The 72,089-nt window shown below is 42.3% G+C and overlaps 3 protein-coding genes and 1 pseudogene across 4 annotated transcripts; 3 read left to right on the top strand and 1 right to left on the bottom strand.

The window, feature by feature from the left end:
- Positions 1-6,310: 6,310 nt before the first annotated feature.
- LOC311135874 (serine/threonine-protein kinase TAO3-like) lies at positions 6,311-10,053 on the top strand (the record flags this gene model as incomplete). Its single annotated transcript, XM_084169898.1, has 8 exons — positions 6,311-6,442; positions 7,463-7,699; positions 7,900-8,028; positions 8,132-8,335; positions 8,559-8,798; positions 9,005-9,217; positions 9,613-9,795; positions 9,892-10,053. The coding sequence occupies exons 2-8, from the start codon at positions 7,514-7,516 to the stop codon at positions 10,051-10,053; spliced, it is 1,317 nt and encodes a 438-aa protein (XP_084026024.1). The 5' UTR covers positions 6,311-6,442; positions 7,463-7,513.
- A 7,085-nt stretch (positions 10,054-17,138) lies between these two features.
- Positions 17,139-18,844, top strand: LOC311135668 (cardiotrophin-2-like). Its single transcript, XM_084169691.1, has 3 exons — positions 17,139-17,224; positions 17,830-17,978; positions 18,173-18,844. Exons 1-3 carry the CDS (start codon positions 17,170-17,172, stop codon positions 18,644-18,646), a joined length of 678 nt encoding a protein of 225 aa, XP_084025817.1. The 5' UTR covers positions 17,139-17,169; the 3' UTR covers positions 18,647-18,844.
- Positions 18,845-22,238: 3,394 nt separating this feature from the next.
- LOC311135670 (calcineurin B homologous protein 3-like) lies at positions 22,239-49,162 on the bottom strand. The gene is made up of 9 exons (XM_084169693.1): positions 48,830-49,162; positions 34,859-34,928; positions 34,413-34,493; positions 27,229-27,368; positions 26,606-26,667; positions 26,396-26,503; positions 26,222-26,269; positions 23,940-24,013; positions 22,239-22,749 (listed from the first exon to the last, which is right to left on the bottom strand). The coding sequence occupies exons 1-9, from the start codon at positions 48,891-48,893 to the stop codon at positions 22,731-22,733; spliced, it is 666 nt and encodes a 221-aa protein (XP_084025819.1). The 5' UTR covers positions 48,894-49,162; the 3' UTR covers positions 22,239-22,730.
- A 6,707-nt stretch (positions 49,163-55,869) lies between these two features.
- On the top strand, positions 55,870-57,015 carry LOC311136362 (neuroepithelial cell-transforming gene 1 protein-like; annotated as a pseudogene). Its single transcript has 2 exons — positions 55,870-55,956; positions 56,060-57,015. The product of its transcript is annotated as a neuroepithelial cell-transforming gene 1 protein-like (transcript).
- The last annotated feature ends 15,074 nt before the right edge of the window (positions 57,016-72,089 follow it).

Below are 72,089 nucleotides of genomic sequence, written 5' to 3' on the forward strand. Positions count from 1 at the left end.
CAACAAAGAGGCAGTGTTCGTATCTGTGAGAAATACAAGTCTTATCTATAAGAAATACAAGTTTTATCTCATCCTAGCCCCTAACGTTCCTCACATGAATCACAGCCTGTTATGTGAAACAATTTATATCAGTATAGTACAAACCTATGCTTATCATTAATGCATTCCTTCTAAGCTATTCATCACATACAGATCAAATTATGAGAAAACAAATCCCAACAAGTGGAAACGTCTAGGAGCAAAAATGGCTCAGCCGCGAAGTGGTAGGCCACACAAGCTCACAGAACGGAACCGCCAAGTGGTGAAGCGCGTAGCGCATAAAAATCGTCTGTCCTCAGTTGCAACACTTACTATCGAGTTCCAAACTGCCTCTGGAAGCAATGTCAGCACAATAACTGTTCGTCGGGAGCTTCAAGAATTGGGTTTCCATGGCCGAGCAGCCACACACAAGCCTAAGATCACCATGCGCAATGCCAAGCGTCGGTGTAAAGCTCGCCGCCATTGGACTCTGGAGCAGTGGAAATGCTTTCTCTGGCAGTCCGACAGACGAATTAGGGTTTGGCGGATGCCAGGAGAACGCTACCTGCCCCAATACATAGTGCCAACTGTAAAGTTTGGTGGAGGAGGAATAATGGTCTGGGGCTGTTTTCCATAGTTCGGGCTAGGCCCCTTAGGTCCAGTGAAGGGAAATCTTAACGCTACAGCATACAATGACATTCTAGACGATTCTGCGCTTCCAACTTTGTGGCAACAGTTTGGGGAAGGTCCTTTCCTGTTTCAGCATGACAATGCCCCCGTGCACAAAATGAGGTCCATACAGAAATGGTTTGTTGAGATTGGTGTGGAAGTGCCCAACCTCACTAATGCCCTTGTGGCTGAATGGAAGCAAGTCCCTGCAGTAATGTTCCACCATCTAGTGGAACGCCTTCTCAGAAGAGTGGAGGCTGTTATAGCAGCAAAAGGGGGACCAACTCCATATGAATGCCCATGATTTTGGAATGAGATGTTCGACAAGCAGGTGTCCACATACACTACATGGATAAAATCTCCTAGCTAAAGGATGGACACTTCAAAACCTTATTCCTTATGATTCATTTTTTGACTATCTTTTTTGCCATTTAGGAATGTGTTATTCAATGTTTCTATGGGCAATAGTAGTAAAAGGCCAAATTCAATATTTTATCAAATATTATTTTTATATACAGTACCAGTCAAAAGTTTGGACACACCTACTCATTCAAGGGTTTTTCTTTATTTTTACATTGTAGAATAATAGTGAAGACATCAAAACTATGAAATAACCCATGTGGAATCATGTAGTAACCAAAAAAGTGTCAAACAAATCAAAATATATTTTATATTTGAGATTCTTCAAATAGCCACCCTTTGCCTTGATGACATCTTTGCACACTGTTGGCATTCTCTCAACCAGCTTCATGAGGTAGTCACCTGGAATGCATTTCAATTAACAGGTGTGCCTTGTTAAAAGTTAATTTGTGCAATTTATTTACTTTTTAATGCGTTTGAGCCAATCAGTTGTGTTGTGACAAGGTAGGGGGGGTATACAGAAGATAGCCCTATTTGGTAAAAGACCAAGTCCATATTATGGCAAGAACAGCTCAAATAAGCAAAGAGAAGCAACAGTCCATCATTACTTTAAGACATGAAGGTCAGTCAATACGGAACATTTCAAGAACTTTGAACGTTTCTTCAAGTGCAGTCACAAAAACCATCAAGCGCTATGATGAAACTGGCTCTCATGAGGACCGCCAAAGGAATGGAACACCCAGAGTTACCTCTGCTGCAGAGCATAAGTTCACTTGAGTTACCAGCCTCAGAAATTGCAGCCCAAATAAATGCTTCACAGAGTTCAAGTAACAGACACATCTCATCATCAACTGTTCAGAGGAGACTGTGTGAATCAGGCCTTCATGGTCGAATTGCTGCAAAGAAACCACTACTAAAGGACACCAATAAGAAGAAGAGACTTGCTTGGGCCAAGAAACACGAGAAATGGACATTAGACCGGTGGAAATCTGTCCTTTGGTCTGGAGTCCAAATTATAGTTTTTTGGTTCCAACCGCTGTGGCTTTGTGTGGGTGAACGGATGATCTCTGCATGTGTATTTCCCACCGTAAAGCATGGAGAAGGAGGTGTTATGGTGTTGGGGTGCTTTTCTGGTGACAATGTCTGTGATTTATTTAGAATTCAAGGCACACTTAACCAGCATGGCTACCACAGCATTCTGCAGCGATACGCCATCCCATCTGGTTTGGGCTTAGTGGGACTATCATTTGTTTTTCAACAGGACAATGACCCAATACACCTCCAGGCTGTGTAAGGGCTATTTTACCAAGAAGGAGAGTGATGGAGTGCTGACCAGATGATCTGGCGTCCACAATCCCCCGACCTCAACTCAATTGAGATGGTTTGGGATGAGTCGAACCGCAGAGTGAAGGAAAAACAGCCAACAAGTGCTCAGCATATGTGGGAACTCCTTCAAGACTGCTGGAAAAGCATTCCAGGTGAAGCTGGTTGAGAGAATGCCAAGAGTGTGCAAAGCTGTCATCAAGGCAAAGGGTGGCTATTTAAAGTATAAAATACTTTAATACACTTTTTTGGTTACTACATGATTCCATATGTGTTACTTTTCATAGTTGTGATGTCTTCATTATTATTCTACAACTTAGAAAATAGTAAAAATAAAGAAAAACCCTGGAATGAGTAGGTGTGTCCAAACTTTTGACTGGTAATGTATATATTTGTTATATACTTAAAAGGGGTCCTAAAATTCAAAATGTAATAGCTAAATGATCCATTGAATCCATCTTAAACAATTCCATATGTTAGCCTAGTACCCCCCCTTTTAGAGGTTAAAGAAGGATTTTTAAGCCTTGAGACAATTGAGACATGGATTGTGTATGTTTGCCATTCAGAGGGTTTTTTACACTCAACAGTTTCCTGTGTGTATCAAGAATGGTCCACCACCCAAAAGACATCCAGCCAACTTCATATTAGGAAGGTGTGTATATTTCTAACCCTTTCCACCAGCAAAGTCTAAAACAAGTTCCACAGCCATTCTTTTTTGAATAGACCCCCTGATTGATATAGAAAAATGTATGTGGATATGAAAAAGGAAATATTTCCTGCGAAACAAATATATAAAGTAAAACCATAGAGGATGATCTAATGCAAAGCATAGCCATATGCAATAGGTGTCCCAAATTAGATTGTTCCTCTAACCAACTGTTCAGTAAATGCGTCAATGGATGTGGTACTAAACTAATGAGAACTGAAACACACGTCATCCACTGATAGTTAGATATCTCTGTCTATCATCTGAGACCAGATAAAAACATACAGTACAGCAGTTAACCCTGCATCTCCATCACACGATTCTGAAGATCATTTTTACATGTACAATTATATGAAATTATAAAAACCTTTATCAATTTTAAAAAACAAAACTTGAGAACAGGAAGCATAGAAAGCATAGAAATAGCACACACAGAACAGATCTACTGCTTCTTAGACTTGCTTTCAATGAAACGACATTCGGAAAGTATTCAGACCCCTTGACTTTTTCCACACTTTGTTACGTTAAAGCCTTATTCTAAAATGGATGAAATACGTTTTTTCCCTCAACAATACCCATAATGACAAAGCGAAAACAGTTTTTGTTTTGTTTTTTGGTTAATAATTTAAAAAAATACCTTACTTACACAAGTATTCATACCCTTTGTTATGACACTCAAAATTGAGCTCCGGTGCATCCTGTTTCCATTGATCATCCTTGAGATGTTTCTACAACTTGATTGGAGTCCACCTGTGGTAAATTAAATTGATTGGACATGATTTGGAAAAGGCAACCACCTGTCTATATAAGGTCCCACAGTTGACAGTGCATGTCAGAGCAAAAACCAAGCCATGAGGTCGAAGGAATTGTCCGTAGAGCTCCGAGACAGGATTGTGTCGAGTCATAGATTTGTAGAAGGGTACCAAAAATGTCTGCAGCATTGAAGGTCCCCAAGAACACAGTGGCCTCCATCATTCTTAAATGGAAGAAGTTTGGAACCAACGAGACTCTTCCTAGAGCTGGCCGCCCGGCCAAACTGAGCAATCGGGGGAGAAGGGCCTTGGTCAGGGAGGTGACCAAGAACCCGATGGTCACTCTGACAGAGCTCCAGAGTTCCTCTGTGGAGATGGGAGAATCTTCCAGAAGGACAACCATCTCTGCAGCACTCCACCAATCAGGCCATTATGGTAGAGTGGTCAGACGGAAGCCACTCCTCAGTAAAAGGCACATGACAGCCAGCTTGGAGTTTGCCAAAAGGCACTTAAAGGACTCTCAGACCATGAGAAACAAGATTCTCTGGTCTGATGAAACCGAGATTAAACTCTTTAGCCTGAATGCCAAGCGTCACGTCTGGAGGAAACCTGGCACCATCCCTACGGTGAAGCATGGTGGTGGCAGCATCATGCTGTGGGCATGTTTTTCAGCGACAGGGACTGGGAGACTAGTCAGGATCGAGGCAAAGATATAATATAATATATAATATGCCATTTAGCAGACGCTTTTATCCAAAGCGACTTACAGTCATGTGCGCATACATTTTTCCGTATGGGTGGTCCCGGGGATCGAACCCACTACCCTGGCGTTACAAGCGCCATGCTCTACCAATTGAGCTACAGAGGACCACACAAAGATGAGCGGAGCAAAGTACAGAGAGATCCTTGATGAAAACCTGCTTCAGAGCGCTCAGGAGCTCAGACTGGGGCGAAGGTTCACCTTCCAACAGGACAACGACTCTTAGCACACAGCCAAGACAACACAGGTGTGGCTTCAGGACAAGTCTCTGAATGTCCTTGAGTGGCCCAGCCAGAGCCCGGACTTGAACCCGATCAAACATCTCTGAAGAGACCTGAAAATAGCTGTGCAGCAACGCTCCCCATCCAACCTGACAGAGCTTGAGAGGATCTGCAGAGAAGAATGGGAGAAACTCACCAAATACAGGTGTGCCAAGCTTGTAGCTTCATACCCAAGACGACTTGAGGCTGTAATCGCTGCTAAAGCTGCTTCAACAAAGTACTGAGTAAAGGGTCTGAATATTTATGTAGATGTGATATGTCATTTTATTAATTTTTTTTAATTAGCTACAATTTCTAAAAACCTGTTTTTGCTTTGTCATTATGGGGTATTGTGTGTAGATTGATGAGAGAAATGTTTTTTTTAATCCATTTTAGAATAAGGCTGTAACGTGGAAAAAGTCAAGGGGTCTGAATACGTTCCGAAGGCACTGTACATATTTATAAATGGTGTACCTATTCATGAATTACAATGTTATTATTTGTAAACATTTAAGCATTCATAAACAATTAGAATTACATAATAATTTACAAAACACGTATAAGCATTTATAACGGCTTATTCATGAAAGTTATTGTAAAGGGTAATCACGTTATCTGTACAGTAGGTTACCTATTAGCCAGTCCTCTGAACTAGTATTCATTATAAGTAGTTTTTACAATACTACTATTGTATGACACTTTTATAATGACCTTCTTCAGAAATGTTTGCAAATCTGTATCAAGAATCAGCAACATTCTGTTTAATTAAGGAAGCCACACCATGTAATGAATTTAAAGTATCGTTGTATAGCTTCCATCCAGTCTGTGAAACATTGCAGTGTCTCTTTAAAAGAAAAAAAGGGGAGTGTGAGAGATGGCGAGTGAGAGAGCTGGAGAGATCAATAGAAGGCACTAGAAACAACCATCTAAGAAAGAGGATAAATAGGATAAATATGCCTTGGATGGATCCATGTTTGATTTGCATATTTTCACAGATCACCTAACATATCATCATGGGAATACAATAAAAGGAATACCGCTCATAATCTATTTTTTTTTTTTTTGAGTACAGAGAGGAGGAGTGCAACAATCTCTCTTTATAATTTTCCTCCTCTTCTTTTTGTCCTGATTGTCTGTTATAGGCATTGTATAATTCACCCTTTCCCACCGGATCCATTTGGTTCCTCCTCCTCAGGAAGTGGAGACGCCAGAAACAAGGACTGCCTTCAGCTGATGCCTTCCTGGCGATGCATGCGATCACTCTGCGATGCCCTGTTCTTTTCTAGCGAGGAGCTGCAGGCAGTAGCGAGGGACCACGCAGGGGAAGGATGCATTTAAAGCAGGATGTGTGCTGGATGCTGGGAGACACGGCAGCGATAGCAGCAGCAGCAGCGAGCACAGAGGGCCTGGGAAGTGCCCACTCCCTCTCTCTCCTCCTTTTCCTCCCCCCCTGCAGGACCATGCTTGCGTGAGGGATGAGGCTGTGCACAGGGACGCCAGGCCAGAGCTGCGGCCTACTTCTTCTCACAAGAGCCGGGCTCTCGACTGCAAGATCTCTGAACGCTTTGCCACCATCAAATCATCAGCATCTTTGGTAGGCAGGCTCCCTCTCCGCGTTGTTTGCATAAGAAATGGGGGGGGGGGGGGGGTCTCTCTCTCCCTCTCCGTCCTCTCAGCTGCACATCTGTAGTCATGGCAACCAGATCCCGTTAATAAGTGTTGTTTTTTCCATCCTCCGTTTCCCCCCCTCTGCCTTTATTTTATGTGTGTGTAATCGTTTGGATTTATATAAAATCTATTTCGATGTCTGTTTATCGTGATTTCAAGTGTTTTTTGTTATTGATTTACAAGCTGTACCTTTACCATTACCATTCAATAGTAGGCCTGCAAACCAGGCTCATACCGTTCCATTTGTGGCTACATATACAGTATGTACTTGACAGATATATTAGCATGAAGAACACCACATTTACATTCAAGGCACCCTCTTCATGTTCATGTATGTAGCTACCATAATTGATGATGCATGTGCTATGTTACTAGCATGAAATCTGAGCCAAGCAGCCATGATCAATCAGTGAAGAGGAGCAGTATGCATTATTTCCTGCCCTGGAAAATGCTATCCACAGATACTGTAGCTAATAATCCTCAGGAATGTCCACCAATTAACAATTTTGTGTGTGTGTGTGTGTGTGTGTGCATATGCCTTTGCGTGTGTGTGTTTGTATGTGTCACATTTATGACAGGATTTGTGACAGGTGGTCATAGAGGCGATCTTTAGTTATAATTGATTGGACTTTACAGGTGTTGGACTAGAACTCAGATTATATATTACCTTTAGGTGTATTGTATATAGTCTTTGTGAGGATTCTATTCCATTTAAGGTATTCTTGCAAAGACAATAAAATATGTCAAGTTATGAGTCAGATTCACAAAGAACATTGTTCTTCTGTATTTTACAGTCTATTACAGAGTATGACTAGGGTACTCGTCCATGTTGAACGATACAGTACAGTACATTTTAATTCTACAGTCGTCTTCCTTCACAGGCCCTCTTGCTTTTCACCCCTGACCGTTCTCTCTGTGGCCTCCGACCCCTGACCCCTGTGTCCAGGTCACCAGGTAGATCCAGGAGCATGAGCAGGACTCTGAGCTGCGGGAGCAGATGTCTGGTTATAAGCGCACGCGGCGGCAGCACCAGAAGCAGCTGATCGCCCTGGAGAACAGGCTGAAGGCGGAGATGGATGAGCATAGGCTCCGGTTGCAGAAAGAAGTGGAGACCCACGCCAACAACACTTACATAGAACTGGAGAGACTGGCCAAACGGCATGCCGTTCACACAGACAAAGAGGTGAATGACGTACTGTAGCCTGGTAGGACAGTAGGTTCGGATTGGTATGAATGAGGTGTAAACTGAAGATGTTCAAACTCCTTGATTAGATAGCATCCTTAGAATTTTGCCCTTTCAGCATAATGTCAGAATTTTAAACAGAACATCGAAGGGAGGTGATAAACCTCTAATTCTGGAACATTTAATATGTTACCGTACAGTTAAAGGCAGCTACAGCAGAGGAGAAGAGGATCCAGCAACAGATCATTGCCCAGCAAAAGAAGGAGCTGACCACCTTCTTAGACAACCAGAAAAGAGAGTACAGGCTCTGTAAAGAGAAGATCAAAGAGGTAAACGTATAAATCATTAACATTGTTTGTGTGAAATTGTTTGCATTTTCCATGCATTTTCTCCCATGACCACTAAGCCCTGGTTCTTGTCTGGGGGTTGCAGGAGATGTATGAGGACCCCAGTACGCCCAAGGAGGAGAAGCAGGAGCGTCTGTCCAGACACAAGGAGACGGTGCAGCGCTCGCAGGCTGACGATGAGGCCCACCTCCTTGACCAGCAGAGGCTGGTCTATGACAGGAGTTGCCGGGCCCTGAAACGCAGGACACTGGTCAGGAGGCACGAGTTTGAACAGGAGCAAATGAGAGAGGTACAGTTCCTCTCTGAGATTTAGTTAGCTAACTTACTCACAACATGCAGTGCCCATGATGCTGATAGATGTGTGCTTTTATATACCTTCTTTATCAGTCTATTGTATGATTGCTTTCTTCAACTTTGCCTCTTTTGTTAAATGGCCTAGTTTGCATTGTACAAATCTGAAGTATTGTATATTTGAAATGAAATGGAAAGATGAGGAATATGTCCCGTCCCAGGAGCTGAATAAGAAGAAGACCCAGAAGGAGATGGAGCAGGCCCTGATGATCCGACAGGACGAGTCCACTCAGGAGCTGGAGCGCAGGCAGCTGCAGACGCTGCAGAGGCTCCGTGTTGATCTGATCCGCCTGCAGCACCAGACCGAGTTGGAGAACCAGGAGGAGTACAACGGCCGGCGGCAGAGAGAGCTGCACAGGAAGCACGCCCTGGAACAGAGGCAGCAGCCCCGGAACCTCAAGGTGCATAGAATCTATACTGCAGCTGTTGCACTGTAAATTTGGTTTAGTAAGAGCCAATGATGAATCATTGTGTGTCTGCACATCTAGGCAAAGACCCTTGAATTAACGTTGCACCCCTGGTCAGACTGAAGCTCAGCCGGCACCCAAAACCGGCAAAATTACTGTATGTTTCTTACCATTGTTTCTTTCTATTTGTCCATCTGGAGATGTTGGAGATGCAGATCAAGAAACAGTTCCAGGACACGTGTAAGGTGCAGAACAAGCAATACAAAGCCCTGAGGAACCATCAGCTTGAGGTCTCTCCTAAGAGTGAGCACAAGGCCATCCTAAAGTCACTGAAGGAGGAGCAGACACGCAAGCTCGCGGTGCTGGCCGAGCAGTACGAGCAGAGCATCAATGAGATGATGGCCTCACAAGCGGTAAGGGGAGGTCCGGGCTCTGGCTGGGCCCTTAACCTCCAAACAGCCACACAATCTCTGCTGGTACATGCTTTTCATTTTTTACCAACTCAGTGGCCTTGTGGTTAGAGTGTCTGACTTGAGATGGGAAGGTTGGGAGTTCGATCCCTGGCCGAGTCATACCAAAGACTGAAAAAATGGGACCCGAAGAGTCTCTGCTTGGCACTTAGCTTTAAGGAGATAGATTGGGGTAAGGCCCCACGATAGACTAGCGTCCTGTCCAGGGGGTGTATTTGTACATCATGCTACAGAAACAGGAGATAAGCTCCTGCTCCTATGAGTCGTTCCAGCTTGTGCAAGGCTACTTTACTTACATGTATGTTTAACCCTCTCTCTCTCGCTCTCTTGTCCTCCAGATGCGTCTGGAGGAGGAGCAGCAAAGAGAGTGCCAGGCGTTGAAGCAGCAGCTGCAGCAGGAGGTGGAGCTCCTGGATGCCTACCAGAGCAAGACCAAGGCCCAGACAGAAGCCCAACACGAGCAGGAGCTGCAGAAGCTGGAGCAGGAAGTCTCCTTACGCAGGGCCCACCTGGAACAAAAGGTATGTTTTTATTATTTTATAAGTAACACAGACTCACCTCTTTAAACTGACCACTTCACCTATTTGATTGTTATATATTCACTATTGTGGATTCAGATTGAAGAGGAGCTGGCCTCACTTCAGAAGGAACGCACTGAAAGGATCAAGCACCTGTTTGAACGGCAGGAGAGGGAGATGGACGCTTTCGATGCAGAGAGCGCTAGGCTGGGGTTTGGGAGCTTAGGATCACTGGACTTCCCCAAGGAGGACGACAGATGAAAATGGATGTGTGTGTGGAGGACTCTTCTCTTCTGGTGTATGGTGTAGACACGTGCCTGCACTGTCTCACTGTCAACCTCCACAGTGACAACGCTGGATAACTCTCTCTCTTTCTCTCTACAGTCTTTTAGATACCACACCACAGCATAGCGCAGTCATGTGCAACTTAAAAAGGAGGAAAATAAAACAAGATTCATTCACAACACAAACCAAGTGTGTGTAACTGAAAAGTAACGCGTTGGAGATTGAGAAAAAAATGCTTATTAAAAATAATAACTGACTCTTTTCTCCATGCCGTCATCCTCCTTTTGGTATGAATTCAGGAAATTTTAGTAAAAATGAGCACTTTGATATGTTTAAGTATTAACCCATCATGTTCAGATAATGCTTAATGCGTATGTTACATTGAGGGGCATTGCGATTGTGGAATGTGAGCTGCGGACTACACCGTGGTGTTTAGCTGCTTCGTCTTTCTTCTCAGAGAATGTGAGTAATACTGTATGTGAATACTGTAAGCTAGAAAAAGGTATGGGGACGGTGTCAGAGGTTGTATGTAGACAGTTTTATGGAGAGCTTTTACTTAATTCCATATTGTGCTAAAGAATATATTCCTTCACTTTTTTAAATAATTACAGTATTTATTTTCCATCGTTCAGTATTTAGGAATTATTGGCATCAGTTTAATCAAGGTGTGTATTTAACACAATGATTCAACTCAGTAAAACTGCTTATTATTGCATGCACTTTAAAGACATTCAGGTTGTGAAGTAAAGCATGAATCTGTCGAGATTTTAGCCGTTTGTAAATAAAAGTGGTCATAGCATTTTTGTTTTAATGCCTATTGATACTGAACATAAGCGCCATATTAGATATGACAATTTCACAAATGCCTTTATTTAAGTTGTGCCTATGAAGCGGTTTTGATTTGTAGTTGTTCCTTCATGTTTGTTTAGCACGGCCAACACCATTGTTTGTTCCATTCAAATTTGTGAATCATTTAATGTTCACTAATCAAAAGGTATTGTAAAGGAAAATGGTGAGAATTGTGCTGTATAACTTTTGATATAAATATTTGTATTTGAGAACCTAGCTAGGAGATACAGAAGCATTGGTCGATTACTGATGAAGGAACTTCACATTTTAATTGGAAATACGTTTTTTTTTTGTCACAAATATAACTGACATGGTAATACAGTAGAGCAACATACTGAAAACAAATCACTGCAGACTTATCAGATTGTATAAAAACAGTTTAATGGTATCACAGAATTACTGTAAGTACATCTTTTTTAAAGATGTCTGTTAATGGTTAACCTGGCAGGTGGTTGCTTTGTTCTGGGTTGCATTCAAGTCATAGCTGTTTAGTTACCAGATGTACAATGTTTTGCAGTGTTCACTGTTGTTATTGCACATAAGGTTGCACCATGTGTCCATTACAGTGACTGGGAAGGAAATGGTTTGGTGCTTGATTTCTAATATCACCATCAGCCTTCGTGGTCCTTTGACACAGATAGAAGACCAGATTGAATGTCTGTCTATAGATGTTACAAACTATTTCAAAGTGTCCAGGGTGAACAGTTTCAAAAGATTGTTTAGTGTTGAGATCTTGAATGCAACCCTGGTATTTTGACAGTTGCCTCCAAACCCACTCCCCAGTCCTATTTCCAACACATTGATAAGTGATGGAAATCATGCTCTTCATAGTGGTGGGCTGGGCAAGTGAGATTGAGAATGGTATAATATCTGACACAAATGCAAGAGAACTAACTATGGAATTCGAAATACAACTAATATTTTCAATGTGAGAAACCCAGTATGGCATTGTTGATACCCCCAGACTCATGGCTCGTGGCTAGACTTCAAGTGACAAAGTTATACTATAGGCCTCAGTTTTGGAATGATTTGCTGTAAATTACTCCTTTGAATGCAACATATTTTGAGGTTGGAAGGTTTTTCAGATTGTAACTTTTGTTGACAAATGGTTCAAACCTGGTTCAAACCTGTTATGAACCAAAGTGTTTATGTGAACTTCAGTTATCAAGAAATATGTATTTAGCTAGAATAAAGGGGACTTTCCTAAACTAAGCCATGCAGCATTTCCTGTGTGGCACAGAGACAAAATAAAATAAATTATCTTGAAACATGATGACTGCATCAACATCCTGCATCCATTGTCAATGTGCAATTATTTTATTATTTCCTGTATTGTTACCATATGCATTATATACAGTATACACACTGACCTGGCAAAGTGTTATTGACCAGAACAACCGCATACCGTAAGGAGTCACAAAAAATACAAAAATAATTATAGCATGTCAGATTCACAAGAAGGGACAGTCCATATTTCCCACAGTGCTGTGTGTGAACTGCTGGTGAGGGAAGTTACACGGCTTCCTGTGTTTCCTCGATGCCCTGTGGCCTACCATCTTACCATGCAGACTGTGTATCTGTTTGATCTGGCTGTAGGGGAGGGACATTCTCACTGACTTTAAGTCTGTATTCACTGGCAAGAATTCAACTGTAAGTTCCTCGAAGTGTTGACTGGCTGTGGTATCAGCAGCAGCCTTTTAAACATTGGCTAAATGGAAAGTACCCTGGGATGCATGGTAGAGGAGTTGTGGTAGAGGCGCTCTACCCTTACCTGAGTTGTGCTGACAGGGATGTGGTCGTACGAGTTCCCCCTGACTTTTCTCAAACAGTCAGTCATCTGATAGAACTAGAGTCCCTGCTGATGTAAATCAGAATAAAATGCTCACCTCCAAAAAACTGGTTGAATCAACATCAACAAGTCTGAATCAAGCAGAAATGAACAACATGCATCATTCTTACATCATGTCATGAGTAAGCAAAATGTTTCTTTTAAAAATGACCGTTTTCAGTACTTGCCCCACTTTGGTGATTAATTTCACAAATGTCATCACTGAAAATTCATAATTGTTTGGGGTCATGGTTGGTTCAATCAAATATTTGGGGATTGTGGTTGAAAATGGAGCAGCATGATTTTTATTGGTTATAAACAAAATAAACGGATAAGTAATTGGACAATCCTCATCTGATGACAAAGCTGAAACACAGATTTACCTAACAGGAGTTTCCTGACAAAATAAAATGTTGTAGGTTTCAATAGCCTTCGAGGTGTGGCTTGGTTTGGTGCTGGGGACAGAGACAGACACTACAGGGTAGGAGAGACAGGGGTTAGTTGTCACTTTGACTAATTAGTGTATTTTTCAGCACCAGTATATGTTATAAAACTATTTATAAGGTCTTGGGTTGAAATGGGGACCCTTTTATCCTTATAGAGTATCTTATTCCAACATGGAGTTATAAGCCATCAAACACACTCTGTCCACTAGTGACAACCAGCCCCATCCTGGGGTTGGTTGTCACACAGTATGGGGTTGGTTGTCACAGTGTTAGCCATTTGCTTTTCAGCAATAATTAAACCAATTTACAAAGTTTTAGAAAAAGTAAAGCCTTTATTTATAGAACAGTATTTCTAACTAAAATAAATAAGTAAAAATAAATTCAACATACAGTAGTGTGACATTGTAGTTCTTACTCCACTCAAATTGTCATATCAATGCTGAATAAAACAAACAGTAACCATCTGATATTTGGATGAAAATTAAATATTTTGATAAAGTAAAAAAATTAAAGCTGTAAACATTTGTGTTAACTACATTTTTTGTATTTTACCCCCTTTTTCTCCCCAATTTCGTGATATCCAATTGTGAACTTGTCTCATCGCTGCAACTCCCCAACGGGCTCGGGAGAGGCGAAGGTCGAGTCATGCGTCCTCCGAAACATGACCCGCCAAACCGCCCTTCTTAACACCCGCCCGCTTAACCCGGAAGCCAGCTGCACCAATGTGTCGGAGGAAACACCACTCAACTGACGACCGCAGTCAGCCTGCAGGCGCCAGGCCCACCACAAGGAGTCGCTAGAGCGCAATGAGCCAAGTAAAGTCTGTGAATCAGCGTCATTAAACAACCTCAACTGGAATCATACCGGTCTGTCATCTGTGCCCTTACAAGCACCTGGGAGAGAACACAGTGCTAAGTAAAACCTAACCCTACAGAATATACAGTCCACCAAGTCCTCAACTTCAACAGGACTGTACTGTACTGTGCTGTCCAAACTTCTGAAACATAGACGTCTTTTCAACATATGGAATATAAGTATTTTAGGCGTCTTTTCAACGTAATTCAGCTTACAATGGGGATGGTTGTCAGATTGTGACATGCAAGCCCAACATCAATGTGATGCTAGTTAACACATGGAACTCAAATAGGTTTGAAATAAATCCCTTTCCTCTTCTCAATAAAAGTAATTGTTTATGGATATAACTATGATTCCATCATATAACTACAATGCATTCGGAAAGTTATCAGACACCTTGACTTTTTCCACATTTTGTTACGTTACAGCCTTATTCTAAAATTGATTAAATTGTTTTTTTCCCCCTTCATCAATCTACACACAATACCCCATAATAACAAAGCAAAAACTGGTTTTTAGACAATTTTGCAAAATACAACAATGAAATATCACATTTAAAACATAAGTATTCAGACCCTTCACTCAGTACTTTGTTGAAACACCTTTGGCAGCGATTACGGCCTCGAGTCTTCTTGGGTATGACGCTACAAGCTTGGCACACCTGTATTTCTCCCATTCTTCTCTGCAGATCCTCTCAAGCTCTGTCACGTTGGATGGGGAGTGTCGCTGCACAGATATTTCCAGGTCTCTCCAGAGGTGTTAGATCGGGTTCAAGTCCGGGCTCTGGCTGGGCCACTCAAGGACATTTAGAGACTTGTCCCGAAGCCACTCCTGTGTTGTCTTGGCTGTGTCCTTAGGGTCATTGTCCTGTTGGAATGTGAACCTTCCCCCCCAGTCTGAGGTCCTGAGCGCTCTGGAGCAGGTTTTCATCAAGGTTCTCTCTGTACTTTGCTCCATTCATCTTTCCCTCGATCCTGACTAGTCTCCCAGTCCCTGACGTTGAAAAACATCCCCACAGCATGATGCTGCCACCACCATGTTTCACCGTAGGGATGGTGCCGGGTTTCCTCCAGACGTGACGCTTGGCATTCAGTTCTTTAGTTCAATCTTGGTTTCATCAGACCAGAGAATCTTGTTTCTCATGTTTTTCATGGTCAGAGTCTTTAGGTGCCTTTTGGCAAACTCCAAGCGGGATGTCATGTGCCTTTTCCTGAGGAGTGTCTTCCGTCTGGCCACTCTACCATAAAGGCATGATTGGTGGAGTGCTGCAGAGATGGTTATCCTTCTGGAAGGTTCTCCCATCTCCAGAGGAACTCTGGAGCTCTGTCAGAGTGACCATCGGGTTCTTGGTCACCTCCCTGACCAAGGCCCTTCTCCCCCGATTGCTCAGTTTGGCCAGGCGGCCAGCTCTAGGAAGAGTCTTGGTGGTTCCAAACTTCTTCCATTTAAGAATGATGGAGGCCACTGTGTTCTTGGGGACCTTCAATGCTGCAGAAATGTTTTGGTACCCTTCCCCAGATCTGTGCCTCGACACAATCCTATCTCGGAGCTCTATGGCCAATTCCTTTTGACCTCAAGGCTTGGTTTTTGCTCTGACATGCACTGTCAACTGTGGGACCTTATATAGACAGGTTTGTGCCTTTCCAAATCATGTCCAATCAATTGAATTTACCACAGGTGGACTCCAATCAAGTTGTAGAAACATCTCAAGGATGATCAATGGAAACAGGATGCACATGAGCTCAATTTTGAGTCTCATAGCAAAGGGTCTGAATACTTATGTAAATAAGGTATCTGTTTTTTAAATATTTAATAAATTTGTTAAAATGTATGAAAACCTGTTTTCGCTTTGTCACTATGGGGTATTGTGTGTAGATTGATGAGGAAAAATACAATTCAATCCATTTTAGAATAATGCTGTAATGTCAAGGGGTCTGAATACTTTCCGAATGCACTCTATGTACTGATATGTAGACGTTTTAAATGTGTGCATTTCAGTCCTTCACTAATAATGTTCTGTACTATGTATTATGTCTTGTTTCATGTGGACCCCAGTAAGAGTAGCTGATGCTTTTGCAGCGGCTAATGGGGATCCTAATAAATACCAAATACCCCCCCCTAGATTTTGAGTAAAGAGCACTGCGACAACCAACCCGTGGGACAACCAACCCCGGTCTCCCCTACTACTCACGATGTGGTAATGTTGTCTCCTAGCCTACTTTGGTGACTATGACCCATTCTTTACTCTGTCTTTTACACACTGGTGAAAGTCTCCTATTGAGAAACTCTCTTCCTGTGTGTTGACAGCTTCCCGTAAGGCCACATGCAAGGGTTTCTCATGAACCTGAAAATGGGTACATGGTCTTAACTGACGTAAGCAACCACTGTGCGCTCACTCTGTTTTGTTTCCTCTAATGACAAGAGCACAGCTTTACAGTATTTACTATATTCAATGCAGCTCCTGTGTGTAACTATGAGGTAATCAACCATGTATCATTTTATGATACCCCAACTCAACAGATTGCAACACCGCATGCACTGACTTACTGTAAGACTTCACAATAGAATGCAACACTACAAGCATCGACTTACTGTAAAACTTCACAACCACTTACTCTAGGGGGCGACAGTACTATCTATGATTAATTTTGTCAGAGTGGGTTGACCTCTTGTGACTGGTATAAAACAAATGACCTCACATACGCATAGGTTATTACATTAATTTGTTAACACAGCATTTACAGTACCTCAAAGAGTATAATCCATTGACAGTTATGCTGTTTGTAAATGTATGTGCTCAATATACAAATGAATACACCTGCAATGCATATTTGTTGTAGATAGATCTGGTATCTGTGAACCCTGTGGGAGTGAGCTCAGACTGCAGCCAGTGGTGAACATACACATTCATTTAGATTTGAGATCAAAGACAGAAAATAATTCAGGTCTGAAAAAAATAAATTCTGGGGAAATTGAGTTGCTTCATAAAGAAAGAGCCGAGCACGTCATTTCCTCCAATGACAAATGCGTGGTTTCAGTCTTTTAAAACATTTTTCAGGGGAGTGATCATGACTAGTTTGTGTCGGACACTTGGCATGTGTCACTATATGAGAAATGAGTGGTCATGTAAAGAATATGTGTCCTCAGTTGTCCATATCAGCAGCAAGAAGTAAGTACAACTACATTATACAACCAAGATAGCTTTATTTCATATTCTATAACTGTACATTCAACCATCTGCATACTGTACTTTACTTTGCTGTAATGTCACTGGTATTTATAGAACATCAATGTGCAGACATTGAATGTATGATGCTGTGCACATAATTGCATATCGATTTTTGTTTTTGTGTATGAATGACTGTACTCAGTGCACGGGTACAAACTTAGTATACATGTAGGATCTTAATTTGAGCTAGTTTGATACAGCAGAGGTTGATACACATTCTCAGGAACAAAAGAGCTATCATTTTACGATCCTACATCTGTATATGTACACTCAACTTTTAGTGTCCTTTGTGCATGTATACATTTTACATACTGTAACGGTTACCACAGCTACTTATCGCAACATATCCGTTTCAGAACTTCTTCATACTTCTAATTTAGATTTTCATGCTACACTGCTAAGGTAGCATGATTTAGTGTCTATTTATAAAGCCCTTCTTCCATGAGAAGTTGTCACAAAATGCTTACACAGAAAGTCAACCTAAAACCCCAAAGAGCAAGTAATGTAGACGTAGATTTTAAATTGTGTCATATCTTGCTCCTCAGCATTGCTCTCCCTGTTACTGGTTGCTGCCATTGATTCAGTGAGTGCTGGAGTAGCATGTAGGAACCAACAGTGTAGGAGTTCCCTACAAAAAAGTTCCATGCTAACTACACTCATACATGAAGAATCTGTGGACCTCTTAAAAACATATGTAAGTAGAAAATCAATGCCATAACATTTGTCCAGAATTACAGCCTAGTGTAACATGCATACAATGAAATCATCCACAGTCTAATGGGAAATGTAGAACTGCTTTAAAGATACATTCCTGCCAAATCATAAGGCATTATACTCGTGCTACCAATATCTTCTACAAATGTTATGTTTTTCTTCATTGATCTCCAGAAGGCCAGTCAAGGAGACATGTCAGAGCTGTTCTGCCAGATGTCAATCAACATCGTTCCTGACCCAAACATTTCTGGCATGGACCCCTCAGAGCGGATGCTGAGTATCTACTCCCACTGTAAGGCTTTCCTACCACACCTGAAGAGAGTCACTGAGCAACAGACAGACTTACAGCCACCCTCCAGCCCCCTGCTGAACAAACTCACCACTGCCCTGAACCGCACCAGTGGTCTGGCCAGCCAAATAAACTGCATTTACCAAACCCTCTTTCCAAACCTGCCCATCCCACCTGAACCTGTAGACGGACCGACGTCAATACTGCCCTCCCAAAACGTGTTCCAACAGAAGGTCTATGGTTGTGTGGTTCTGAAGAGTTTCAAGGAGCTCCTGTCACAGATCACACATGAACTAAGGACCTTAAAGAAACACATGTGCACAAGTAGGACATTTGCAGGCACAAATACAATGTTTTGAGGCCAACTTTCTATTTATTTTATTTATTATTTATTTGTACACGTGTTCAGAAGTTACGGAAGCTTATTGCTGCCACTGAAAGAAAACTCTCTGCACAAATGTTTTCCGACTTTGAATAAACTTACATACATATATTTTGTTTGTGTTGAGAATTAATGAACTTATGTGTTAAAATTGCCCTGGAGTATTCTTGTAGAGTAGGGTCATAAATACTGAGATTTTAAAATGAATGTCTTTTGTCAAATCTGAGTCACTTTGATAGTTTTGTTCATTTATGTTTTGTGAGCAAATTAAAAATAATTATTTTCAAACCATGTGCTCAAGTGAAGTCTGTGACATTAACTTTAGACTGCAAAACTTCAACACAGTGGTCCCAACATGAGATATGCCAGGAAGCAATTGAGACATTGAGTCTGTGATCTCATCTCACAGTGACACATGTCTTGAAGACAGCACAGCATCTGATAGGAAAGATTTTGTGAAAGTGGCAGGCTTCTGTCTGGCCAGTCACAAGGTGTGGGTGTGTATGGGTCAGATTATCTGTGTGTTCTGGGGTGATGCGTTCACATAGATGTAATGGTTCTCTGCATCACTCCCTATAAGGCAGACCTGTACTGGCACGAAATACAAGAGTTTCGTGTTTTTACATTCTATATCAAACTAATTATCAATAGACTGTCAGTTTACCATATCAAGTGTCAATTACAACCAAGTATGTTGCGTGAGTGTTGCTTGGGTGGATAAAGGTAGTAAGTAAACTTGTTTGCAGTTGACACATAATGAATGTAACTGATAGTTTGTAATAGTGTGCGCCATCTGTAGAAAAACAATCCAAATAAGCAACAGACAAATGCTATCAGAAATATTCTAAACTTTCCTTTGATCACGAGCTCATGCAAAACTGGTAATTGAGGAGGGATACACTCTAGGTCATGAATCAAGTTCCCTGTTTTAACCCAGAACTTTATTTAAAACCAAGAGACAAGGGGGTAAGTCTGGGCAACATCTGAAATCCTCAAACATTTATTGGAATAAAAGGTCATTGACACCGATTCCCATTGTCATTGAAACAGACTAGATAATCATACGTCTTCAGGTGAATCAAAGCACTAACTTGCTTTCTCTTTATCATGTTATTTTCTATATCCAAGAAGAGGTGAAAGGTCATATACATATGGGAAAAATGGGAGGATGATAAAAGCTGCTATAATCAGCTAAAAGTCTGTCTGGTCATGAGGGACAGACAGAAAAAACTCCCTTCAGATAAACTGAGCACATTTTATGAGAGTACCAGGAAGTCTTCAAGAATGTGCTACTTTGGCAGTTAATTATGTAAAATGTTTCATGCGGACTGTTCTGCTATGAAAACTACAAATGAAATCAATTTACAGTCAACTGTGGTAAACCACCACTCATTTACAATAACGTACACACAACAAAAATTAGATCAGTATGTAGGTCTGTGGTTTGTTTGTCATGTTTGGGGTAAGGTAAGGTAGGTAAGGTAAGGGGAGGACACCCCTCACCACAGCATATACACTATGACAGAGGGAGTAATGCTATAACTGAGGTCTGGGGAAGTTAAAGAGATTCACCGGTACTTTTGCATACTTTTTAGCCAGTAGTTCTGAAAGTAGCGCTGACGAGCCAAAGGTGGTCCCTGAAAATTACATATGTGAAGGTATGTGCCCCACATCAGTACTCTCTCACGCTGCTGTGTGGCGAGGGTCTGAAGCTCATTGGCTAGAACTCAAATTGCTAGGGGGCTGGCCCACGTGGGGGAAAATGGCACAGCACAGCTTCCAGAAAAACAGTCAATTTCAAACTAGGGATTTCGTGGCTAAGTGAGTTAAGACAGTAATTCTGCTAATAGATTATGCCTGTACAGTGGGGGAAAAAAGTATTTAGTCAGCCACCAATTGTGCAAGTTCTCCCACTTAAAAAGATGAGAGAGGCCTGTAATTTTCATCATAGGTACACGTCAACTATGACAGACAAATTGAGAAAATAAAATCCAGAAAATCACATTGTAGGATTTTTAATGAATTTATTTGCAAATTATGGTGGAAAATAAGTATTGTCACCTACAAACAAGCAAGATTTCTGGCTCTCACAGACCTGTAAGTTCTTCTTTAAGACGCTCCTCTGTCCTCCACTCATTACCTGTATTAATGGCACCTGTTTGAACTTGTTATCAGTATAAAAGACACCTGTCCACAACCTCAAACAGTCACACTCCAAACTCCACTATGGCCAAGACCAAAGAGCTGTCAAAGGACACCAGAAACAAAATTGTAGACCTTCACCAGGCTGGGAAGACTGAATCTGCAATAGGTAAGCAGCTTGGTTTGAATAAATCAACTGTGGGAGCAATTATTAGGAAATGGAAGACATACAAGACCACTGATAATCTCCCTCGATCTGGGGCTCCACGCAAGATCTCACCCCGTGGGGTCAAAATGATCACAAGAACAGTGAGCAAAAATCCCAGAACCACACGGGGGGACCTAGTGAATGACCTGCAGAGAGCTGGGACCAAAGTAACAAAGCCTACCATCAGTAACACACTACGCTGCCAGGGACTCAAATCCTGCAGTGCCAGACGTGTCCCCCTGCTTAAGCCAGTACATGTCCAGGCCCGTATGAAGTTTGCTAGAGTGCATTTGGATGATCCAGAAGAGGATTGGGAGAATGTCATATGGTCAGATGAAACCAAAATAGAACTTTTTGGTAAAAACTCAACTCGTCGTGTTTGGAGGACAAAGAATGCTGAGTTGCATCCAAAGAACACCATACCTACTGTGAAGCATGGGGGTGGAAACATCATGCTTTGGGGCTGTTTTTCTGCAAAGGGAACAGGACGACTGATCCGTGTAAAGGAAATAATGAATGGGGCCATGTATCGTGAGATTTTGAGTGAAAACCTCCTTCCATCAGCAAGGGCATTGAAGATGAAACGTGGCTGGGTCTTTCAGCATGACAATGATCCCAAACACACCGCCCGGGCAACGAAGGAGTGGCTTCGTAAGAAGCATTTCAAGGTCCTGGTGTGGCCTAGCCAGTCTCCAGATCTCAACCCCATAGAAAATCTTTGGAGGGAGTTGAAAGTCCGTGTTGCCCAGCGACAGCCCCAAAACATCACTGCTCTAGAGGAGATCTGCATGGAGGAATGGGCCAAAATACCAGCAACAGTGTGTGAAAACCTTGGGAAGACTTACAGAAAACGTTTGACCTGTGTCATTGCCAACAAAGGGTATACAACAAAGTATTGAGAAACTTTTGTTATTGACCAAATACTTATTTTCCACCATAATTTGCAAATAAATTCATAAAAAATCCTACAATGTGATTTTCTGGATATTCTTTTCTCATTTTGTCTGTCATAGTTGACGTGTACCTATGATGAAAATTACAGGCCTCTCTCATCTTTTTAAGTGGGAGAACTTGCACAATTGGTGGCTGACTAAATACTTTTTTCCCCCACTGTATGAACAAAACATTGACACATCCAGCCCAAAGTGGAAAGTAAAAAAAATACTTAGTAGTCGCCAAAGATATTTAAAAGGTTTTTGAGAAGGTAATTACATAAATGCACTTTGATTAAGATCACTTTATTGGTCAAATGCACACAAGGTCCAACAAAAAAAATGATATATACACTGCCGTTCAAGTTTGGGGTTACTTAGAAATGTCCTTGTATTCGAAAGAAAAGCAATTTTTTTGTCCATTAAAATAACATAAAATTGATCAGAAATACAGTGTAATGTTAATGTTGTAAATGTCTACTGTAGCTGGAAACGGCTGATTTGTAATGGAATATCTACATAGGCGTACAGAGGCCCATTATCAGCAACCATCAGTCCTGTGTTCCAATGGCACGTTGTGTTTGCTAATCCAAGTTTATCATTTAAAACGCTAATTGATCATTAGAAAAACCTTTTGCAATTATGTTAGCACAGCTGAAAACTGTTGTGCTGATTTAAAAAAGCAATAAAACTGGCCTTCTTGAGACTAGTTGAGTATCTGGAGCATCAGCAATAACTGAGGTCCACTCCAGTCATTAGAACGAGCCCGTTCTCCCCAATTAAGGTGCCACCAACCTCCTGTGATTTTGTAATTTAAGTGTAGATGAAGAACAATAATCAAATATTGATCTTGATGGAAGTCACACAATTGTACAAAGCATATTATGAATTTAAAAAAATACATAAATCAAATTGGTAGTATAGAGATGATTAATGTGGGAATGAGATAGATTTCACATTCTTTGGTCTCTAGAGGGCAGCACAGACAAGTTGAATCTGAACTCTCCATGCGTATCATTGTTCCCATTTCTAACAGTTAACAAATGCTTGTTTACATGGGCTTGATTTTTAAAACCCTTGCACAAGTCTGACGCACATTTTACTTGAAACTACTATCTCAATATGAGGAGGGTCTTGCCATAGGATATGTGCATTATACTATACTGCTAGGCTGGTCAGTTAAACTTAGGAAATAAGTACTTTGTTTCTATTGGTCATTGACTTTTTAATGCACATGGAAATTATAACCTGTTTTGATTCCAAACTGATGGTAGTGGCAGCAAAACAGTTTAGGTGTGCATGATGGTATAAAAGACATGTGCTCTTGATTTTCCTTGTGCAAATGTTTGCAGCTTATTCCACACAGTGGCATGCATATATATATATATATATATATATATATATATATATATATATATATATATATATATATATATATATATATATATATATATATATATATATATATATATATATATATATATATATATATATATATATATATATATATATACACTAGGAGGTAAATTGCATTCACTTTAATCATGGAGCTGCATAATTGGCTATCGCTTTATTACTGGTTTATTGCATTGTTATTACTGGATTGTTGCATTACTATTGAATTCATTATTGATTCATGGCATTTAGTGCATTGTGAATACTCTTGCATTAAATATGGAGTGATAGATACAGGCATGCTAAATTCATAACATACCTACTGCTAACCTGTGTATATTTGCATAGTTGCACATATTTTTAATTCAATTAATTTGTAAAAACATAACAGTGAGTGTTCGAGGTTACTAGATAGTAGAAGCTTAAACCGTCACCTAATTAAAAGTTCATAACAACCCAAAACAAAACTATAAACAGAGCTTTCTAATAGTTTGTCAGGGTACATAAAGTACGCCCTAACTGGCCACTAAATAAAAAGACCATAAAAGAGTGCTTGTGCGTCATAGTAATAAAAAAAAGTGGAAGATCCTCACTTGCACAGGGTCGTCGTGTCCATATTCAAAAAGCGAATGTTCATTCTCGTCTCGATCTCGATATCTTTCAGTATCTGAAAATAAAATGTTGTTTTACTACCAGTATAGTACTTAGTTACTAAACTCTGATGATACTTTCAACTATTGTGTGCTTTAATAACAAGAACAATTGTGCTGCTATTGTTTATGTGTTAAAGGGGCAATCTGCTGTTTGAGAGATACGCCTGGAGAAATGTAACCACTTTAGAAATTAGATGCAATGACTGACCATCCACCAGAAATTAAAATGATAGTCTTAACCATGTTATGAAGCTAGACAGTGTTTGTAAAACAAGCTTATATTTTGGGTTCTAATGGGGTATGACAGTTGAACTAAGGTCATGAGGCATTTATAAGTTATATTTAAGCAATAAGGCCTGAGGGGGTGTGGTATATGGCATTGCATCGTGCTTAAGAACAGCCCTTAGCCGTGGTATATAGCCAATATACCACAAACCCCGAGGTGCCTTATTACTATTATAAACTGGTTACCAGCGTATTTAGAGCAGTAAAAATAACAGTTTTGTCATACCCATGGTATACGGTCTGATATACCACGGCTGTCAGCCAATCAGCATTCAGGGCTCCAACCACCCAGTTTATACAGTGCCTTGCAAAAGTATTCATCCCCTTGGCGTTTTTTCTATTTTGTTGCATTACAAACTGTAATTAAAATAGTCAAAATTGGTGAAGTGAAATTTAAAAAATAACTTGTTTCAAAAAATTCTAAAAAATAAATTACGGAAAAGTGGTGGTGCATATGTATTCACCCCCTTTGCTATGAAGCCCCTAAATATGATCTGGTGCAACCAATTACCTTCAGAAGTCACATAATTAGTTAGATTGCAGTACAGTACAGATTGGGTTATAAAAAAAATATCAGAAACTTTGAACATCCCACCGTGCACCATTAAATCCATTATTAAAAAATGGAAAGAATATGGCACCACAACAAACTTGCCAAGAGAGGGCCGCCCACCAAAACCCACAGATCAGGCAAGGAGGGCATTAATCAGAGAGGCAACAAAGAGACCAAAGATAATCCTGAAGGAGGATAGGACCACTTTAAGCCGTACACTCCACAGAGCTGGGCTTTACAGAAGAGTGGCCAGAAAAAAGCCATTGATTAAGAAAAAGATAAGCAAACACGTTTGGTGTTCGCCAAAATCCATGTGGGAGACTCCCCAAACATATGGAAGAAGGTACTCTGGTCAGATGAGACTACAATTGAGCTTTTGGCCATCAAGGAAAACACTATGTCTGGCGCAAACCCAACACCTCTTATCACCACGAGAACACCATCCCCACAGTGAAGCATGGTGGTGGCAGCATCATGCTGTGGTGATGTTTTTCATCGGCAGGGACTGGGAAACTGGTCAGAATTGAAGGAATGATGGATGGCGCTAAATACAGGGAAATTCTTCAGGGAAACCTGTTTCAGTCTTCCAGAGATTTGAGACTGGGATGGAGGTTCACCTTCCAGCAGGACAATGACCCTAAGCATACTGCTAAAGCAACACTCGAGTGGTTTAAGGGGAAACACTTAAATGTCTTGGAATGGCCTAGTCAAAGCCCAGACCTCAATCCAATTGAGAATCTGTGGTATGACTTAAAGATTGCTGTACACCAGCGGAACCCATCCAACTTGAAGGAGCTGGAGCAGTTTTGCCTTGAAGAATGGGCAACAATCCCAGTGGCTAGATGTGCCAAGCTTATAGAAACATACCCCAAGAGACTTGCAGCTGTAATTGCTGCAAAAGTTGGCTCTACAAAGTAATGACTTTGGGGGGGGGTGAATAGTTATGCACGCTCAAGTTCTGTTTTTTTGTCTTATTTCTTGTTTGTTTCACAATAAAAAAGATTTGTTATCTTCAAAGTGGTAGGCATGTTGTGTAAATCAAATGATACAAACCCCCCAAAAATCAATTTTAATTCCAGGTTGTAAGGCAACAAAATAGGAAAAATACCAAGGGGGGTGAATACTTTCGCAAGACACTGTAATCTTCAATAATCAATGGGCATATATCGTTAATTTAAAAGTCGAAAATGGATGTTAGAAGCGCAGATTATGCCTTTAAAAGAACAGAGATGATTTAACGGGCTCTCCAGCAAGCTCACTTAAATCATCTATACTTTATTACTTTTATAGTAAAAACCTTTTAAAAAGAAAACGCTATAGCCATGACTTTAACCAACAAAATAAATGTTTTATTAGACACAAAATAATATGTTTTATAACAAACCTTTAGAAAATGTTCAAAAGTGATCCCCTCGTAAAACTCATCTGGTTCCTGAGAATGAAGAATGAGATTATTGAATATAGTATTGAAAAAACTATTATAATAGTTGGATGTCATATAGCAGCTGATTCCAGATCTAAAACTATTTTACAAGATGTTGTCAAAAAGCAGCTGTACCATGTGACCCATGGAGATACTGGCTACCTCCAGCATGGCAGCATCTGCTATTCCTTTAGCCGTTTCCTTTCCCAGGGCTCCACTCCGAGACAGCAGCTCCTCCACTACCTACAGTACATACAGAGGCAAGGCAGTCATGGTTACAATACAAAGTGATAGGCAGATAAATTATTTGAGTATTTTGAAAGGTAGGTTTGGGCAGTGGCTTACATGTCGGTACTCCTCCAGAGTGATTGTTCCATCGTTGTCTGTGTCGTGCATGTTAAACAGGACTGGGAAGAAAATAAGAAAATGTTCAACTTGAACTCTTTTCTGTCTGTCTTTACAAATATTTGCTTACCAAAGGTCTGCATGTGTCATGAGGCATCACTGTAATGCATTTGCAGACTAATTCTGTATATGGGATATAGACCTGTTGTATGCGTACCTGCTATCCCAGCAGAAAGTTTACAGATAATTGATTAATGTATGGATTCCAGTCACAGTGTGAGCCATAGTACACATCAAACAGTATACAGTGTTCTGAATGTCATTGTAGAAAGTACACAAGCTAATAAGGAACTAACAAGGAACTGTATCCACATGTGTTGTCAGCTGTAGCTATTGCTTGTGATTTACATATGTATTTATGCACCTATTGATGATGCTGTGCTGTTGTTTGTTGAGATGCAAGACAAATTTCCCGAAAGGGACACACAATAAATAATTTGTATATTATTAATGTTGGGTATCCATTACAGCACATTGTTACATTTGGCAGTGATACTATACTGTAATGCAATACATCTATCTTAACACCAGCCACACAGTAACATTTTAATAACGGCACTCACAGCGGAGTTTCTCCCTTCTGATGTTCTCTCTCTGTTCCTCTGTCATGTTCAGTGCTGGTGGTCTGAAGTGGGACATGACCACAAGGAACTCCTCAAAGCCGATCTCTTGGACTGTCCCGTCACCATTCTGATGGAAGTTTCTATAGAGATATAAGAGCAAGGAACATAAATATCTCCATCATGTGGACAGATGAGGTCACTGCAGATTTTCTGTTTTGCTCATTAGAAAGTAACCAACCATTGCTCATTCTAGACACAACGCATAGGCCTACGTCCTAGGCACGTCATGGATACTGAAATGGATACTGTATGCAATATGGTAGTAGCTCCACCTCGTCTATTGATAGCGGAGGTTGGATTATTGTCATACAGGTTATACATATGAAGAGTTTATTTCCAAAACACTACATTCAATTTTTCACGTGTTTTTTCACTAGAAATGATTGCTTATGGCTACATTCATGTGTGTGTGAGAAATATAACTGTTCTCAGATTTTAATTCATAGATTTAGGTATGCATTAAAATGTTATTTTTTTCAAAATGCTATACACTACCGGTCAAAAGTTTTAGAACACCTGCTCATTCAAGGGTTTTTCTTTATTTTTACTATTTTCTACATTGTACACATTTGGAATCATGTAGTAACCAAAAAAGTGTTAAACAAATATTATATTTATATTTGAGATTCTTCAAATAGCCACCCTTTGCCTTGATGACAGCTTTGCACACTCTTGGCATTCTCTCAACCAGCTTCATGAGGTAGTCACTTGGAATGCATAACACGTGTGCCTTGTTAAAAGTTAATTTGTGGAATTTCTTTCCTTCTTAATGCGTATGAGCCAATCAGTTGTGTTGTGACAAGGTAGGGGGTATACAGAAGATAGCCCTATTTGGTAAAATACAAAGTCCATATTATGGCAAGAACAGCTCAAATAAGCAAAGAGAATCAACGGTCCATCATTACTTTAAGACATGAAGGTCAGTCAACACGGAAAATTCCAAGAACTTTGAAAGTTTCTTCAAGTGCAGTCGCATCAAGTGGTGAACGGATGATCTCCGCATGTGTATTTCCCACCGTAAAGCATGGAGGAGGTGGTGTTATGGGGTGGGGGTGCTTTGCTGGTGACACTGTCTGTGATTTATTTAGAATTCAAGGCACACTTAACCAGCATGGCTACCACAGCATTCTGCAGCGATACGCCATCCCATCTGGTTTGGGCTTAGTGGGACTATCATTTGTTTTTCAACAGGACAATGACCCAACACACCTCCAGGCTGTGTAAGGGCTATTTTACCAAGAAGGAGAGTGATGGAGTGCTGCATCAGATGACCTAGCCTCCACAATCCCCCGACCACAACCCAATTGAGATGGTTTGGGATGAGTCGGACCGCAGAATGAAGGAAAAGCAGCCAACAAAGTGCTCAGCATATGTGGGAACTCCTTCAAGACTGTTGGACAAGCATTCCAGGTGAAGCTGGTTGAGAGAATGCCAAGAGTGTGCAAAGCCGTCATCAAGGCAAAGGGTGGCTATTTGAAGAATCTCAAATATAAAATATATTTTGATTTGTTTAACACTTTTTTGGATACTACATGATTCCATATGTGTTATTTAATAGTTTTGATGTCTTCACTATTATTCTACAATGTAGAAAATAGTAAAAATAAAGAAAAACCCTTGAATGAGTAGTTGTTCTAAAACCTTTGACCGGTAGTGTATATCGATTGTTTAGCTGGAATGGAATGTTCGTATACTGTATATTTGACTGTGATATGTGGTTGTCTCACCTAGTTATCTTAAGATGAATGCACTAACTAACTAAGTCCCTCTCGATAAGAGCATCTGCTAAATGACTAAAATGTCAAATGTAAAGGTTTTACATACAGTTCTCATATTACTGTATTTTTTATATTTTTTTATATTGATGTCACAAATCTATCATTTGTACAGTTCTTTATTTAAAATGTAGTTATTGTTACATTCGACTGTGTAAAACCTAGCAGTACTATTTATTTCTCAGAGTGCGGCAGATATACACTATATACAAAAGTATGTGGACACCCCTTCAAATTAGTGGATTCGGCTATTTCAGTCACACCCGTTGCTGACAGGTTTGTAAAATCGAGCACACAGCCATGTAATCTCCATAGCCAAACATTGGCAGTTAATGGCCTTACTGAAGAGCTCAGTGACTTTCAACGTGGCACCGTCATAGGATGCCTCCTTTCCAGTTCGTCAAATTTCTGCCCTGCTAGAGCTGCCCCGGTCAACTGTGAGAGCTGTTATTGTGAAGTGGAAACGTCTAGGAGCAACAACGGCTCAGCCACAAAGTGTTAGGCCACACAAGATCACAGAACGGGACCGCCGAGTGCTGAAGCGTGCAGCGCGTAAAAATTGTCTGTCCTCGGTTGCAACGCTCACTACAGAGTTCTAAACTGCCCCTGGAAGCAATGTCAACACAAGAACTGTTCGTCGGGAGCTTCCTGAAATGGGTTTCCATGGCCGAGCAGCCACACACAAGCCTAAGATCACCATGCGCAATGCCAAGCGTCGGCTGGAGTGGTGTAAAGCTCGGATTCTGAAGCAGTGGAAATGCATTCTCTGGAGTGATGAATCACACTTCACCATCTGGCAGTCCGACGGACGAATCTGGGTTTGGCGGATGCCAGGAGAGCGCTACCTCCCCGAATGCATAGTGCCAACTGTAAAGTTTGGTGGAGGAGGCATAATGGTCTGTGGCTGTTTTTCATGGTTCGGGCTAGGCCCCTTAGTTCCAGTAAAGGAAAATCAAAACGCTACAGCATACAATGACATTCTAGACGATTCTGTGCTTCCAACTTTGTGGCAACAGTTTGGGGAAGGCCCTTTCCTGTTTCAGCATGACAATGACCCCCGTGCACAAAGCGAGGTCCATACAGAAATGGTTTGTCGAGATTGGTGTGGAAGAACTTGACTGGCCTGCACAGAGCCCTGACCTCATCCACATCTAACACTTTTTAGATTAATTGGAATACCGACTGTGAGCCAGGCTTTATCGCCCAACATCAATGCCCGACCTCACTAATGCTCGTGGCTGAATGGAAGCAAGTCCCCGCAGCAATGTTCCAACATCTAGTGGAAAGCCTTCCCAGAAGACTGGAGGCTGTTATAGCAGAAAAGGGGGGACCAACTCCATATTAATGCTCATGATTTTGGAACAAGATTTTCCTAACATTGAACTGCCCCCCCGCAAAGCATTCCACAGGGATGCTGGCCCATGTTGACTCCAATGCTTCCCACAGCTGTGTCAAGTTGGCTTGATGTATTTTGGGTGGTGGACCATTCTTGATACACACGGGAAACTATTGAGCGTGAAAAACCCAGCAACGTTGCAGTTTTTGATACAAACCAGTACTACTACCATACCCAGTTCAAAGGCACTTACATGTTTTGTCTTTCCCATTCACCCTCTGAATGGCACAGATACACAATCCATGTATCAATTGTCTCAAGGCTTAAAAATATATTTTTTAACCTGTCTCCTCCCCTTCATCTAAACTGATTGAAGTGGATTTAGCAAGTAACATCAATAAGGGATCCTAGCTTTCACCTGGTCAATCTATGTCATGGAAAGAGCAGGTGTTGTTAATGTTTTGTATACTGAGTGTATAGCGTTTTGCAGAAACAACATGATTATTTGTCTCTCTGAAATGAAACCATCAAGTGATAGATTCAAAACAAATACATGCCTGTCAATGAGCAACCCTATGCCATGATTAGATAGTGAAAAAACACACCAATCTTTTTCATGAATTATTTAAACAATAAAAGCTAATTTACCAAGATTTCTGAAAATGGTTATATACAGTTTTGGAAAGAAACGTAAAATTCAATCCTTTCCGGTCTACACAAGTGCTAGGGGGTAGGGGCTAACATCTAGGGGGTAGGGGCTAACATCTAGGGGGTAGGGGCTAACATCTAGGGGGTAGGGGCTAACATCTAGGGGGTAGGGGCTAACATCTAGGGGGTAGGGGCTAACATCTAGGGGGTAGGGGCTAACATCTAGGGGGTAGGGGCTAACATCTAGGGGGTAGGGGCTAACATCTAGGGGGTAGGGGCTAACATCTAGGGGGTAGGGGCTAACATCTAGGGGGTAGGGGCTAGCATCTAGGGGGTAGGGGCTAACATCTAGGGGGTAGGGGCTAGCATCTAGGGGGTAGGGGCTAACATCTAGGGGGTAGGGGCTAACATCTAGGGGGTAGGGGCTAACATCTAGGGGGTAGGGGCTAGCATCTAGGGGGTAGGGGCTAACATCTAGGGGGTAGGGGCTAGCATCTAGGGGGTAGGGGCTAACATCTAGGGGGTAGGGGCTAACATCTAGGGGGTAGGGGCTAACATCTAGGGGGTAGGGGCTAACATCTAGGGGGTAGGGGCTAGCATCTAGGGGGTAGGGGCTAACATCTAGGGGGTAGGGGCTAACATCTAGGGGGTAGGGGCTAACATCTAGGGGGTAGGGGCTAGCATCTAGGGGGTAGGGGCTAACATCTAGGGGGTAGGGGCTAACATCTAGGGGGTAGGGGCTAACATCTAGGGGGTAGGGGCTAACATCTAGGGGGTAGGGGCTAACATCTAGGGGGTAGGGGCTAACATCTAGGGGGTAGGGGCTAACATCTAGGGGGTAGGGGCTAGCATCTAGGGGGTAGGGGCTAACATCTAGGGGGTAGGGGCTAACATCTAGGGGGTAGGGGCTAACATCTAGGGGGTAGGGGCTAACATCTAGGGAATTTTAATGAGGGAAATAAGTATTTGACCCCCTCTCAATCAGAAAGATTTCTGGCTCCCAGGTGTCTTTTATACAGGTAACGAGCTGAGATTAGGAGCACACTCTTAAAGGGAGTGCTCCTAATCTCACCTTGTTACCTGTATAAAAGACACCTGTCCACAGAAGCAATCAATCAATCAGATTCCAAACTCTCCACCATGGCTAAGACCAAAGAGCTATCCAAGGGTGTCAGGGCCAAGATTGTAGACCTACACAAGGCTGGAATGGGCTACAAGACCATCGCCAAGCAGCTTGGTGAGAAGGTGACAACAGTTGGTGCCATTATTCGCAAATGGAAGAAACACAAAAGAACTGTCAATCTCCCTCGGCCTGGGGCTCCATGCAAGATCTCACCTCGTGGAGTTGCAATGATCATGAGAACGGTGAGGAATCAGCCCAGAACTACACGGGAGGATCTTGTAAATGATCTCAAGGCAGCTGGGACCATAGTCACCAAGAAAACAATTGGTAACACACAATCCTGCAACGCCCGCAAGGTCCCCCTGCTCAAGAAAGCACATATACAGGCTCGTCTGAAGTTTGCCAATGAACATCTGAATGATTCAGAGGAGAACTGGGTGAAAGTGTTGTGGTCAGATGAGACCAAAATCGAGCTCTTTGGCATCAACTCAACTCACCGTGTTTGGAGTAGGAGGAATGCTGCCTATGACCCCAAGAACACCATCCCCACCGTCATGAGAACCTCCTTCTCTCAGCCAGGGCATTGAAAATGGGTCGTGGATGGGAATTCCAGCATGACAATGACCCAAAACACACGGCCAAGGCAACAAAGGAGTGGCTCAAGAAGAAGCACATTAAGGTCCTGGAGTGGCCTAGCCAGTCTCCAGACCTTAATCCCATAGAAAATCTGTGGAGGGAGCTGAAGGTTCGAGTTGCCAAACGTCAGCCTCGAAACCTTAATGACTTGGAGAATATCTGCAAAGAGGAGTGGGACAAAATCCAACCTGGTGGCCAACTACAAGAAACGTCTGACCTCTGTGATTGCCAACAAGGGTTTTGCCACCAAGTACTAAGTCATGTTTTGCAGAGGGGTCAAATACTTATTTCCCTCATTAAAATGCAAATAAATTTATAAAAAAATTTACATGCGTTTTTCTGGATTTTTTTGTTGTTATTCTGTCTCTCACTGTTCAAATAAACCTACCATTAAAATGATAGACTGATCATTTCTTTGTCAGTGGGCAAACGTACAAAATCAGCAGGGGATCAAATACTTTTTTCCCTCACTGTAGGTAGGTTATAGCTAGGGGAATCTTGAGAGCAGTTAACTTTCACGGTTCTATTTTCGACTGGTGTTAAGCCAGCCCAATTGTCAAACACACGCTCGCTAGCAATTTCGATTTGTTAAAGCCGGCGCGCTGGTATTTTCCAACCCTTGTGCCAGGATTGGTAATTGACGTGTCTTATATCACCATGCTCGCGCTGAGGTGTGAGGGGTGGAAATATCGGAGGTATGTCCTTAAAAACGTGCGCCAAAGTGCCAATTTCAGGCAGCGCAAGTGGGGATATTTAAGACCAACCAAAAGCTGGTCTTAGTGGTAAGGCAGTTGGTTATGGCATGGATTTTGCCAGCGGAAGCACAGCGTAGCCTAATCAGTAGAATAGCTTATCACCAATGTTATATTAAAATAGCACTTTTGGGAGCAGCAAAACAGTCAATACCCTTTTCTTCTTTTTTTTACTCGTCCATTCAGACAACTTAAAAATCTACATTCTTCTTGTCGAACATTTTTATTTACTGGACAAGCTTTAATGTTGAGCCCTGCATTTGTGTCTAAAAACCCCAAAATGTGTCTTAAAACCCTAAAGTCTCATTATAGGCTACGGATATTATTTATATCCAGCTCCTGTGAAACTTTGGACTCATTATGCACGATGCCCATTGAATGAAATATGGCTATTTTGTTAAAAAGTCTGCTTATTGTTTTTCATTTATTATTTTTGTACAAAGAAAATGCATCTTCCACTGCCATCTGTTGGACCTGAATGTCAAATTGCTGGAATTCCTATCGCTGTCCGTGGTGCAGAATCAACTATTGCCTTTACAATTCTTCTTTGCCATATCAATGGTGAAGGTAGACTAATCTTATTACAACTTGAAGCAACCACATAAAAAGCTTCGGAGCAAGTTTTCATTGGCCAGTGAGTGGTCAAGCCCTTGTCACACCGACAACTTATATTAATTCAGAGAAAGCCTGCCTCTTTACGCCAGGTGTTACGCCCATTATTCCCGCTGTCAAAATAGCTCAAATATTTCTGACACACCCACCACTCAACTGCGAGTGCGCAAAGATTTACTTTGCGTTGGCTTTGTTAAAATTTAGCCCTTAGTCTTGTACTTAACAGGAACACGATAACCTACCTTTTGTCAAAGAAGGCCTCTATAATTTGGGTGCGGATTGGATTGCATGCCAGATCTGGAATTGTGTCGATGTCAGCTCTCCTACAAGTGAAAAGACAAGGAGATAATTAAAAGGTGTGCACCAGGAAGCTGGTCAATTATAACACGTTGCTAAACAAAAGCCAAACCAAAACCTGTTAGGCTAGTTAATTTTTTTGACATTTTAGGTATATCGCAGACACTCTTATCCAGAGCGACTTACAATTAGTGAGTGCATACATTTTTCATACTGGCCCCCCGTGGGAATTAAAAAGAAATGGGAAGAACCACTTCACCAGAAATTCATTATGCCAGGATTACACCCATGTGTGTCCCCAAAGTAAGAGCACAAGTAAAAAATAAAGTGTGTGTGTTAGGGTGGGCATTTACAGAGTTTATGAATGCCAAAAATTATTAGGGAGTCCTACCTCAGCGTGTCTTCATTGTGGCTCAACTGCTTGAATCTTTTGTGCAGGATTCCAATCTGCTCGAAGGAAACTGAGGAACAAAAAAAGGACTGTCGTGAGTCCAAGACAGAGAGGGACATCCTGCCAGCCTACCACAGCAGGTTAGAGACCTAGATGGATGAATGAGAACTCATGTGCATCTTCAAGAGGCCTCCAATTAGCAAAATGCCAGGCAGCATATCAGTTAACACTGAATGGGCAGGAAACCATGACGGACTGCAGAGTAATGATGTTTTTTATTGTGATATTTAGTTAAAATATATATATATTTTTAGTAATGATGTTAAACAGAACACAATTGTTTTTTAACCTTTGCCAACTACAATTTATGTTTGTGTCCTGTTCTTATCTCTAATTTATCATTCAGTTTTCCTAATTTGTCATCCTCAGGACTAACATAGTATATACACACACAATATAAGCAGAGAGTAGGGCTGAATGTTTATTCAGCATCTATCTTTAGTTGATGCCAGTGGATTTGTATATTCAGATGTAAAAACGATTTCACTTTGCATTCTCTCATTGTAGTTTAGAGAAAGACATAGTAATAAATGTGTATTAAACTGTGTATTACATGTAGTCTGAGAGGGAGAAAAACATCTCTGAACAACAAGGATGAGCTCAAAGTATTCAAATGCATTCAAACAAGGACTGATGTCTAACAATCGCCACAATATTTGAATTAAGAGAGCGTTTGTGTGAGTGAGTGCGAGTGTTTTTCAGTGTGTGAAAACAATACGTTCCACAAGAGGCTGTTGAGGGAAGGACAGCTCATAATAATGGCTGGAACAGAGTGAATGGAATGGTATCAAACGCATGGAAACCATATGTTGAATGAGTTATTTACCATTCCATTTATTCCGTTCTAGAATTACTATGAGTCCGTCCTCCCCAATTATGGTGCGACCAGCCGCCTGTAATCCATTCCTGGGGGTATTGTATGGGCAAACCAGTATGTGAAGAGCTAATATTGGATTACCAGTGGTATGAGGAAACTCACTGAGGGTGGGGATTTCAGACAATAGAGATGGTGAAGAAAACCAGTCTGTTCATGGCCTCATTGCTTGCATGTTTTTCTGAAGCTATACACAAAGTATCTAATCTATTATTCATGATGGCTCAGTCAAGCCTACACTGTTTGTTATTTGGATCCCCATTAGCTTTTGTAGAAGCAGCAGCTACACTTCCTGGGGTAATACATCTAAAATTGTGTGTTAGAGTGTGTCTGTGTGTGTGTTTGTCCCCTCACAGTCTCCGCCGTTCCATGAGATGTTATTCAAATCTTTTTTTTTTTTAAAGGTAATTTGGCTGTTTGCTTGAGTTGGAAGGGAGTTCCAGACTTGGGGACTGTGAAGAGACCCCTAGTGGCATGTCTTGTGGGGTATGTATGGGTGTCTGAGCTGAATATCATTTGATTATGCAGACAATCTGGAATCTTCATCACATTTTACATTTAAGTCATTTAGCAGACGCTCTTATCCAGAGCGACTTACAGTTAGTGAGTGCATACATTATTATATTTTTTATTTTTTTCATACTGGCCCCCCATGGGAATCGAACCCACAACCCTGCCGGCCATTCCCTCCCCTACCCTGGACGACGCTGGGCCAATTGTGCGCCGCCCCATGGGTCTCCCGGTCGTGGCCGGCTACGACAGAGCCTGGATTCGAACCAGGATCTCTAGTGGCACAGTTAGCACTGCGATGCAGTGCCTTAGACCACTGCGCCACTCGGGAGGTTGCAGTAAAATTTCTCATAAAAACTAGAAGAGATCTAGAAGAAATCTAACAATTCAGCTTCAACTATTTTATTACCCATTTATTTTAACCAATCATCTGTCATCGGAGTCAGTGCAGTACAAGTTGAGTGCTCTTCTCTATATGTATGCTGAAAGTCAGTAGTTAACTTGTTCTCTGAAAACAGCATAGTATTTGGTCAAACACAATTCTCTCCATCAGTTTACTAAGAACAGGCAGCAAATTGATTGGGACGCTGTTTTGCGAGCTCTGACCCAACTTTGCTATTTTGTGATTCTTTTGGCGTTTATTTTTAAATTTATTTACATGAAATGTATCCGCTATCATTTCTTAAAACTGACAAGAACTTTTGAACATCAGATCAGCAGATACCTCAATTCCGGCTTCAACTTCGACTCATCTGCCCTGGGCTCTTTCTGTAATTCAGACCCAATTTTCGGGGTATCCAAAAAGAAATGCCGGCATTACAGAGGCAAGAGAGGGGGAGTCCTGGCGAGATTAAGGCAAAGGGAAAACCGGCCACCTCTTCCCTCCTTTCTATAAAATGGATTACCTCCGATTGCGGATTTGCTACAAATGGGACTCTCGTAACTGCAATATTCTCTGCTTTTCTGAAACATAGCTTTCAGACAAGATACCCCTCAATGGCTATCCAACTCTATGGATTCTGCACATAGACGACAATGTCAATTGCACTCCACACTGCCCTCACCCACCTAGAAAAGAGGAATACCTATGTGAGAATAATGTTCAGCTCAGCGTTCAACACCATTGTCCATTCCAAGCTCTTCACCAAGTTTAGGACCCTGGGACTGAACAACTCTCCGCAACTGGATCCTGGACTTCCTGACGGCTGATCCCAGGTGGTGAGGGTAGGCAACATCACCTCCGCCACGCTTAACCTACAGAGGTGTAAGCTTAGTCCCCTCCTGTACTCCATGTTCACCCACGAATGCTCCAACACCATCATCAAGTTTGCTGATGACACGATGGTGGTAGGCCTGATCACCGGCGACGATGAGACAGGGAGGTCGTCAGTGACCTGGCAGTACTCCGTTCATCTTTCCCTCGATCCTGACTAGTCTCCCAGTCCCTGCCACTGAAAACCATCCCTACAGCATGATGCTGCCACGACCATGCTTCACCGTTAGGGATGGTGCCAGGTTTCCTCCGGACGTGACACTTGTCATTCAGGCCAAAGACTTCAATCTTGGTTTAATCAGAACAGAGAATCTTGTTTCTCATGGTCTGAGTCCTTTAGGTGTCTTTTGGCAAACTCCAAGCGGGCTGTCATGTGCCTTTTACTGAGGAGTTGCTTCTGTCTGGCCACTACCATAAAGGCCTGATTTGTGGAGTGCTGCAGGGATGGTTGTCCTTCTGGAAGATTCTCCCATCTCCACAGAGGAACTCTGGAGGACTGTCAGAGTGACCATCGGGTTCTTGGTCACCTCCTTAACCAAGGCCCTTCTCCACTGATTGCTCAGTTTGGCCGGGCAGCCAGCTCTAGGAAGGGTCTTGGTGGTTCCAAACTTCTTCCATTTAAGAATGATGGAGGCCACTGTGTTATTGGGGACCTTCAATTCTGCAGAAATGTTTTGGTACCCTTCCCCAGATCTGTGCCTCGACACAATCCTGTCTTGGAGCTCTACGGACAATTTATTTGACCCTATACCTACATTACATGACCAAAAGTATGTGGACACCTGCTCGTCGAACATCTCATTCCAAAATCATGGGCATTAATATGGAGTTGGTCCCCCCTTTGCTGCTATAACAGCCTCCACTCTTCTGGGAAGGCTTTCCAATAGATGTTGGAACATTGCTGCGGGGACTCGCTTCAATTCAGCTTCAAGATCATTAGAGAGGTCGGGCGATTAGGCCTGGCTCGCAGTCGGCGTTCCAATTCATCCCAAAGGTGTTCGATGGGGTTGAGGTCAGGGCTCTGTGCAGGCCAGTCAAGTTCTTCCACACCGATCTTAAACAAACCATTTCTGTATGTACCTCGCTTTGTGCACGGGGGGCATTGTCATGCTGAAACAGGAAAAGTAGAAAGCACAGAATTGTCTAGAATGTCATTGTATGCTGTAGCGTTAAGATTTCCCTTCACTGGAACTAAAGGGCCTAGCCCAAACAATGAAAAACAGACCTAGACCATTATTCCTCCACCACCAAACTTTACAGTTGGCACTATGCATTCGGGCAGGTAGCGTTCTCCTGGCATCCGCCAAACCCAGATTTGTCCGTCGGACTGCCAGATGGTGAAGCGTGATTCATCACTCCAGAGAACGCATTTCCGCTGCTCCAGAGTCCAATGGCGGCAAGCTTTACACCACGCCAGCCGATGCTTGGCATTGTGTATGGTGATCTTAGGCTTGTGTGCGGTTGCTCGGCCATGGAAACCCATTTCAGGAAGCTCCCGACGAACAGTTATTGTGCTGACGTTTCTTTCAGAGGCAGTTTGGAACTCAGTAGTGAGTGTTGCAACCGAGGACAGACGATTTTTACGTGCTACGTTTTTCAGCACTGCGATCTTCTGTGGCCTACCAATTCGCGGCTGAGCCATGGTTGCTCCTAGACGTTTCCACTTCACAATAACAGCACTTACAGTTGACCAGGGCAGCTCTAGCAGGGCAGAAAATTAACAAACAGACTTGTTGGAAAGGTGGCATCCTCTGTAGCTCAGCTGGTAGAGCACGGCGCTTGTAACGCCAAGGTAGTGGGTTCGATCCCCGGGACCACCCATACACAAAAAAATGTATGCACGCATGACTGTAAGTCGCTTTGGATAAAAGCGTCTGCTAAATGGCATATTATTATATTATATATTATATTATTATATCCTATGATGGTGCCGCGTTGAAAGTCACTGAGGTGTTCAGCAAGTCCATTCTACTGCCAATGTTTGTCTATGGAGATTGCATGGCTGTGTGCTCGATTTTATACACCTTGTCAGCAACGGATGTGGCTGAAATAGCCGAATTCACTAATTTGAAGGGGTGTCCACATAGTTTTGTATATATAGTGTATGTTGCAGTAACGTTGAAGGGCTTTGGCTAGTATTACTTTTCCACCAAGAAGCATGAAGTAAAATCAAATCACATTTTATTTGCCACATGCGCCAAATACAACAGGTGTAGACCTTACAGTGAAATGCTTACTTACAAGCCCTTAGCCAACAATGCAGTTAAGAAAAAAAGTGTTAAGTAAAAAATAAAAATAAAAAATAATTAAAGAGCAGCAGTAAAATCAAATAACAGTAGGGAGGCTATATACAGGGGGTACTGGTACAGAGTCAATGTGCGGGGGCACCGGTTAGTCAAGGTAATTGAGGTAATATGTATGTGGGTAGAGTTAAAGTGACTATGCATAAACAAACAGAGAAGCAGCAGCGTAAAAGAGGGGATGGGGTGGGGGAGGACAATGCAAATAGTTCGGGTAGCCATGATTAGCTGTTCAGGAGTCTTTTGGCTTGGGGGTAGAAGCTGTTAAGAAGCCTTTTGGACCTAGACTTGGTGCTCCGGTACCACTTGCCGTGCGGTAGCAGAGAGAACAGTCTATGACTAGGGCCTTCCTCTGACACCGCCTGGTATAGAGGTCCTGGGTGGCAGGAAGCTTGGCCCCAGTGAAGTACTGGGCCGTACGAACTACCCTCTGTAGTGCCTTGCGGTCGGAATCCGAGCAGTTGCCATACCAGGCAGTGATGCAACCAGTCAGGATGCTCTTGATGGTGCAGCTGTATAACTTTTTGAGGATCTGAGGACCTATGCCAAATCTTTTCAGTCTCCTGAGGGGGAATAGGCTTTGTCGTGCCCTCGTCACGACTGTCTTGGTGTGCTTGGACCATGTTAGTTTGTTGGTGATGTGGACACCAAGGAACTTGAAGCTCTCAACCTGTTCCACTACAGCTCCGTCAATGAGAATGGGGGCGTGCCCAGTCCTCTTTTTTTCCCTATAGTCCACAATCATCTCCTTTGTCTTGATCCCATTGAGGGAGAGGTTGTTATCCTGGCACGACACTGCCAGGTCTCTGACCGCCTCCCTATAGGCTGTCTCATTGTTGTCAGTGATCAGGCCTACCACCGTTGTGTCATCTGCAAACTTAATGATGGTGTTGGAGTCGTGCCTGGCCATGCAGTCATGGGTGAACAGGGAGTACAGGAGGGGACTGAGCACGCACCCCTGATGGGCCCCCGTGTTGAGGATCAGCGTGTTAGATGTGTTTTTACCTACCCTTACCACCTGGGGGCGGCCCGTCATGAAGTCCAGGATCCAGTTGCAGAGGGAGGTATTTATTCCCAGGGTCCTTAGCTTAGTGATGAGCTTTGAGGGCACTATGGTGTTGAACACTGAGCTGTAGTCAATGAATAGCATTCTCAAGTAGGTGTTCTTCTTGTCCTGGTGGGAAAGGGCAAAGTGGAGTGCAATAGAGATTGCATCATCTGTGGATCTGTTGGGGCGGTATGCAAATTGGAGCGGGTCTAGGGTTTCTGGGATAAAGGTGTTGATGTAAGCCATGACCTGCCTTTCAAAGCACTTCATGGCGACGTGAGTGCTACGGGTCGGTAGTAATTTAGGCAGGTTATCAGTGTTCTTGGGCACAGAGACTATGGTGGTCTGCTTGAAACATGTTGGTATTACAGACTCAGTCAGGGACATGTTGAAAATGTCAGTGAAGACACTTGCCAGTTGGTCAGCCCTGCGGCCTTGTGAATGTTGACCTGCTTAAAAGTCTTACTCACATCGGCTACGGAGAGCGTGATCACATAGTCATCCGGAACAGATTATGCTCTCATGCATGCTTCAGTGTTGCTTATCTCTAAGCGAGCATAGAAGTGATTTAGCTCATCTGGTAGGCTCGTGTCACTGGGCAGCTCACGGCTGTGCTTCCCTTTGTAGTCTGTAATAGTTTGCAAGCCCTGCCACATCCGACAAGCATCGGAGCCGGTGTAGTACGATTCAATCTTAGTCCTGTATTGACTCTTTGCCTGTTTGATGGTTCGTCAGAGGGTATAGCAGGATTAATTAGAAGCGTCCGAGTTAGAGTCCCGCTCCTTGAAAGCGGCAGCTCTACCCTTTAGCTCAGTGCGGATGTTGCCTGTAATTCATGGCTTCTGGTTGGGGTATGTACGTACGGTCATTGTGGGGACGACGTCATCGATGCACTTATTGTTGAAGCCAGTGCTGATATGGTGTACTCCTCAATGCCATCGGAAGAATCACGGAACATATTCCAGTCTGTGCTAGCAAAACAGTCCTGTAGCTTAGCATCAGCGTCATTTGACCACTTCCTTATTAACCGAGTCACTGGTGCTTCCTGCTTTAGTTTTTGCTTATAAGCAGGAATCAGGAGGATATAATTATGGTTGATTTGCCAAATGGAGGGCATGGAGAGCTTGTCTCTGTGTGTGGAGTAAAGGTGGTCTAGTGTTTTTTTCCCCTCTGGTTGCACATTTAACATGCTGGTAGAAACTAGGTAGAACGGATTTAAATTTCCCTGCATTAAAGTCCCCGGCCACTAGGAGTGCTGCCTCTGGATGAGCGTTTTCCTGTTTGCTTATGGCCATATACAGCTCATTGAGTGCAATCTTTGTGCCAGCATCGGTTTGTGGTGGTAAATAGACAGCTACGAAAAATATAGAAGAAAACTCCCTTGGTAAATAGTGTGGTCTACAGCTTATCATGAGATACTCTACCTCAGGTGAGCAAAACCTCGAGACTTCCTTAGTATTAGATGTTATGCACCAGCTGTTGTTTACAAATATACACAGACCGCCACCGCTTGTCTTACCGGAGTCAGCCGTTCTATCCTGCCGATGTAGCGTATATCCCGCCAGCTGTGTTATCCATGTCGTCGTTCAGTCACGACTCGGTGAAACAGCCACGACTCGGTGAAGAAGCTAACGTTAAAACAGAACCTACCTCAGCAGCAGCAAAAAATAGGCTACTAAGTTCTCATAAAAGCTTTGCTTTACAGAGAGTAGGCTACTGAGAGACAGCAATGTGGCACTCAGTGGTGAGGCGGAGTCAGGCTGCAATGCATGCAGGAGGAATCAGAGGAGAGAGCGAGGTTATAGTGGTGGTTCCCAAACTTGGGGTTGTTCATATTGAAAGATATGTTTTAATATGAACATCTCCACACGGCCCATCTTCCCTATAGGCATCTTCCCAAAATGCAAATAATACAGTTCTAAAAATGCCATTGGTTGTTCGTCATCTCGATCGCCCACTGGAGTTTATAGTTGACTATTTACCCACCTTTTTTTTAACCAATAGATCACTTATATTTATACAGAATCATTAGTAATATTCTAATAATTATGTGATAACACAATCGATTAGTAATGCCTAGGAATACAAATGTGAACACTATGTAATTTGAGAAAAGAGAGCCTATCAATGTAAAGAATTTATGAAATTCATCATTACAACAGACTGAACAGTCCCTGATGCTATGTGTCGGTGTGAATCATTTCTCATATTATTTCCCACCTTTCAGGGGTAGGCCTATAACATTACAATTGTATAGCTAATAGGCTAATTTTTTTTTTTTAGGGGGTAGATCAGCTTTAATATTGCAGATAGATTGTAACTTCCATCAATGTAATTGTCTGCATCACTTCCAATCCTCCATATGTTTTATTTCTCTCATTCATTCATTTATATATATATATATATATATATATATATATATATATATATATATATATATATATATATATATATATATATATATATATATATATATATATATATACACACACAGTGAGGGGGAAAAAACTATTTGATCCCCTGCTGATTTTGTACGTTTGCCCACTGACAAAGAAATATTCAGTCTATAATTTTAATGGTAGGTTTATTTGAACAGTGAGAGACAGAATAACAACAAAAACATTCAGAAAAACGCATGTCGAAAATGTTTGACCCCCTCTCAATCAGAAAGATTTCTGGCTCCCAGGTGTCTTTTATACAGGTAACGAGCTGAGATTAGGAGCACACTCTTAAAGGGAGTGCTCCTAATCTCACCTTGTTACCTGTATAAAAGACACCTGTCCACAGCAGCAATCAATCAATCAATCAGATTCCAAACTCTCCACCATGGCTAAGACCAAAGAGCTCTCCAAGGATGTCAGGGACAAGATTGTAGACCTACACAAGGCTGGAATGGGCTACAAGACCATCGCCAAGCAGCTTGGTGAGAAGGTGACAACAGTTGGTGCGATTATTTGCAAATGGAAGAAACACAAAATAACTGTCAATCTCCCTCCGCCTGGGGCTCCATGCAAGATCTCACCTCGTGGAGTTGCAATGATCATGAGAACGGTGAGGAATCAGCCCAGAACTACACGGGAGGATCTTGTCAATGATCTCAAGGCAGCTGGGACCATAGTCACCAAGAAAACAATTGGTAACACACTACGCCGTGAAGGACTGATATCCTGCAGCGCCCACAAGGTCCCCCTGCTCAAGAAAGCACATATACAGGCCGGTCTGAAGTTTGCCAATGAACATCTGAATGATTCAGAGGAGAACTGGGTGAAAGTGTTGTGGTCAGATGAGACCAAAATCGAGTTCTTTGGCATCAACTCAACTCGCCTTGTTTGGAGGAGGAGGAGGAATGCTGCCTATGACCCCAAGAACACCATCCCCACCGTCAAACATGGAGGTGGAAACATTATGCTTTGGGGGTGTTTTTCTGCTAAGGGGACAGGACAACTTCACCGCATCAAAGGGACGATGGACAGGGCCATGTACCGTCAAATCTTGGGTGAGAACCTCCTTCCCTCAGCCAGGGCATTGAAAATGGGTCGTGGATGGGTATTCCAGCATGACAATGACCCAAAACACACGGCCAAGGCAACAAAGGAGTGGCTCAAGAAGAAGCACATTAAGGTCCTGGAGTGGCTTAGCCAGTCTCCAGACCTTAATCCCATAGAAAATCTGTGGAAGGAGCTGAAGGTTCGAGTTGCCAAACGTCAGCCTCGAAACCTTAATGACTTGGAGAAGATCTGCAAAGATGAGTGTGACAAAATCCCTCCTGAGATGTGTGCAAACCTGGTGGCAACTACAAGAAACGTCTGACTTCTGTGATTGCCACCAAGTACTAAGTCATGTTTTGCAGAGGGGTCAAATACTTATTTCCCTCATTAAAATGCAAATCAATTCATAACATTTTTGACATGCGTTTTTTCTGGATTTTTTTCATGTTATTCTGTCTCTCACTGTTCAAATAAACCTACCATTAAAATTATAGACTGATCATGTCTGTCAGTGGGCAAACGTACAAAATCAGCAGGGGATCAAATACTTTTTACCCCTCACTGTATACACATTTCCTTTTTAAAAATATATTTCCCTTTATTCCTTTCCAACCCCATCACTCCTTCCCTAATTGGAGTAAACTAGTGAACAACAATGCTTAGGCCTCTACTTCCAGCTTATACATACTATATACATAGTGGGGGAAAAAAGTATTTAGTCAGCCACCAATTGTGCAAGTTCTCCCACTTAAAAAGATGAGAGGCCTGTAATTTTCATCATAGGTACACGTCAACTATGACAGACAAATTGAGATTTTTTTTTCCAGAAAATCACATTGTAGGATTTTTAATGAATTTATTTGCAAATTATGGTGGAAAATAAGTATTTGGTCTGTCAAAGGACACCAGAAACAAAATTGTAGACCTGCACCAGGCTGGGAAGACTGAATCTGCAATAGGTAAGCAGCTTGGTTTGAAGAAATCAACTGTGGGAGCAATTATTAGGAAATGGAAGACATACAAGACTACTGATAATCTCCCTCGATCTGGGGCTCCACGCAAGATCTCACCCCGTGGCGTCAAAATGATCACAAGAACGGTGAGCAAAAATCCCAGAACCACACGGGGGAACTAGTGAATGACCTGCAGAGAGCTGGGACCAAAGTAACAAAGCCTACCATCAGTAACACACTACGCCGCCAGGGACTCAAATCCTGCAGTGCCAGACGTGTCCCCCTGCTTAAGCCAGTACATGTCCAGGCCCGTCTGAAGTTTGCTAGAGTGCATTTGGATGATCCAGAAGAGGATTGGGAGAATGTCATATGGTCAGATGAAACCAAAATATAACTTTTTGGTAAAAACTCAACTCGTCGTGTTTGGAGGACAAAGAATGCTGAGTTGCATCCAAAGAACACCATACCTACTGTGAAGCATGGGGGTGGAAACATCATGCTTTGGGGCTGTTTTTCTGCAAAGGGACCAGGACGACTGATCCGTGTAAAGGAAAGAATGAATGGGGCCATGTATCGTGAGATTTTGAGTGAAAACCTCCTTCCATCAGCAAGGGCATTGAAGATGAAACGTGGCTGGGTCTTTCAGCATGACAATGATCCCAAACACACCGCCCGGGCAACGATGGAGTGGCTTCGTAAGAAGCATTTCAAGGTCTTGGTGTGGCCTAGCCAGTCTCCAGATCTCAACCCCATAGAAAATATTTGGAGGGAGTTGAAAGTCTGTGTTGCCCAGCGACAGCCCCAAAACATCACTGCTCTAGAGGAGATCTGCATGGAGGAATGGGCCAAAATACCAGCAACAGTGTGTGAAAACTTACAGAAAACGTTTGACCTGTATCATTGCCAACAAAGGGTATATAACAAAGTATTGAGAAACTTTTGTTATTGACCAAATACTTATTTTCCACCATAATTTGCAAATAAATTCATTAAAAATCCTACAATGTGATTTTCTGGATTTTTTTCTTCTCATTTTGTCTGTCATAGTTGACGTGTACCTATGATGAAAATTACAGGCCTCTCTCATCTTTTTAAGTGGGAGAACTTGCACAATTGGTGGCTGACTAAATACTTTTTTTCCCCACTGTATATATAGTGGTCCCCTGTAGCTCAGTTGGTAGAGCATGGCGCTTGCAACGCCAGGGTTGTGGGTTTGTTTCCCACGGGGGGCCAGTATGAAAATGTATGCACTCACAAACTAAGTCACTCTGGATAAGAGTGTCTGCTAAATGACTAAAATGTAAAAAATATAAATTTTATGGACACAGTCAATTTTACAATAATTCTATTTTGTTTGTTTTTACTCCTGAACTTCCTCTACCCTCAACCTCTCCGATCATTTTCATGATGTCCATCCGGTTTGCTTCTATATGCCATATCTTTCTAACTGTGCTCTTTCACAAAAGCTCTCAACATATTACCTATATACTTATTATGGACACAGTATGCTTACATTATTAGTTATCTTGTTGTTATAAGTCCCATCCTTCAACTCTATTCAACACCATCCATATTGGATTTCTATTTGCCATATATTTTTCAACTGTACTGTGGTGTTTTACAAAAGTTCTGAACCTTTCCATTCTCATTGTTTCTACAGAACAGTACAAAAGTATTATTATATTATTGATTGATTGACTATGACTTTTCAGATCACCCAGAAATGCTATCTACATGGTTAGCTCCAGGTAATTATTGCAATCCTTTAGCCATTCCTGGACCCGTGTCCAAAAACAAGCTACAAATGGACAGTAAAAATTTAAAACAAATGATCTAATGATTCTGTCTCTTCGCAGCTAAATCTGCAGAGCTGGGAAGATTGTATCCCCCATATAAATAACATTATATTGGTAGCAAGAATTTTATATAATTATTTAAATTGAACAATTCTAAGTTTTGAATCCGGCGTCGTTTTGCGTATCAGTTCATAAACACTATGCCATGGGATCGGTATGTCAAAAATCTCTTCCCAACTATTTTGCAATCTAGATGGGATGGCTGTCAATCATTTGGTCCTTAAATGAAACTGGTATACTTTGTTATTTATAAAAGTTTTCTTTAACCAATTATGTTCTTTAATGCAAGGCCGACAGACAAGTTCCTTACAGGAAGCATAGAAATAGCGCACATATACTTGCTATACTATACTTGCTTTCTATGTGAATTTGGTCGGGCAGCCCAAAAAGTTACATATTGCAGCTTTAACAAATATAGGCGATTAATCTGGTCTAATACGATTATCAAGTCTAATTTCTTTCATCTGACTTTAGTCACAAAGACATTCCATAGTTGATCAAACAGTCTTCTCCTTGTTCTGCTTTTAATTTGGACATGGTAGCTCATCTCATTGCAGGGTATCAGGAAAGACACTGCAGTAGGCCTACTAGATGCCTGACAATCATCAGACTGTGATATATCAGACTGTGAACCAGAGGTTAATGCCATACATTTGATTGGAAAATGTCCCCTCACAAACCAGAATGCTGAATACAATCGAATTTCAACTTACTCTACCAGTAGTCTGGGCGGGTTGTCCTTTTGTGGGTAGGAATTTTAGAAGAAATATCCACAGGAAAGTAATAAAGTATTGTAACGACACTGGGCTTATAAACGCTGATATCGACTGCCATGTGAGCGTGCTTTTCGGGCACAGTCGATGGCGCGCTGGACTTCGGGCTAGAAGGTTGAGGGTTCGAGTATTATTAAACCGACTTTCCAAACACTGGTACCGCCATTGAAATTTTTATCACTTGGCACAAGCGCAAAACTATGTAAACAAACGCCCACAGGAGGCCTCTAGGCAAGTATGCATGCATTTACATCGTGTGCGCATGCTTCAGGGGATCATCTGAAAACACTACCAGGCTTTTAAAAGTTGGTTTAATTATACTTTCATGAGGATATTTTGTCACAAATTCCGCCCTATATAAGAACCAACCCGACAGACAATCAGCAGAGTAAGTTCAAATTGAATTTTATTCAACATTCGTGACAGTGGACATTAAGCTAGCTTTCCGGTTTTGGCAATGCCTTTTTGCGCGCTGATGATGTCCAAGAGGGATAGCATCAGCGCCAACTAGCGGAAAATATCCTCACAGTAGTGCTGTAACCTACAGCAATATATAACTACATATACATTTACGTCATTTAGCAGACACTCTTATCCAGAGCGACTTACAAATTGGACTCATGCTGTTCTGCTATGGAAATAGCCCCCAGAAGACTTACCACCACACTTGATGACGTTTATTATGAAGAGACTCCTTACTGAGAATGGGGATACGTATTGTGGGGGAGTTTCATTTCACAATGATACATTTTAGCGCAGGATTACATAGTCCCATAAATATGCTTCTTCTCAACAATTATAATCGTATGCTACAGAAAAACAAACGTAATACTCACAGCCCGTCTTCTCTGTGAATTCTCTGTATTCGGGTTCATCAGGTAATGACTGTAATGCACCCATAACTCGAGAAACGCGCCAGCCGCATGAAAATACCGATTGGTCTCGCTCAGGACAACGCAGGTAGGCTACTGAAATCGAAACGGCGTCAGTTCAGTGGAACAGATATTTTTTCATTAGCACATCCCCAACACTAACTCATCTTACTGGTCGATACCGGCTGCTCTCATAATTAAGTCATACGCCAGTTTCTTCAAGTGCTAATGCATTTCAAGCTGTCATCCTCTGCAGTCAGAGCGCGCACTTCCGCAACTTGGCTATCTGACGACACCACAATTTATTCAACATTTAGTCTCCTTTGATCTAGTTCTCTCACAATTTCTTCTTCTTCGTTTGGTTTTCCGGCAGACTAGACAGACGCTTTGTTGTGTATTGCTGCCTTTCACAGTTTGGAAAGTGGATTGTATTGCACATTTTGTTCACAGAAAAGGGAAATTGAGAAAAAAAGGACATTGCACCACCATCTATATATAAACCACTATCCCCAACACACCACTCCACCCCTTCCCAATACTTTGGCCCCAACAGATCCTACACCAGGCCACCAGCCTGGGAGGTGGGAGGTTGGAACCCCTTCTCTCAAAACCCCCTGTAGTTCTTCTGCACTAAAATATCTGATACCCAAACACTTCTCTGCTTCTGCTACTACCAATTCAATCTTCTGGGATTTCCTTTCCATCTGTGCGGTACAATTAATGACCATAGCAATAAATGCCAAGAAGCCAACTTTACTAAAGCACAAACTGTTCGGGTCACTCTGTACTGACCTACTTTCGCGTTCCCTTTGCTCACCATCCTCTACTTTCCTCACTGCCTCAGCATATGACACTTTCTGCACTGCTCTCACCCTGGAAACTTCAATCTGTCTCACTCGCACGGGACATTTCTGATCCCCAGCAACATGGCCACCCCCACAATTGAAACACCCCACTTTTCCCCTGAAACGACACACTCTTTTGTCCCATGCCCTCCTGCACACTTCTCACATCTCTGAATCGTCCTCCTACATACTGCTGCAACATGACCGTAAACTTGGCACCGGAAACACCGTAGTGGGTCTGGAATGTTCTCTTACTAGTGTCAGCAGTGGCCTACTTAGACTACAATATAGTAGCTAAGGGCTTGAAGACGGTTTGAGTTTTAGTGAGGTCTGAAGTTTTTTATTGTATAGAAGTGTAGTAAATGAGCTTCAACTTTTACATTTCTATACAAATATAAAAATGCTATTTGGAGGGCAGCAAAAACAAAACAAAAATGAACCCAGCCATTATCACCTTGGCTGCTGTAGGTTCATTCACCTCAGTCGATCTATAAACACAAAGCCTATTAGCTACACTATTGTAATGTTATAGGCCTACCCCTGGAAGGGGCGACACATGAGAAATGATTCACACTGACACGTAGCATCAGCAACTGTTCAGTCAGTTGTAATGATGAATTGTATAAAATCATCAACTCTTTACACAGATAGGCTCTCTCTTTTCTCAAATTACATAGTTTCACATTTGTATTCCTAGGCATTACTAATCAAGCTCCGCAGTGATGTAGTGGTAATCAGTGATGTAGTGGTTAAAAAAAGGTTGGTAATTGGTCAACTATAAACTCCGGTGGGCGATGGAGATAAGACGAACAACCACCGATATAACAAAAAAACGAATTACATTTTTAGAACTGTATTGTTAGCATTTAATGTAGGCCTATAGGGAAGATGGGCCATGTGGAGATGTTCGTATTGAAACATATATTTTTTGTTTTGTTCCTAACTTGTTTGCTAAAATTAGTACAGATTTTCTCAGGGGACCCCATATGGGGCCCCAACCCCAAGTTTGGGAACCACTGTTATAACCTCGCTCTCTGCTTGCTTCCTCTCTCTCTCTCTGTCTCCTCTACTTCCTACTGCATGCATTGCAGCCTGCCTCAGCCTCACCACTGAGTGCCACATCACTGTCTGTCTCAGTAGCCTACTCTCTATAAAGCTCACTTACAGTGGGGAAAAAAGTATTTAGTCAGCCACCAATTGTGCAAGTTCTCCCACTTAAAAAGATGAGAGAGGCCTGTAATTTTCATCATAGGTACACGTCAACTATGACAGACAAAATGAGAAAAAAATATCCAGAAAATCACATTGTAGGATTTTTTATGAATTTATTTGCAAATTATGGTGGAAAATAAGTATTTGGTCAATAACAAAAGTTTCTCAATACTTTGTTGTATACCCTTTGTTGGCAATGACACAGGTCAAACGTTTTCTGTAAGTCTTCACAAGGTTTTCACACACTGTTGCTGGTATTTTGGCCCATTCCTCCATGCAGATCTCCTCTAGAGCAGTGATGTTTTGGGGCTGTCGCTGGGCAACATGGACTTTCAACTCCCTCCAAAGATTTTCTATGGGGTTGAGATCTGGAGACTGGCTAGGCCACTCCAGGACCTTGAAATGCTTCTTACGAAGCCACTCCTTCGTTGCCCGGGCGGTGTGTTTGGGATCATTGTCATGCTGAAAGACCCAGCCACGTTTCATCTTCAATGCCCTTGCTGATGGAAGGAGGTTTTTCACTCAAAATCTCACGATACATGGCCCCATTCATTCTTTCCTTTACACGGATCAGTCGTCCTGGTCCCTTTGCAGAAAAACAGCCCCAAAGCATGATGTTTCCACCCCCATGCTTCACAGTAGGTATGGTGTTCTTTGGATGCAACTCAGCATTCTTTGTCCTCCAAACACGACGAGTTGAGTTTTTTACCAAAAAGTTCTATTTTGGTTTCATCTGACCATATGACATTCTCCCAATCCTCTTCTGGATCATCCAAATGCACTCTAGCAAACTTCAGACGGGCCTGGACATGTACTGGCTTAAGCAGGGGGACACGTCTGGCACTGCAGGATTTGAGTCCCTGGCGGCGTAGTGTGTTACTGATGGTAGGCTTTGTTACTTTGGTCCCAGCTCTCTGCAGGTCATTCACTAGTTCCCCCGTGTGGTTCTGGGATTTTTGCTCACCGTTCTTGTGATCTGATCATTTTGACGCCACAGGGTGAGATCTTGCGTGGAGCCCCAGATCGAGGGAGATTATCAGTAGTCTTGTATGTCTTCCATTTCCTAATAATTGCTCCCACAGTTGATTTCTTCAAACCAAGCTGCTTACCTATTGCAGATTCAGTCTTCCCAGCCTGGTGCAGGTCTACAATTTTGTTTCTGGTGTCCTTTGACAGCTCTTTGGTCTTGGCCATAGTGGAGTTTGGAGTGTGACTGTTTGAGGTTGTGGACAGGTGTCTTTTATACTGATAACAAGTTCAAACAGGTGCCATTAATACAGGTAACGAGTGGAGGACAGAGGAGCCTCTTAAAGAAGAAGTTACAGGTCTGTGAGAGCCATAAATCTTGCTTGTTTGTAGGTGACCAAATACTTATTTTCCACCATAATTTGCAAATAAATTCATAAAAAATCCTACAATGTGATTTTCTGGATTTTTTTCCTCAATTTGTCTGTCATAGTTGACGTGTACCTATGATGAAAATTACAGGCCTCTCTCATTTTTTTAAGTGGGAGAACTTGCATAATTGGTGGCTGACTAAATACTTTTTTTCCCCACTGTATTATGAGAATTTAGTACCCTATTTTTTGTTCCCGCTGAGGTAGGCTCCATTTAATGTTAGCAGTTGTACCCAATTGTCATACTTTAATAAAAGTAAAGAGGGTGAGAAGGCTGAAATAAACGGGGAAAATCTGTGTACTTTCTTTATGAAATACCATTTTCCACCACCATGCTAGAGTTGCTAATGCCTAGGAATGCTACTTCCTGATGTTGCACCCTGCGTTCAGCCAGGGGTAAACAACAGACTGCTGAAACCTCATTGGCTGAACGCAATATACATTCAGCGTATGGGGTCAGGGGGAGCAGGTGGCTGACTAGTGGTGGCTATTCAGCAGTCTGATTGTCTGGGGGTAGAAGCTATTGGCCAGTCTGTTAGTTTTAGCCATGACACTCCTGTACTGCCCACGTCTGAGTGATGGAAGCGGGAAGAACAGGCCGTGGCTCGGGTGGCTGAGGTCCCTGATGATCTTCTTGGCCTTCCTGCGACACCTGGTGTTGTAGGTGTCCTGGAGGGCAGGCAGTGTGCACCCAATGGTCCGATAGTTCAGATCTAGCGCCCATGCATTATCGGCTGCCTAGGCTAGGGTAGTTCGTTTCACGTCTCAGGCCCTCGGCCTGTGCCACGAGAGGGCAGAGTTAGCCGTTTGAGAGAGTGGTGAATGTGCTGCTAAAAAGGTCAATCCCGGAGGCAAATCCGGGGAATGCAGGTGAACATAAGGAACAAACCACTGTTCATGATTCCACTTATTCGCAAAGACGCAAGCACGATTAGAACGCAGTCAGATCAAGAAAGCGTTCTGAGCTTTGATCAACACTGAGAGCAATATTTATGCTAGATGCTGACCCATAATAGATTTTCTTTATTGTGTACTATATATATATATATATATATATATATATATATATATATATATATATATTTTTTTTTTTTTTCAAATTAGAAGAAATTACAGAGGTTCGGACCTTGGTGTCCTCATGTAGTTACGGCCCTGCCTACAGTAGCTAGGCCTACATTCATAAATGAAAAACGTTTTATTACATGGGCTGCTTTCATAGCTGACTAAACTCAGTGTAGGCCTACCTCCGAATACATTGAGTCGGTATCAGTCGATACTTCTTTAATGCATACCTTGTAGGCCTACCTACAGTTGAAGTCGGATGTTTACATACACTTAGGTTGGAGTCATTAAAACTAGTTTTTCAACCACTCCACAAATTTATTGTTAACAAACTATAGTTTTGGCAAGTCGGTTAGGACATCTACTTTGTGCGTGACACAAGTAATTTTTCCAACAATTGTTTACAGACAGATGATTTCATTTATAATTCACTGTATCACAATTCCAGTGGGTCAGAAGTTTACATACACTAAGTTGACTGTGCCTTTAAACAGCTTGGACAATTCCAGAAAATGATGTCGTGGCTTTAGAAGCTTCTGATAGGCTAATTGACATCATTTGAGTCAATTGGAGATGTACCTGTGGATGTATTTCAAGGCCTACCTTCAAACTCAGTGCCTCTTTGCTCGACATCATGGGAAAATCAAAAGAAATCAGCCAAGACCTCAGAAACAAATTGTAAACCTCCACAAGTCTGGTTCATCCTTGGGAGCAATTTCCAAATGCCTGAAGGTACCGCGTCCATCTGTACAAACAATAGTACGCAAGTGTGAACACCATGGGACCACGCAGTCTCCTAGAGATGAACTTACTTTGGTGCGAAAAGTGCAAATCAATCCCAGAACAACAGTAAAGGACCTTGTGAAGATGCTGGAGGAAACAGCTACAAAAGTATCTATATCCACAGTAAAATGAGTCCTATATCGACATAACCTGAAAGGCCGCTCAGCAAGGAAGAAGCCACTGCTCCAAAACCACCATAAATAAGCCAGACTACGGTTTGCAACTGCACATGGGGACAAAGATCGTACTTTTTGGAGAAATGTACTCTTGTCTGATGAAACAAAAATATAACTGTTTGCCCATAATGACCATCGTTATATTTGGAGGAAAAAGGGGAAGGCTTGCAAGCCGAAGAACACCATCCCAACCGTGAAGCACGGGGGTGGCAGCATCATGCTGTGGGGGTGCTTTGCTGCAGGAGGGATGGTGCACTTCACAAAATAGAGGAAGGAAAATCATGAGGAAGGAAAATTATGTGGATATATTAAAGCAACATCTCAAGACATCCGTCAGGAAGCTAAAGCTTGGTCGCAAATGGGTCTTCCAAATGGACAATGACCCCAAGCATACTTCCCAAGTTGTGGCAAAATGGCTTAAGGACAACAAAGTCAAGGTATTGGAGTGGGCATCACATAGTCCTGACCTCAATCCTATAGAACATTTGTGGGCAGAACTGAAAAAGCGTGTGCGAGCAAGGAGGCCTACAAACCTGACTCAGTTACACCAGCTCTGTCAGGAGGAATGGGCCAAAATTCACCCAACTTATTGTGGGAAGCTTGTGGAAGGCTACCCGAAACGTTTGACCCAAGTTAAACAATTTAAAGGCAATACACTCAATTAGTATTTGGTAGCATGTAAACTTCTGACCCACTGGGAATGTGATGAAAGAAATAAAAGTTGAAAGAAATCATTCTCTCTACTATTATTCTGACATTTCACATTCTTAAAATAAAGTGGTGATCCTAACTGACCTAAGACAGGGAATTTTTACTAGGATTAAATGTCAGGAATTCTGAAAAACTGAGTTTAAATGTATTTGGCTAAGGTATATGTAAACTTCCGACTTCAACTGTATGTATGTCCTGTGCAACTGTGTTCATTTCTTTGGATGCTGCAATCTGTAGTTTTTTATAAAAAAATATAGCATTCCACACAGATGATGAAATTGACAAATGTTGTGCAAGAAGCCAAACCTTCATAAAACAAATATATGCCTATAGCGGTTCTGTTTTCTGGGGAAGAAGAAGTTTGTATGGAAAAGTAGAAAGCAGAAAAAAGAAACATTGGGGGATTACAGAGGAAGTACCGACATAGCCGCGGGAAGTAATGGTGCTGGGGGTGCTGCTAATAAATTGAAATAATTTTGCCAAAATAAGCTAAAAAAAAAAATTTGCCCCAAAATTATACAACTTTTGTCTGAACAGTCATGAATAAAATAATTCAAAATACTACACCAGAGAGCGTAATTTTGTTAATCTACACACAATACCCCATAATGACAAAGTGAAAACAGGTTTTATGAAATTTTTGCAAATGTATTACAAACAAAAAACAGATACCTTATTTACATAAGTATTCAAGCCCTTTGCTATGAGACTCGAAATTGAGCTCAGGTGCATCCTGTTTCCATTGATCGTCGTTGCTGTTTCATTATAATTGTATTGTTTTGAATTAGCTAGCTAGCTTCCTACACCCAACCTCTAAAATGGAGGAGTCGGAGGTGGTCGAATTATCTGTGGAAGACAAGCCGAAGAGTCGAAGGATTTCCTCGAAGGATTTCCTCGAAGAGAACGTCCACCATTAGCCTAGCGGTCGTCAGCTCCGAAACCTCCCCCGCCACTGTCAACAACTCCAAAAAACCTCCACTGTGCTGAGGGAGTTCCTTCTGTAACCAGCTGGCCGCCAAGGCCCTGTTGGACCAGAAGAAGCAGGACCGGAGGGTGCAGGACTTCCTGCAGCGCTGCCTGGAGTATACTTCAGCAGGAAGCTGGACCTGTGGAGCTTCCTGGATATACCCAGGAGCCGGCTGGTCAAATACCCCCTACTGCTGAGAGAGATACTGAGGCATACCCCGCCAGACCACCCTGATGTACCCTGTCTGGAGAAAGCGATGACCATCATCCAGGGTGTGTTGTCTGACATCAACGTGAGGAAGGGAGAGTCGGAGTGTCAGTACTACATTAATAAGCTGGAGTATCTAGATGACAGGCAGAGAGACCCACTCATCGACAACTGCAAGACCTTGCACTGTCACGGAGAGCTACGCAACAAGAGTGGCTCGAAGCTTCATGTGTTCCTGTTCTCTGAGCTGCTGGTGCTGACGCGGCCGGTGACGCGTAACGAGCGGAGCTGCTACCAGGTGTACCGTCAGCCCCTCCCCATCAGAGACCTGGTTCTAGAGGACCTACAGGATGGAGACATACGCATGGGAGGGTCCTTCAGAGGGGCCTTCAGCCAGGGGGAGAAAGCTAAGAACGTGTTCCGCGTGACCTCCCTGGACCCGACCCACGGCCAGTCTGACACCCTGCAGGTCAACAACGTTTTCCACAAGCAGCAGTGGCTCAACTGTCTCTGGAGCGCCGTTGACGCCCAACCCCAAAAGCAGAGGGCGCCACTCAGAGATCAGCACAGTGAGGCTACGACCAGGGCCAAGCGTCGTTCTTCTGTGGTGTCCATGTCCGATATGGTCCAGGTCGAGGAGGGGGCAGATGAGAACGACTGTTCCCAGGTCGGTGATCCAATCCTAGGGTGTAAAGGCACAGAGGCACTCCCCCGGTCTGATTCTTCAAGTAAAATGAAAAGAGAGTGGAGCCGTGGTCAGCTTCGCAGGAGTAAAGAGACCGGCGTTTAGAAGAGAGACCGGAACTGAGGAGTCCATGGAGGCCAGGGGGATGTCCAGCACGCGTACACCTTCACTGCTCTGTCCATCTTTTTTACCTTGTCTTCTTCTCTATGGTGTTATGTTGGACTTCTTACTTGTAATATTAATGTGTATTCTACTTGTTCGTGAATTTCCATGGCACCTGTCTGTCAAGTAGTGATTTTGCATAGAAGAATGTCTGAAAATGTACCATGACGACCATGTAGCAGCCATGTCAAAACCGTCCAATCACATCCGTCCAGTCTGTGCACTGCAAACCAATGAAATTGAAGAGTTCTGTAAATTTCCGAAAATTATTGGTTTACTTTACAAGGGAATGATATGTGCCAACCAATGTGACTGCAAATGATTTACATCTGTTTACAACGGTTATGTGAATTAGTTTTTAAAAAATGTTAAAATGACTAACTCTGTTTTATACAAAATAGCACTGTTTTAGCTCTTAAAATAAGAATATATGTTGATTGGAACTGGAATTTATTAACCACTTGTTTTTGATTAAGTAATCATTTCTACCGGGTTGGTCAGTGTGTCCCTTGGTTAGTGTTTTAAAATGGTTTTGTTGAGCCATTTCTCTGTGTCCCCCAAATGACACCCTATGTGGCCTGGTCAAAAGTAGTACACTATATAGGGAATGGGGTGCCATTTGGGACGCAGGCTTTCTTTCCATGCAGCACCATGTGTTGAGGTTGATCTCCAGTAGTGTACACAGTGTAGACGACATGCAAATACTTGTCAACTGTCTGTGGAGACAAAGGATGAAATGAGTATGTTGTTATGAGATGGCTTGGTAACTTGTGTGTTGATTCTCTACCCTCCTTCACCCAGAAGTGGTCCTCTGTAGCTCAATTGGTAGAGCATGGCGCTTGTACCGCCAAGGTAGTGGGTTCGATCCCCGGGACCACCCATATGTAAAAATGTATGCACACATGACTGTAAGTCGCTTTGGATAAAAGCGTCTGCTAAATGGCATATTATTATTATCATCCTTGGGATGTTTCTACAACTTCATTGGAGTCCACCTGTGGTAAATTCAATTGATTGGACATTATTTGGAAAGGCACACACCTGTCTATATAAGGTCCCACAGTTGACAGTGCATGTCAGAGCAAAAACCAAGCCATGAGGTCGAAGGAATTGTCCGTAGAGCTCCGAGACAGGATTGTGTCGAGGCACAGATCTGGGGAAGGGTACCAAAAAATGTCTGCAGCATTGAAGGTCCCAGAGAACACAGTGGCCTCCATCATTCTTAAATGGAAGAAGTTTGGAACCATCAAGACTCTTCCTAGAGCTGGCCGCCCGGCCAAACTGAGCAATCAGGGGAGAAGGGCCTTAGTCAGGGAGGTGACCAAGAACCTGATGGTCACTTTGACAGAGCTCTAGAGTTCCTCTTTGGAGATGGGAGAAACTTCCAGAAGGACAACCATATCTGCAGCACTCCACCAATCATGCCTTTATGGTAGAGTGGCCAGACGGAAGCCATTCCTCAGTAAAAGGCATATGACAGCCAGCTTGGAGTTTGCCAAAAGGCACCTAAAGACTCTCAGACCATGAGAAACAAGATTCTCTGGTCTGATGAAACCAAGATTGAACTCTTTGGTCTGAATGCCAAGCGTCACGTCTGGAGGAAACCTGGCACCATCCTTACGGTGAAGCATGGTGGTGGCAGCATCATGTTGAGGGGATGTTTTTCAGCGGCAGGGACTGGGAGACTAGTCAGGATTGAGGCAAAGATGAACGGAGCAAAGTACAGAGATCCTTAATGAAAACCTGCTCCACAGCGCTCAGGACCTCAGACTGAGGCGAAGGTTCACCTTCCAACAGGACAACGACCCTAAGCACACAGCTAAGACAACGCAGGAGTGACATACACTGTGGGACCTTATATAGACAGGTGTGTGTGTGCCTTTCCAAATCATGTCCAATCAATTGAATTTACCACAGGTGGACTCCAATTAAGTTGTAGAAACATCTCAAGGATGATCAATGGAAACAGGATGCACCTGAGCTCAATTTTGAGTCTCATAGCAAAGGGTCTGAATACTTATGTAAATAAAGTATTTATGTTTTTTATTTTTAATGAATTAGCAAACATTTCTAAAAACCTGTTTTCGCTTTGTCATTATGGGCTATTGTGTGTAGCTTGAGAAGTTTTTTCATTTAATCAATTTTAGAATAAGGCTGTAACGTAACAAAATGGGGAAAAAGTTAAGGGGTCTGAATACTTTCTGAATGCACTGTACATCTATATATAGATAGGCTGCAAAATAAACTTTCCCGTGACACTGACTCACCCACTGAAGATGAAGCATAGGCTAATCACCAGTAATGGCCAACGCGCTTGCGCTAATATCTCAAGATAAGCTACTTTGAAAAACAGTGTTGTTCAGTCAGAATCGCTCCAAAGTTGGTGAGAAAAAATGTGTTAGCATCTACAGACATACACTAAATGAACAGAATAATTTAATGAGTAAAGAAAAAATAAGTAGACCTAAGCCTAATTGAAGGATTCATGAGTAAAAAACGTCACATTGTCATCCACACAGAGTATTGGGTAGGTTGAGACTTGAATTGACAGATAGCCTAGTTACTTGAGTATTTGGGGTGCAATAGGCAATAAACATTATATGGCCTATACTTTAGCAATAAGGCCAGAGGAGGTGTGGTATATGGCCAATATACCATGGCTAAGGGCTGTTCTTAGGCAGTGCCTGGATACAGCTCTTAGCTGTGTTATATTGGCCATATACCACAAACCCCCCAGGTGCCTTATTGCTATTGTAAACTGGTTACCAAGGTAATTAGAACAGTAAAAATATATTTTTTTGTCATACCCTGGTATATTTCAACCAATCAGCATTCAGGGCTCGAACGACCGATGATTATTAAGCTTATGTTACCACTAATGAACAAAATCTGAGTTAGTTTATTTAAGTGAAACCACAACTTATTATGTTACTCAGGCTTCACACCACTCAAAATGCACTGTCACAGTGAATGAGGATCTGGGAACTGTGGTGACCCTGATATGCTGCAGTCATCATTGACAATGTATCATCTTTGAAACAGATACAAGCTACACTTGTAAGATTAGTTTATAAAATAATCTAGTAACCCCTTTATAACAGAATACTTTATTTTAGAAGGATATACAATAGATGTTTAGTGTTTTTCAAAAATATTAGTTTTTTATTCGTTAATAATAGGGAGAAACTAAATATACCACACTTTTTCTCTGTATTCTCTGTTTCAACATGTATTTATTGAAGGATACCACATGGTGGCAGCAGGTATTTAACTATGAAAAGCATGTCCTGGGACTCATCGCTTACCAAATATCTGTAGATGGCATTGTTGGACTGTCAGACCTTTTTAAAATCAAATCAAGTTTATTGGTCGGGTACACAGATTTGCAGATGTTATCGCAGGTGCAGCGAAATGCTTATGTTTCTAGCTCCAACAGTGCAGTAATATCTAGAATTTAAAAAAAGAGCAATATCAGAATGAGCAATGTCAGAGCCCGGAATATAAATATATCTATTTATATTTATATATAGACACTGAGTATACAAAACATTAAGGAACACTGTCTTTTTCCATGACAGAGACTGACAAGGTGAATCCAGGTGAAAGCTATGATCTCTTATTAATGTCACTTGTTTAATCCACTTCAATCAGTATAGATCAAGGGGAGGAGACAGGTTAAAGAATGATTTTTAAGCCTTGAGACAACTGAGAGATGGATTGTGTATGTGTGCCATTCAGAGGGTAAATAGGCAAGACAAAATATTTAAGTGCCTTTGAACGGGGTATGGCTCAACAGTTTCCCGTGTGAATCAACAATGGTCCACCACCCAAAGGACATCCAGCCAACTTGACACAACTGTGGGAAGCATTGGAGTCAACATGGGCCAGCATCGCTTTTGAAACCTTGTCAATATTAGGAAGGTGTTCCTAATGTTTGGTATACTCAGTGTATATAAATGGTGTGTATAGACAATATGGACAGTATGTGAATAGAAAAGGTGTGTACAGCAGTAGTTATATAGGATGAGCCATGACTAGAATACAGTATATTCATAAAAAGTGGGTAAAACAGTATGTAAACATTATTAAAATAACCAGTGTTCAATGACTCTATGTACAGTGCATTCAGAAGTATTCAGACCCCTTAACTTTTTCCACTTTGTTACGTTACAGCCTTATTCTAAAATGGATGAAATAAATAAAAATCCTCATCAATCTACACACAATACCCCATACTGACAAAGCGAAAACAGGTTTTTAGAAATGTTTGCAAATGTATTAAAAATAAAAAACAGAAATACTTTATTTACATAAGTATTCAGACCCTTTGCTATGAGACTCGAAAATCCCACAGTTGACAGTGTATGTCAGAGTGAAAATGGTGGTCACTGACAGAGCTCCAGAGTTCCTCTGTGGAGATGGGAGAACCTTCCAGAAGGACAACCATCTCTGCAGCACTCCACCAATCAGGCCTTTATGGTAGAGTGGCCAGACGGAAGCCACTCCTCAGTAAAAGGCATATGACAGCCAGCTTGGAGTTTGCCAAAAGTCACCTAAAGGACTCTCAGACCATGAGAAACAAGATTATCTGGTCTGATGAAACCAAGATTGAACTCTTTGGCCTAAATGCCAAGCGTCACGTCTGGAGAAAACTTGGCACCATCCCTACGGTGAAGCATGGTGGTGGCAGCATCATGCTGAGGGGATGTTTTTCAGTGGCAGGGACTGGGAGACTAGTCAGGATCGAGGGAAAGGTGAAGGGAGCAAAGTACAGAGAGATCCTTGATGAAAACCTGCTCCAGAGTGCTCAGGACCTCAGACTGAGGCGAAGGTTCACCTTCCAACAGGACAACGACCCTAAGCACACATCCAAGACAACGCAGGAGTGGCTTCGGGACAAGTCTCTGAATGTCCTTGAGTGGCCCAGCCAGAGCCCGGACTTGAACCCGAAAATAGCTGTGCAGTGATGCTCCCCATCCAACCTGACAGAGCTTGAGAGGATCTGCAGAGAAGAACGGGAGAAACTCCCTAAATACAGTTGTGCCACGCTTGTAGCGTCATACCCAAGAAGACTCAAGGCTGTAATCGCTGCCAAAGGTGCTTCAACAAAGTATTGAGTAAAGGGTCTGAATACTTATGTAAATGTGATATTTCCGTTTTTTATTTTTAATAAATGTGCAAAAATTATTGGGTATTGTGTGTAGATTAATGAGGGAAAAAAACGATTTAATCCATTTTAGAATAAGGCTGTAACGTAACAAAATCTGGAAAAAGTCAAGGGGTCTGAATACTTTCCGAATGCACTGCACATAGACCAGCAGTCTCTAAGGTGGTAGCTTGCTAGTGACAGTGTCTAAGGTTCAGGGCAGGGTACCGGTGCGGAGGCCGGCTAGTGATGACTATTTAACAGTCTGATGACCTGGAGATAGAAGCTGTTTCAAAGTCTCTCGGTCCCAGCTTTGATGCACCTGTCCTGCCTTCTAGATGGTAGCGGGGTGAGCAGGCCGTGGCTCAGGTGGCTGAGGTCCTTGATGATCTTCTTGGCCTTCCTGTGACAACGGGTGCTGTAGATGTCCAGGAGGGCAGGCAGTGTGCCCCCGGTGATGCGTTGGGCTGACCGCACCACCCTCTGGAGAGCCCTGCAGTTGTAGACGGTGCAGTTAACATATCAGATGGTGATACAGCCCGCCAGAATGCTCTGGTCCTTAACTAGCCTCTCAAACACTTCATGATGTCAAAAGTGAGTGCTACGTGGCGATAGTCATTTAGTTCAGTTACATTCGCTTTCTTCGGTACAGGAACATTGGTGGACATCTTGAAGCAAGTGGGGACAACAGACTGAGATAGGGAGAGATTGAATATGACCATTCAATAAGACTATTTAATATGACCATTTTCACAGAGGCACACCAGGTTCTGTGTATGTGTTTTATATTATTTCAAATGTTATTTCATTTTTTTACAGTTTAGTCATTTAGCAGACACTCTTTATCCAGAGCGACTTACAGTAGTGAGTGCATACATTTTCTGACTGGTCCCCCGTGGGAATCGAACCCACAACTCTGGCATTGCAAGCGCCATGCTCTATCAACTGAGCCACACGGGATCACAAGACATAATGTTTATTATACAGGAACACTATACACATGTTGTGTTATAAGCATGTTGTGGGCTATAGTTACACTGTTACAACAGGCCTTTATGTTAATGTCAATTAGAAGGCAGTGTGTTTGTGTTTGTGTGTCTACCATCTTTTGAGGAATGCACATGGGTTTTACATAACGGCTAGTAATGCTGGTGGTTTTAGTCACTGACGCATCCAGCTTCAGCTGACACTTGTTTCTCATACACATTTAAAGGTCTCAAATGAATTAGTCGAGCTGCCACTTAACTGACTAAGAAACAGGTGCACACTTAGTGCCCTGTTGTGTCTAGCTTAATTGGTAACAGTTGTCCACAGGGAAAGATACGATTTTAATTCTGTACGAATTAGATTTTGAACACTGATATTTCTTTTTTAGACAGGATATGTTGTACAAACAGCAAACACAAACAGCAAATCCAGACCTGTCACACACAGCGTGAGTGCATTGTAAATGTAGTGGTTCTGACAAAGATAACTCTGCCTGCACGCTATCTAAAATCTCATACACTTGCATTTAAAAAAGCCAATCGGAAAATCGGAAAGCTCTATAGTGGGAGCTATTACACAATGTCACGGTCCTGAGATTACAGCCTGGCTCCAGACTGCAATCTCCTCAGCAGACAGGCACCCAACCCAGACACATCTGGTTGGTTAACAGAAAGTTCACAAATCCCTGTATTTACCATCTTCCATTTCAATCTGGGACAGCACAGGGTTTCCGTTGAAATATTTAGCACCTGTGTCCATTTAAACAGATTCTTTATTATATACCACATACTCACTCATTTATGGATGGTCCTCTGTTGGCTAATAGCTTTTTTAATGAACCTGTACTCTCAGTGGAACAGAGACTACATTAGAGTAGGCAGGCCAAAGAGGAGAGCTCTAAACAGATCCAACCTTGTGAAATCAGATGAGTTCATATTCTACTACAACTACCCCAGTTTTTGCTAACAGTGCCTTTATATAGCATTCGTAACAAATTCCATGCAGCAACCTATTACTTTTATGGATAGACACACTATACAAAACACCTATTTGTAAAAACTAAATCAGAAAAGTAACCAAAAGTGTAAAACAAATGGTGAAATGGACACTTGTGGTTATAGCCAATATCTGGTGACTTGTATTTTAACTTCATACATATGCATGACTGGTGTAGTCCGTGCCAATGAGAGACTCCATTTAAATTGGTACCATGGAGACCGGAGAATAGTTTGACATTGCCTAATTCCCCTCTTTGCAAATAGCTTCTGACAGCTGAGGGGAGCCGAAAGCGTTGCAAGCTTCACAGGTCAATCAATTTAGGACATGTTCCTTCATTTTCTTATATAGGGAAATGTCTTAAAGGTGCTGCCTAATACACAGTCAATCTGGTCTGATAAATGAGTGGTTTCACGTCTTTGTGTTTGTGTGTCCTGTCCTTGACATGTCTGGCTCAAGCACTAAATAAAACAATTTTTTCATTGTTGGACATAAAATACTTTAAAAACACCAGGAAATCATCGCCAAGTGATTTGGGTTTTGGAAATCTGTTCCCAAGTATTCCCATGCATAATAGAGAGACACCTAATTGTATACAAATGTAATCAAAGTTTTAAATTATTATGTTTTAGTCAAATATTATATCTGTTTGGGCTTCTTGCTAAGATGTGCTAAGATGGCACCAACAGACATGGCAGCTCTGCTTCTAGCTCCTAAGCAACTTTGCAGTATATATTTTTTTTGTGTGTGTGTTATTTCTTACATTATTAGCCCAGAACGATTTCAAAAAGCTTTAGAACACCTACTCATTCAAGGGTTTTTCTTTATTTTTTACTATTTTCTACATTGTACAATAATAGTGAAGACATCAAAACTATGAAATAACACATATGGAATCATGTAGTAACCAAAAAAGTGTTAAAAAATCCAAATATATTTTATATTTGAGATTCTTCAAATAGTAACCCTTTGCCTTGATGACAGCTTTGCACACTCTTGGCATTATCTCAACCAGCTTCATGAGGTAGTCCCCTGGAATGCATTTCAATGAACAGGTGTGCCTTCTTAAAAGTCAATTTGTGGAATTTCTTTCCTTCTTAATGCGTTTGAGCCAATCAGTAGTGTTGTGACAAGGTAGGGGGGATATACAGAAGATAGCCCTATTTGGTAAAAGACCAAGTCCATATTATTGCAAGAACAGCTCAAATAAGCAAAGAGAAACGACAGTCCATCATTACTTTAAGGCATGAAGGTCAGTAAATCCCGAAAAGTGCAGTCACAAAAACCATCAAGCGCTATGGTGAAACTGGCTCTCATGAGGACCGCCACAGGAATGGAAAATCCAGGGTTACCTCTGCTGCAGAGGATAAGTTCAATAGAGATACCAGCCTCAGAAATTGCAGCGCTACTAATTGCTTCACAGAGTTCAAGAAACAGACACATCTCAACATCAGCTGTTCAGAGGAGACTGTGTGAATCAGGCCTTCATGGTTGAATTGCTGCAAAGAAACCACTACTAAAGGATACCAATAATAAGAAGAGACTTGCTTGGGCCAAGAAACACGAGCAATGGACATTAGACCGGTGGAAATTTGTTGTTTGGTCTGGAGTCCACATTGGAGATTTTTGCTTCCAACCACTGTGTCTTTGTGAGATGTGGTGTGGGTGAACGGATGATCTCCACATGTGTATTTTCCACCATAAAGCATGGAGGAGGAGGTGTTATGGTGTGGGAGTGCTTTGCTGGTGACACTGTCTGTGATTTATTTAGAATTCAAGACACACTTAACCAGCATGGCTACCACAGCATTCTGCAGCGATACACCATCACATCTGGTTTGGGCTTAATGGGACTATCATTTGTTTTTCAACAGGACAATGACCCAACACACCTCCAGGCTGTGTAAGGGCTATTTTACCAAGAAGGAGAGTGATGGAGTGTTGCATCAGATGACCTGGCCTCCACAATCCCCTGACCTCAACCAAATTGAGATGGTTTGGGATGAGTCGGACTGCAGAGTGAAAGAAAAGCAGCCAACTTTGGTTACTACATGATTCCATATGTGTTATTTCATAGTTTTGATGTCTTCACTATTATTCTACAATGTAGAAAATAGTAAAAATAAAGAAAAACCCTTGAATGAGTAGGTGTTATAAACCTTTTCACTGGTAGTGTACATACAGCCGGAAAGAACTTCTGGATATCAGAGCAACGGTAACTGACCAGCATTACGACCAGAAATACGACTTTCCCGAATTGGATCCTTTGTTCGTACCCCCAGGGCAATTGAACTTATCCCAGAGTCTGCTTCAACACGCCGCCGACAGGGAAGAGTTATTCGGAGTGGACTCCTAGTCCGACTCAGGAGGCGTGCACACTATCCACCGCTTCCGAGTATTTTACTCGCTAATGTTCAGTCCTTGGACAATAAAGTAGACGAGCTCAGGGTGAGGATCTCCTTCCAGAGAAACATCAGGGACTGTAACATACTCTCCGGATATACTGTCCCCGTCCATACAGCCAGCTGGGTTCTCAGTACAGCACGCAGACAGGAATAAAGAACTCTCCGGGAAGAAGAAAGGTAGTAGTGTGTGTTTCATGATTAACTACTCATGGTGTGATTGTGATAAGTCCTTTTGTTCCCCCGACCTAGAATATCTCACAATCAAATGTCAACCATATTACCTCCCAAGAGAATTCTCTTCGGTTATAGTCACAGCCGTGTATATTCCCCTTCAAGCCGATACCACAACGGCCCTCAAGGAACTACACAGGACGTTGTGCAAACTGGAAACCACATATCCTGAGGCTGCATTTAATGTAGCTGGGGATTTTAACAAAGCAAATTTGAGGGAAACGCTTCTGAAGTTCTATCAACACATTGCCTGTAGTACTCGCGCTACAAGAACTCTCGACCATTGTTACTCTCCCTTCCGGGATGACTACAAGGCCATCCCCCGCCCTCCCTTCGGCAAAGCAGATCACGACTCCATTCTGCTCCTCCCTTCCTATAGGCAGAAACTCAAACAGGAAGAACCCATGCTAAGGTCTATTCAACGCTGGTCTGACCAATCAGAATCCATGCTTCAAGATTGTTTTGATCACGCAGACTGGGAAATGTTCTGGGTTGCCTCTGAGAATAACATTGACGTATACACTGATACAGTGATTGAGTTTATCAGGAGGTGGGGATGTTGTTCCCACTGTGACTATTAAAACTTACCCAAACCAAAAACCGTGGATAGATGGCAGCATTCGCGCAAAACTGAAAGCACCAACCACCGCATTTAACCACGGCAAGGTGACTGGGAATATGGTTGAATACAAACAGTGTAATTATTCCCTCCGTAAGGCAATCAAACAGGCAAATCGTCAGTACAGAGACAAAGTGTGGCAGGGTCTACAGACAATCACGATTACAAAGGGAAAACCATCCACGTCGCAGACACGACGTCTTTCTCCCAGACAAGCTAAACACCATCTTCGCCCGCTTTGAGGACAACACAGTGCCACCGACGTGGTCTGCTCCCAAGGACTGTAGGCTCTCGTTCTCCGTGGCCTACATGAGTAAGACATTTAAGCATGTTAACCCTCACAAGGCTGCCGGTCCAGACGGTATCCCTAGCCGCGTCCTCAGAGCCTGCGCAGACCAGCTGGCTGGAGTGTTTACGGACATATTCAATCTCTCCCTATCCCAGTCTGCTGTCCCCACTTGCTTCAAGATGTCCACCATTGTTCCTGTACCCAAGAAAGCAAAGGTAACTGAACTAAATGACTATCGCCCAGTAGCACTCACTTCTGTCATCATGAAGTGCTTTGAGGCTAATTAAGGATCATATCACCTCCACCTTACCTGACACCCTAGACCCACTTCAATTTGCATACCGCCCAAATAGATCCACAGATGATGCAATCGCCATTGCACTGCACACTGCCCTATCCCATCTGGACAAGAGGAATACCTAAGTAAGAATGCTGTTCATTGACTATAGCTCAGCCTTCAACACCATAGTACCCTCCACGCTCATCATTAGGCTCGGGGCCCTGGGTCTGAACCCCGCTCTGTGCAACTGGGTCCTGGACTTCCTGACAGGCCGCCCTCAGGTGGTGAAGGTAGGAAACAACACGTCCTCTATGCTGATCCTCAACACAGGGGTCCCACAAGGGTGCGTGCTCAGCCCCCTCCTGTACTCCCTCTTCACCCATGACTGCGTGGCCACGCATGCCTCCAACTCAATCATCAAGTTTGCAGACGACACCACAGTAGTAGGCCTGACGAGACAGCCTACAAGGAGGAGGTGAGGGCACTGGCGTAGTAGTGCCAGGAAAATAACCTCTCCCTCAACGTCAAGAAAACGAAGGAGCTGATTGTGGATTCAGGAGACCACAGAGAGAGCACTTCCCTATTCACATCGACGGGACCGCAGTGGAGAAGGTGAAAAGCTTAAAGTTCCTCGGCGTACACATCACTGACAATCTGAAATGGTCCACCCAAACAGACGGTGTGGTGAAATTCAGCTTGGCCCCTAAGACCCTCACAAACTTTTACAGATGTACAATTGAGAGCATCCTGTCAGGCTGTATCACCGCCTGGTACGGCAACTGCACCGCCCACAACCGCAGGGCTCTCCAGAGGATGGTGCGGTCTGCCCAACGCATCACTGGGGGCACACTGCCTGCCCTCTAGGATCATCAAGGACATCAACCACCCGAGCCACGGCCTATCACCCCGCTATCATCCAGAAGGCGAGGTCAGTACAAGTGCATCAAAGCTGGGACCGAGAGACTGAAAACAGCTTCTATCTCAAGGCCATCAGACTGTTAAATAGCCATCACTAGCCGGCTACCACCCGGTTACTCAACCCTGCACCTTAGAGGCTGCTGCCCTATGTACATAGATATGGAATCACTGGTCATTTTAAATGGAACATTAGTCACTTTAATAATGTTTACATACTGTTTTACTCATTTCATATGTATATACTGTACTCCACTGTATTTTAGTCAATGCCACTCAGACATTGCTCATCCTAATATTTCTTAATTCCATTATTTCACTTTTAGATTTGTGTGTATTGTTGTGAATTGTTAGATACTACTGCACTGTTGGAGCTAGGAACACAAGCATTTCACTACACCGCAATAATATCTACTAAATATGTGTATGTGACCAATACAATTTGATTTGAATTGATTTGCGGTCAATTTTCAGTGTCTAAATTATTTGTAATTATGTTCCGGCCCCCTGACCATCCGCTCAAGAAAAAATCGGCTCGCGGCTGAATCTAGTTGATGATCCTTGTCCTATGTTTTGTTTGTGTCTATAATGAGAGAATGGGACCTCATGGAATATGTGACCACATGTGAGAGAGTATTGAGAAGAGGGTTAAAAACGGGGCACAGAGACAATGCTTATGTGATAGAAAGTGGAGGTGTACATATAAAGAGACAAGTTTCAAGTTTTATTAGTCGTATGTACAGGATACACATGGTATACAGTACACCGTCCCAAAAAATGCTTACTTGCGGGTTCCTTCTCGACAATGCAACAACAATAAGAAATAAGAAAAGATATGAATACGAATGTAAAGTAAATGGCTCAGTAGAATAGAATAAACATTTTAGCATAAGTATAATATAGGAAGGAATAATTTATAGTACAATATTTAAACATGTATCAGAGGAAGGGATGATTGGGGGACAAGTGTTTAAATTGTGCATTATTAGCAATAGTAAATAAGTCTGGTAGCAGCAATTGTGATGTGTGTGTAGCATGTATGTATGTGTGTGGGTGTGGGTGTGTATGTGGGTGTGTGTGTGCATGAGTGTGTGCGTGAGTGAGTGCATGTGTGCTAAGGTCCAAAGCCTAGGACCAAGAGGCATGTAGAGGCAGCCTTTAGTTACTGTGGAATAGCCTGCCAGAGAACCTGAGGGGGGCCGAAACTGTGGACATATTTATAAAGAGATCTTAAGAGATCTTTTTAGCTTTGCTTTTCCTTAGGATGCTTTTTAATCTTTCAGTTTTTGTTGTTATTCTTTTGTTTTTAATCCTATTATGTTTGTTGTGTGGTAAATTTCTGTTTTTATTTTCATTGTTTTTTATTAGTTTTTTCCTGTGAAGTGCATTACGTTGCATGTCTGAAATGTGCTATAGAAATAAAGCTTGATTAGATTTGAAGGTGCAGAGTGTTAAAGAGGAGGGTAAGGGTGAGAGAGAGAGAGACGGAGAGAGAGAGGGAGGGAGGTAGAGAAAGACGGCGAGAGAGATAAGGAGGGAGAGAGAGACAGAGGGAGAGAGCGAGAGGGCAGCGTGTAACTGTTTGGCATGCACAAGGCTTTCACAGGAGAAGGAGTTGACAGGACGCCGCAGTGTTGCCTCTAGCTCTCAGACAACAGCTGTTCGGAGAGAGCGGACGTCCTGGGGGTGATGAGACACAGAACATGTCTCTCTCTTTCTCTGTCTGTCTCTTTCTAACTCTCACTGTTGTTCACCTCATCTCATACAGGGACAGATGTGGTGTGAGATGAATGGCAAGTTGACCAATTGCCCGCTGTCAAACAGAACACCCAAAATGAGTCCGGTTGAGCAGATTATGGTTTTATAATTGAGTTAAAATCCACAGTTTGTTCTTCAGGCTTGGGAAATAAATGTTTGGGAGAAAGGTAATGAAGGTATAGTTCTGAGGCATGAAACATCTTCTATCCAGAGTAATGATTGCAGGCAATGACAAAACCACTTCAAACAAGATTCATTTTCCCTTGTGTACGTACGGGCAGGTGGAATCTGTCCCATTGATAAACTCTGCTGGGTTGTGATATTGATGTTTTGCATTAGGCTTGCAAATGTAATAAGAGTAAAGCTACAATCACAACGTAAGTATCTCAGCTAACACAATTAATTTATTCATCTCTCAGATTTTATGCAGAACGTGTAATGCCTAAAGACTATTAATATCCTAGAGATCCTGATGTGGTAGAACAGTTTTGAGAGCTTCCCTAGGAACTTGAAACGTTAACAAATTACTTTCCCTCTAACCAGCCTGGAAGATCAGATTGAAAACTCATTAAAGGGCAAAGCCTGTGGTGTTATATTACCTGATCACATTGGCCTCACCTCAAAGTAGTGAGCAGAGCAGAGCACTGAGCCGGAGTGTAGAGTGTAGAGAATATGTTTTTGTTTTAAAGCAAGTTTGCTGCTATTCTACACATCTTGCCATGGGGCGGAGAGAAGATTTAGCAATTTTATAACTCATTTCATGCAATTCTTCTCATTTTTTCAATGGGGTGGAGAGAATAATCAGCAGTTTTACAGATAATTTCCAGCAATTCTACACATTTTGCCATAGGATGGAGGCAAATGTTTGCAGTTTTTAATATGATAACTGATGATCAATGGGCCACACCCCGGTCGTTAATTCAACCATGCTTACTACAATTTATATAGCTGGCCGCTAGACGAACTTACCAATAAATAAATAATATTTGCTGACATGGGCTAATTGAGTGACTGCTGATGCACACATTTTTTAATTGCACTTTGTTTATTCTATTATTCTAACTCTCAACAGTAAGTTGAGACCCCAACTAAGTTCTTCAAAATATTCCTCAAAATATTTTTTTGCAAGTTCCCATATATTTTGGGGGATTTAACTTTGAATTCACGTTTGTTGACAACTCAATCAAATGTAAATCAAAACTAGACATTGAACTGACATCTGTGCCCAGTGGGTAGTGCCCTTAATGGAGGTGACATCACCAAATAAGAGAAAAGTGCAGGACATAAGATTAGGCTATTTTTGCAGAGAACTGTAAGTTATGAATGAATGGCTACATAGCTAGCTAGCTAACTTCACTGTACAATTCATAATGGACAGGTGTGTAGTCGGC

The sequence above is a fragment of the Coregonus lavaretus genome, assembly GCF_964263955.1.
Source record: "Coregonus lavaretus genome assembly, chromosome: 10".
NCBI classification, from domain to species: Eukaryota; Metazoa; Chordata; class Actinopteri; order Salmoniformes; family Salmonidae; genus Coregonus; species Coregonus lavaretus.

What these genes read in the sequence shown, in the direction of transcription:
- LOC311135670 (XM_084169693.1), bottom strand. Translation starts at nt 48,893, where the DNA reads ATGGGTGCATTACAGTCATTACCTGATGAACCCGAATACAGAGAATTC. An exon ending in CAGAAGGGAGAAACTCCGCT is followed by an intron (nt 26,668 to 27,228) that starts GTGAGTGCCGTT and finishes TTTTCTTCCCAG; the next exon opens with TCCTGTTTAACATGCACGAC. An exon ending in CTTTTGAACATTTTCTAAAG is followed by an intron (nt 24,014 to 26,221) that starts GTTTGTTATAAA and finishes TTTTATTTTCAG; the next exon opens with ATACTGAAAGATATCGAGAT.
- LOC311135668 (XM_084169691.1), top strand. Translation starts at nt 17,170, where the DNA reads ATGAGTGGTCATGTAAAGAATATGTGTCCTCAGTTGTCCATATCAGCA. An exon ending in GTCCATATCAGCAGCAAGAA is followed by an intron (nt 17,225 to 17,829) that starts GTAAGTACAACT and finishes CTTGCTCCTCAG; the next exon opens with CATTGCTCTCCCTGTTACTG. An exon ending in TGGACCTCTTAAAAACATAT is followed by an intron (nt 17,979 to 18,172) that starts GTAAGTAGAAAA and finishes ATTGATCTCCAG; the next exon opens with AAGGCCAGTCAAGGAGACAT.